The sequence below is a fragment of the Canis lupus genome, chromosome 2 (genome assembly GCF_048164855.1).
Source record: "Canis lupus baileyi chromosome 2, mCanLup2.hap1, whole genome shotgun sequence".
Taxonomy (NCBI): domain Eukaryota; kingdom Metazoa; phylum Chordata; class Mammalia; order Carnivora; family Canidae; genus Canis; species Canis lupus.
This window is the reverse complement of record NC_132839.1, coordinates 11,534,910-11,606,998: the sequence shown is the minus strand read 5'-3', so window position 1 is coordinate 11,606,998 and position 72,089 is coordinate 11,534,910. Positions and strand designations below refer to the sequence as shown.

At 33.8% G+C, this 72,089-nt stretch overlaps 1 long non-coding RNA gene across 1 annotated transcript; it reads left to right on the top strand.

Moving 5' to 3' along the window:
• Window positions 1-22,668: 22,668 nt before the first annotated feature.
• On the top strand, window positions 22,669-51,486 carry LOC140612311 (uncharacterized). Its single transcript, XR_012013580.1, has 4 exons — window positions 22,669-22,812; window positions 25,027-25,098; window positions 28,038-28,246; window positions 51,344-51,486. It is a non-coding gene; the product is annotated as an uncharacterized lncRNA (long non-coding RNA).
• The last annotated feature ends 20,603 nt before the right edge of the window (window positions 51,487-72,089 follow it).

Genomic DNA, 72,089 nt, shown 5'->3' with positions numbered 1-72,089 from the left:
CACTTGTGATTAGCATGGCATTATATATAGACCCATTAAATCACTATGTTGTACATCTGAAAATATATATTATATAATGAAATATATATATTACTCTGTGTGTGTGTGTATATATATATGAGATAAATTGAAAAGCTCTAGTAGCAGAGTAATAGGATTCCAAAGATGCCCATGTCCTAATCCCTAGAAAATAGTGAATGTTTGGTTAGCTGGCAAAGGAGAATTAAGATTGCAGATGGAATTGAGGCTGGTAATCAGTTTATTTAGGGATGAGGATAACCTGGGGGGTTATTCAGGTTGGCACAATACAATTGAAACCATCCTTATAAATGGAGGGAAGAGGCAGGCATGAGAGAGAATCCAAGATGGCAGCATGAGAGGGACCCAGGGTGGCATAACTGAATTGGAAGGCAGACAGGCCACAAGGAATGGGGGCAGTCTGCAGAAGCTGGAGAAGTCCAGAGAATGGATTCTCCCCTGGAACTCCCACCAAGAAATGTGGCCCTGCTCACATCCTGATTTTAGCCCAGTGAGGCTAATCTTGGTCCTCTCTCCTCCAGAACAGTAAGCTCACAAATTTGTGTTAAGTCATACACAAGCATACACGATGGTCTCTTCCACATAAACAGCAAATATCATATGACAATGGAGCAGTGGTTACAAATTTTTCAGAACAATTTCAACCCAAAAATTATCATTGAGTTGTCGGGAACTTATTCAGACAACAAAGATGAAACTTAAAAAAAAAGATATTTAGGAGAAAGTCATGAAGGAAGCCCTTGAGTGGATTTCAGCCAACAGCAAAATCAACCCAAGTAAGATAATTAGAAGTGGAAAGCTGTGGTAAATAAAACAGACAACTGATAATGAGCAAGTAGAACAGTTTCCCCAGAACCTAAGTCCAAACAGCTATGTATTCTAGAAAGAAACTACATCTTAAATACTGTAACTCTTAAAAAAATAAAATGAATATAACCCTTCAATAGGAGGCAGGAAGTTAGCAGAAAGAGAAGGTAATAGCAGGAAGTAAAAATGTGTACTGATCTGTCATTTTCCACAACCATTTTATGTTTATTTTTAGCTCTGTTTTCTGACTCAAGATATGGTTTATTTCAGTGAATAGTCCATGTATACCAGAAAAGGAAATATTTTCCTCTATGGGGTGACATACCTGTAAATGTCAGTTATTTCGAGCTGGTTTATAACTTTGTCAGTTCTTCTCCACTCATTATTTCTCCAGTAGTTCTATCAGTTACTGCAAGAAGAGCGTTGGAAGTCTTAGTGAGAACAAAGCGTTTGTCTCCTCTAAGTCCACGGTTCCTCCATGTGTTCTGTTTACGTGAATGTATCTTTTAGATTATTATGTCTTTCTAGTGAATTCACATTTTTATTATGTAATATCCCTTTTATCTGTGATAATTTTCTTCTATGTTCTGTCATTCAATACAATTTTACTACTGTCTGAAGAACTTTGTACAGCAATTAAAAAAAAAATAACAGGTTCTTCTTGCACAAGGTTCTCTCAGTTTGTTTATTTTTTATTTATTTATTTTTAATTTCCGAATGTATTCACCCTCATTCTTAAAAACAATTTTCATTGGTTATAGGTTTCTGGGTTGACAGGTTATTTCAGCTTTTTAAAAAAGTTGTGCTACTTCTTTCTGGCCTCTGGAGCCTTTGAAGAGAAATATACTGTCCTTTGCATTGCCATCAGCTTGTACATTTTCCTCTAGCTGCTTCTGGTATTTTTTTTTCTTTGTCTCTAATTTTTAACAATTTACAACATGTCTTAGTGCCTGTTTCTTTGCACATTATTGAAGGAGGTCGGGAGAAGACATGACTGACACTTGACCTTGGAGCTGGACCTGGACAATCAAGAGGATTCTCATCCCCACCTCTGTCGTTTTTGGAATGTATTTTCTGCCACCGTTTCCATGGTAGAAGCTGGTTTCAAGTGTGCAAATCTGAGAGAGTAATGTGTTACTGAGAGCACATAGAATGTATACATGCCCTGAACCCTGCTAAAGTCTCCATAGGGGGCAGCCTGGGTGGCTCAGCAGTTTAGCACTGCCTTCAGCCCAGGGCGTGATCCTGGATTGAGTCCCTCATTGGGCTCCCTGTGTGGAGCCTGCTTCTCCCTCTGCCTTCTCTCTCTCTCTCTCTCTCTCTCTCTCTGTGTCCCTCAGGAATAAATAAATAAAATCTTTCAAAAAATAAATAAATAAAAATAAAAAAAGATTCAGTAGTTCAAGTTTTAGAGAGTTCTAAAACTGGGTTTTTCTGGAAATCCAAGTTCAGTGACTTCTTCCTTTTGAGACTAATAATTATACTCTTTGATAGAATAAAAACAATTACTGATGAGGTGCAGAGTCCTAGTTTCACTTAATGTGGAGTCAATTCCAAGATTCATAGAACAGCTAGAGGGCTCTGAGAAGTAAACTACAGTGGGTACGTTTGGTTGTAAGACCAAAATTCAATCTATCATCCAGAGTGTTAAGTTTGTCATTGTCCCCCTAGTGGGATGCTCTGACTTGCACTTACTGCAGCCAAAGGCAGGAGCTAAACCGCTGAGCTACCCAGAGATCCTTGAATCTTTTTTTTTTTTTCTTTTAAAGATTTTATTTATTTGCGAGAGAGAGCATGAGATAGGTGGGGTGGGGAGCACGCAGAGGGAACAGCAGACTCCCTGTTGAACAGGGAGCCTGATGTGAGGCTTGATCCCAAGACCGTAAAATCATGACCTGAGCTGAAAGCGGCTGCTTAATCTGACTAAGCCACCCAGGGTCCCCTGATCTACCGAATGTTTATTCATTTTTTTCAGTCCATTTATTCACTGTAAGCATATGAAGAATTAATCATAGTTTAAGCCTTGTCAACGAACTAGTCTATACTTTGGAACTTCCTTTCTTCTATAATGAATGAGCCAGGGTAAAATATTCTAATATATTACTTTCAAATCAAATCATTTTATTTAAAATTGAACTTAAATAAATCTAAACTCCCCATATTTTAGTTTTTATTACCTCTTTATGACATATTAAACTTGGATCCTTTACTTTTTTCATGATAAAAATTGTTTCCAGTTCTATGGCCCCTGGTTGGCTCAGTTGGTTGAATGTTGGACTGTTGGTTTCCACTCTGGTCATGAGCTCATGGGTCTTAGGATTGAATCCTATGTCCTTCTCTGCACTCAGGGGGGAGTTCACTTGAAGAGTCTCTCCCTCTGTCCTTCCCCCAACTCGTGCACTCACCCTCTCTAAAATAAACCTTTTAAAAATAATATGGCCAGTTCTATATTAAAATTATCTTATTCATTAGGATGCCTGGGTGGCTCAAAGGTTGAACGTCTGCCTTTGGCTAGGGAGTGATCCCAGTCCTGGGATTGAGTTCCACACCAGGCTCCCTGAGAGGAGCCTGCTTCTCCCCTGTCTATGCCTCTCTCTGTGTGACTCTCATGAATAAATACATATTTTAAAAATCTTTTAAAATTTTTTTAAAATTATCTGATTCACTTATACGCTGAAGCCATATGACTCTGGTTTATGAGAGCATTTTGTGCATCTTTTCCTAACTCCACATTCACTGGTGGCATGTTGTAGCTTGGATTCAGCTGTAGTAGTAGTACTGGAACAGTAAAAATTATTGAATGCTACAATTTAGATCTCCCACCAATAGTTATTAAACATTTACCGAACAATACTGCTTATGCTCTTCAAGAACAGGAATTTTTACTTCATAAGGAAATGATTTTATAGATTATTTCAAAGATGCCAAAGGTTAGCAAAATGTTGATTAGGACATAGTTTTATCATGTATGAGATGTATCAGTCCTTTTGGCAATACAATCTACTGACGCAGAATTTGACTGTGATTTTGGAAACACTGCCTAGCATTTTCAGATACCCTGTCAAATTTTGATTGCAAATAAATTAAAATTGTACAAATAATCATAGCTCACTTACATAGCCAAAACTGACTGTTCTTTTCAAAGATTGTCCTGATCACTAGCAGTAAGGCTTGCAAATATTGCCTCTAGATCCTGTAGACATAGCTTATATGCTATATATTTTTTAATTTTTAAAATATTTTATTTATTTACTCATAAGATACAAAGAGAGAGAGAGAGAGAGAGAGAGAGAGGCAGAGGAAGAAGCAGGCTCCATGCAGCAGGGAGCCCGACGTGGGACTCGATCCCGGGTCCCCAGGATCACACCCTGGGCTGAAGGCGGCGCTAAACCGCTGAGCCACCCGGGCTGCCCTTATATGCTATATTTAACTATGAATCTAAATTGGGAGAAATTATTGCAGCATGTGTAGGAAATTTCTTTCCAAATAACATTTAAGTAGAAGAGCTTCTGAACATGGTTTGCATGAATCACCTTGAGGGAAAGCAGTCTTTTTCTTTGAAGAGTTCCTCATGTAAGTAGTTACCAACACACCTCCCCATAATGTGGTTAGAAGTTAATTGGAGGAAGTCAAGAGGGTAGTGCATGATAGTTTTGTGCTGAGAAGGAGCGAGTGATGGGTGGCTCTCATCCAAGATACTTTTGCTCTGGTGATGTTACCATTGTACCATGATTCAAGTTATAGTCCTCATATGGAAGAGTTAAGAAACCCAATTTCATCAAAACAAGTAAAAGGCCTTCTACCTGAGGAATAGTTATACAAACAAACCTGAAGATTGGCATATGAAAACAGAATACCAATCATATTTTATCATAGTACATGAACCTAGCTACACAAGTAAGCAGACCTACATGGAATGCCAAATCATAATCAGAAATTAACTTTAATCAAATGAATTTATAATGGCATCAGTTCTAAGAGAATCTGTTCTGTTCATTTCTATAACAGGATTTATCTACTCACTGAAGTTATAATTGTTATCAATGGGTGAGAAAACGAATTCTGGCTTCGCTGAGCTTATTTGGGAACTCACCAACCTAGATCTTCTTGGTTAAGGTGGCTACTGGGACTCATCTGATCTGACAACTTTATCTGGTATTCATATTGAAGCATTCTCTTCTTTATATTACTGTTTTTTGAAATATCACAATTTATATTTATCCAGATTAAAATAAAAGTATTTTTATATACACATATACTCATATCTAAATTCCTAGGGAGAAACAACAAGCCTATACATATAATAGTTTTTCTATTTTTATTTTTAATTAATGATGTCAAAATAAGTTTGTAAGCAGAACACTGCTAGCTTTATAACTCATATAGAGCAAATGCTGTAATATACTTATATATATTTCTTTCTCAAACTCTTAACTCCCAACATATTTAATATAGTTAATAGCTAGAAATATAGCAAAAATCTAAGATTCAACAAGATAAACAATCATCTTTGTGGTAATGTGACAATTATGGTTATATGGCATTTTGGTTCTGAAGATAGTAATGTCATGAGATTAATATATTTCTCTTTTAAGTTTTCACTTAAATGAAATTAAGTGAAAATTAATTTTAAAAATACAACAGAGCTCAAATGACAATACTCAAGGGTCAGCAATTACTCCTACCAAATAAAGCTACTCACTAATTGAGGAAACCGGAAAGAAAGCTTGTTGTCTGGCCGATATCCAAGTAGAAACAAATTATTTGGTAGCAAAGGACTAGCTTTTCTTGGTAAAGATGATATGATTAATCACTTAATATAAATTGTGGACCATAGGACCTTTTATAAAAACCCAGATCACATTCTTTTTCAGATTATAGGTGGTTAACTTGGATACAAATAGTTCTAATCTTTATAAAACTTTACTGGAAAACATAAGAAATATCAGATAAATATTTGTGAAAAACATTTTTCTACACTGTAGTCTCAGGAATATACCCTCTGATTTCCAAATATACAAGAGGCAAGAGTTTAATTGCTTTACTGTAAGTACTATGCACATCCCAAGTGAAGATGAAGGAATTCTCATTGCTCTTCCTCTAACCTCAACTAGGACAACATCATATTTCAGGTCCTTCACTTGAAATATTCTATTTTCATTTATCGAATTCTGTGACCAAAACCCAAATTAAACTCTCCTAAAGATTTTATACACTCATTCATGAGAGACACTCAGAAAGAGGAAGAGACATAGGCAGAGGGAGAAGCAGGCTCCCCATGGGGAGCCTGTTGCAGAACCCAATCCTAGGACCCTGGGATCACAACCTGAACCAAAGGCAGATGCTCAACTACTGAACCACCCAGGTGCCCCCAAATTAAACAATCTTAACCAAGAAATGTGCATATATTGCTTCAGAAAGCTGGGAACTGAAAAATTTGTGGTTGTATCTAGCATCATCCATGAATGGACTCATGGACCTTAATCTCATGCTTTTGTCTCTTTGCTCATATATTGATTCCAGCAGTCTTTGCTTAGCTTGATTCTTCAAGGATGATCTCACTACTTGTCAAGTAATCTGACTTCCAATTTACACTTCCAAAGTATCTGAGTCTAATATCCTTCTTAGGAATAGATCTTTCCTGACATACTATGAATAGGTAGATTTTCTCAATTTGGGCTTCATATCAATTTCTGAAACAATCAAGTGCTAGTTTATGTGGTTCTTTTGTTGCTCCGACCTGTGGCACATGCCTAACCTCTCTGTTCATGGTATAAATTTGTTTAATCTAAGTTGTAAAATATGTGTCCTCCTCAGGTAGAGAGGTATGGAAAACACACAGATCATGTAAAATGGACTCCAGTGTCCTTTCAAAAGGTTTTTTTCCATTTGATTCATTAGATCCATTCTCTACTGCTTTATAATCCGCTCTCTACAAGAAGCAAACTAGGACAGACTAAATCAATGAGTACCCTTTCCTCCTTTTGTTTTGTTTTTTCAGGCGTTAGGATCCTTAGACCTGGATCTGAGGGAGGCGAGAAAGATGCTGATTATTTTATCAGATCCTCTCTGTGGAGTCACCTCAGGCTAACTGCTGCTATCACCTCAAAATCACAACTTCTCTCACAGTGTACTTTTCTTCTTCACTTTCCCGTTTCCCTTGACTCACATCTGATAGTGCTGTTTGCTTCCTCTTGAAAACTTTATTGGCAGAATATGTTTGTTTCACTGGTCTTCATTGGTTTTATGATTTTGTTTCTTAATTTATGAATTTATCTTTATTATTTCACCTTTTTTATTTTTATCAATGTTATCATTAACTTCCTGCCAGATAGTGAAATCCTTACCTTAAGTATTTTTTAAAAAATCTTTCTATGTATCTGGGATTTTGTTTTCTAATCTCACAATTACTAATACCATCAATATGCTTTGGGTAATATTTTCTCTGAGAGACGGCAACAATTATTCTTCAAATTCTCAACTTTTTCTAGTAAGTTTTGTTGTATTATTATCCACATAAATAGGTAAGAGTGAAATACTTTTGCAAAACAGTGTCAAAATTAAAATTTTTAAAGAGCACAAGCCACTGGCCTCAAATAGAATTATGTGTACATAATATTACAACTGAAAACTATTCCATAATCAAATGGAAGTGTGATATGTGAGATCAAGCTCAAGGAACTCCTTTAAGAACAAATCAATTCGATTATGTTCCAAGTCCTAAAAGTCTTATTCTCATGGCTTCTACTTCTGATTTATAGCTCCCTTTTCAGCCCAAATGCATGATAACATGAGGAACTCCCTGTAAATAGCTGACTAAAGGCAAAAAAAAAGTTGAACTTTGTACCACTATTGGTAGAAAATAGCAATAAATAGAAGGATGTTCTTGAACACTAGGGGTGAAGGACAAGCTCAGCAGACACAAGTTCAAAAAATATGTCTGATTCTTCACTTCCTCTAGAAGTAGAGATGACCAGAATCATCTACAGAGATGCATAAACTATACTCACTTGTTGGTTGGACACCATGGAGTAGAATGAAACACAATGTATAAATCAGTAACAAGAGTTTTGGGAAGGAGATAAGTAAAAGGACATCTTATTTTGGACAAAATACATTATCACAACAAAGTTCTTAATATTGAGATAGGAAAGATGATTGGTTCCGTGAATGTCCGATAGCCTCTCTTTCCAGAAACCTCTTCTCTTTCTCAATGGCCTCTTGAAAAAGTGACTGTGGTGACAGGAGTGGAGGTTAGTTGTAGGCTTTAAAACACAGCCCTTCCTCTATCCAAGATTTTGTCTCGGGCCCACTTGCCTGTAGTCGTGACTAGCTATGAGCTCCCAACATGACACCGTTCCCCTGGGACAAATGTGTCACCTAAGAGAAGATTAATTAATTTGCATAGTGGATTGACTATCTCGTATACCTTCAAATTAGAAATGACAGCATCTGCATACCCTTAGAATAGATATTTCTTCTGGATATAGACTTGCTTTTCCTGCCTTATCTAATGCTCTATCCATAATCATACATCATCCTTTACTCTAAAGCCTTGTCATACATACACACAGCAACCTTAAAGCTGATGAAGAGCCATGGGATATTTGAAGAAGAAAGTGAGCAGCGTAAACACTTTGTGTGACTGGGCATTGTCCTCTTGGCTGTGTTTTACACTCTGTGATCAGTAGGGTGGTGTTCTTTCTCTTAGTAGTTGTTCATATCACAGACCTTAATTTCCCATTAGCAAGTTTTGTATACTATCTCCACAACTCTATACTGATGATATGAAGTCAGGGTTCTTAAAAGGGAAGGATATTTGAACCAAAGGACTCAAGACAGATTCCACTAAACCAGAAGTTACACATTTTATGTTCCTTCTGTCACTGGAGCATTAGGTAAAGGGAAGAGTTTTACTCTATTAGCTGAGCTGATTTGTCTTAATTGAACTGCTATTATTCAATGGAGGCAGAGGCCTGGAGTTCAAGAGATTCACCTACTACATCTGTGTTTCTGGTTAAACAACAACAAAAAAGGTCAGAAAAAAATAAAACTACTTCACACAGGGAAGAGTACAAGGGAACATGTTCCTTTGGCGATTAATTTGAGAACGCACCAGACAAAGACCTATGATTGGCTATCGTACTAGTGAAGATGAGGGAATGTGGAAGCGGTAGTGAGAAGGTAAGTTTTTGATGCCAACTAGGACAATGTGACTTTTTGCAAAAGTGAGGATTGTAATGATTATGCATATTTTCTTCTTGGTTTTTATATACACATACATTTGTAAATAATAACAAATCTGTTTTTCATCTTTCTCTCCATGGCTCTCTTATTATCTAATTTAAATGGTGTCACTAGAAATTGAATTTATATTTTAGCTTTTGAGTTTCAACGCATCCAAGAGGGATACTGACTGAGCTAAAAAAAGATATGAACATTATCCAGAGATTAATAAGATGGCATATGGAATTTTGTATTTCCCCTTTTGGGAAGAAGATTATTATACCTCGGATATACATAAATAGTTCTGAGAAGTTAAGTAAAGCATTATGCTTTTACTTTTGGTCAGAATTTAAATATGCATAAGAGGGGTGTGCACAGATGTGAGGTCCACAAATAATGTGCACAATATAGGACTATCTGAGGTCAATCAGGCATCACTTCAACCTGGGAAATGGAAGCTACATTTCCCAGAATCCTCTCCATTATATGATTATTGGATAGCATTTCTGTAGGAGAAGATTGGAGTGAAGGTGAAGGGGAAGCACTTATTCCCTGGCAGAAATGAAGTTCATCACGGCATTCTCACAAGCGCTTGAGAACCATCCTCTTCACTGTTACAGACTGAGCATTTTGTGGGAGCCTCTCCAGAAGTCCTCAAATAGTATAGCAGCTTCCGGGCAGTCACTTGAGAAACTCTGGTTTAGTTCTTCAGGTAGTGAAAAAACTTCAATGTCAGCATTTTTATGAACTTTGGTGCCAGCACCTCGAACAATTGGTGAGAAGTGTCCTTAGATGTCACCCCTCAAGCAACTGCAGAGTCAGTTAAATGCCTTATTTTATGCTCAGTGGAGAGTGGTTTGTGCTTCCCTGACTGAATCCAGACTGGGCCTGGAGTGTAGTTCCTGGAGGGCTGCAAGTAGAGTGTAAGTTTTCTGTATCTATTTAGTGTTTAATACAGAATAACTGTTCAACTGTTTGTCTGGGTCCAATCTGTTCTTAACTTCACAGGATGAAAAAGCTAAAAAAGGGGAAATACTAGGGAATTTTAGGAGGAGATAGTATTTTTGCTTCCCATGTCCTTATCTTCCTATACTGAGTAATCATCAGCCAACAATCATTTCTTGAGTATTCAAAGGTCTGGAATTATTTACATAGGCCATTGTAGCATTGACTACTTACTTACTTCTACCACACAGAATTTCCTTTGATAGCTTAAATCCACTGGGATTTCTGTAGGTCACCTGCCTCAATAATGAAAATCGAAAAAAAAAAAGGGCGGGGGGGAAGACTACAACAAAAAAGATTTCATCAGCACAATTTGATAAAGTAGGAGAGGGCTGTAATTAATACTGGGCATTATTTTTGTTGTACTACTACACTTCTGAGATGGAGATAGAATTTTGTCAAAGATATGTCCTACATTAGAAATCATGTCTTTAAGTACCTTTGAATCTTTGCTATTCTATTTCCTGAGATGTACATCCTTTGACAGATTTAAAATTACATCTTCATAGAAGTTTTTGTGTAAGCCATGACACACAATGCAGTTTGACAGTCATATGCATGCATAGAATTCCTTTGATGGCATGGCTCCTAAATCATGTCTGCTTACATATTTTTTTAATTTTATTTTTTCTCCCCCTAAGATGGCTATGAGTAAATGGAAACATTCAAGCCAAGAAAATTGAGATTCTGTGCTGAGGGTAGATAATCTAACATAATAGGAATTGTGAACAGACTCTAGGTTTGGTAATTTAATATCAGCAATACCAAGTGGAAAGCAGTCAATTATAAAATTTCACTGACAACATTTTGAGAATGAATGATTCATTCAATTCACTTAATGTTTTCCACAACTAACCACTTACCTGCAAGAACTAGCAAGATATACTTTCTACTGACAGTAATCCTTGCTATTGATTACAAAAGTCTGCTTCAGCTAAACTAAATTGACATTTATATCGCTAACTTAGCAGGTATGAAATTTTAAGGAGTTTATTGCTCTGCCCTGAGGGGCAGCAGCATCACATAATATAAAAGGCTTTGATCTGGCTTCTAAGGTAGAAAGAAAGAAAATGTATATACTTGTAGTAGTTCTTTTTTTTTTTCTTTTTCATACAGCCATTTAGCAGCACAGTGGATTACACTGTTTTTATTGGAGTGACTGCACAGAAAAGCACATTATAGTGCATGGATTTATAAATATATATCATCTGGTTAGATTCTGCTATAAATAAGTATAATGAAGAAGAGAAGTATCAAATTGAGCGTGATTAAACTAGGAAAACAAGCCTTTTATAATTGTAAACATTTTCTTTAGAGTCTAGGTGACAAGAAAACTTCCCTGAATTCACAATGTATTCCAGAGATCTGTGCCTAACACAATGATAACAAAGGCAGAAACTAGTATGATTCAGTATTATTGGCTACATAATAATGCTATTTATGTTATTAAAATTGGATGACCCATTTCTCTTTCCATACTGTCCTTCTATTCCTATCATAGTAGAAAATAAGCTCAATTTCCTATTTAATACCGCTAGAGTGATATTTTAGGATATTGAACACAATCTATGATCCTACTCCTTTGATAGATTCTATTGTTTCTTTTTCATTAATATTGATTAAATAAATGTTATGGCCTTCCCCTTTACTCCTTTAGTCCACTTACTTTCAGCGATTTAATCATTTAGTTATAACTTCAATCCTAGTCTTAAAACAAGTTTCCATTTAAATTTTCTTCTCTGTTTATATTTGGTCTGATGCTTAGAACTCATTCTATTAAGGTTCCAATATCCATTTCAATATTGTTAAAATTATTTTAGTTTTTATAAACATTTTATTTATTTATTCATGAGAGACATAGAGAAAGAGGCAAAGACACAGGCAGAGGGAGAAGCAGGCTCCCTGTGGGAAGCCTGAAGCAGGATTCGATCCCAGGACCCTGGGATCTTGACCTGAGCCAAAGGCAGATGCTCAATCCAGGTGCCCAAATTATTTTATTTTTATAGACTATTATGAAAACAACTCCCTTTGAATAATTTTCTATATATCAGATTGCAATAATGCCGTTAGTACATATTATTTAAATTAATAGTTCAGGGAATATCTGCTAATATATACACTCTATTGAATAAAACTGAGGATGTGATTTTTTCACAAATTTTTAATGTTTCTCAACTATTTATAAATCTTTTAAAATAATTAGGTTTGAAATTTCATAAATATTATGACATTCCTTTTTTTTTTTTTTTTTTTTTTTTACAATATTCACTTAGTGGGATGCCTCGCTGGCTTAGTCAGGAAAGCATGAGACTCTTGATCTCAGAGTTCTGAGTTTCAGCCCCACATTGGGTATAGAGATTACTTAAATCATAATTTAAAAAAATATTCATTTAGTTATCTTCAATTGGAAGCAATCTCACAGCAATTTAAGATGTATGGAGTAAGGCTTAATTTGTATTACAAACCTGGTTTTCTATGTACAGTAAAACAATCTTTGCAATATATCCTAAAAATTCTGTTTCATCAGAAAGATATATTTTTAAAATATCACCAGATTGAAGAGCATGATGGTGGTGAATATTTATTGTGTCTTTAAAATGCTGTACAAGTAGGCTAGTAGGAAGTGAATAGCATTGGATTTTGTGAAAGGTAAGAAAATATAACCAGAACACAAAGCCCATATAAAATAAACCTATTTTGCATGATACAAGGAAATAATGGTGTATGTATCTCTCAGGGAGTTAAAAGATAAATTGTGAGATTGTTAATAAACTAGAAAATTAATTTTCACCAATAAAATCATAGCAAGTTTTATAAATATTTAAGCTATTAAGAGTTTTTAAATATAAAACTATGAAGAGAAAAAAAGGGCCCCACTTTCTATACAATCAACTGGTATTGATGATTTTGAAAATATAAATAAATAAGTTTAAAATTCAAATGTATAAAATGAAAAGCAAAATTCCATACTCCTTTCCACACTTCCCTATCCTTCTTGTCATATGCATGTACTTTTAACATTTTTATTTTTATTCCACAATACTAAACAGATAGCTAGGTCAATAACTAAATTCAAGCCAGCTCATATCCTTTATAGAAACATATGGATTTTTTAATTCAATTTATTCTTTCAGTATACAGTACATTCATTAAACTATAAACTTTATATCTACTGCCTTTTAGTTATAGTACATTTTGGATATATTTTCATATCAGCATAATAAAGATCTAACTCATTCTTTTTATATAACTCTATTATATACACACACACTCTCTCACCAGAATTTTAGAAAAAATTTCTGCTTATTAAACTTTACATTATACTTTTTGCTATTATATGCAATATTGCAAAACATATCCTCTTGATAAGTATATTTTTAAAGTATAATCCTATGACAAATTACTCATAATGGAATCTACTGTTCATAAAGAAATTGCAATTTTAATTTGTGTAGATTTCATTAGTTTTGGCCCGAAAGGTGTTAGGAGTTGCCATAAATTTGTTCCCTCACTTTATTATCTCTTTCTCTGTTTCTTTCTCTCATTTTCTCTCAATTACCAGGTATCTGATAGTTTAAAAAAAATGTTAACTTCCTTATAATTTTTATTTTTTTTAATTACAAGTGAGGTTATATATCTTTCTAGGTATATACTAATATCTCTAATTGCTCTTTTATTTTGCTCTCAATTGCTGATTTCTATCTGTTTGTAATTTGCCTATTTTCTAAATCTTGGTTAAGCCTTTTCACATTAATAAAAGTTGTTTGCAAAAATATGTTTTTTCCTATTTCTTCTATCTCCCTTTCTTTGCTGTTATTATTTTGTAAAACAAAAGTAAACATATTCCCCTTTGTGGCTTTTGACTTAAAGGACTGAAAAATAAATTCTGGTTAAATGATTTCCTTTTTTTCCTGATTAAAGGATTTCTGATTTTGGGTTGAAAGGATTTCTCCACTTTTGGATCATAAATATATCAAAACCTTGTTTTATCTAGAATAATGTTGTTAAGTGAAAGTACGTTGTGATCCAGATGTAGAACTTAAAAAATTATAGTAGTACATTAAAAAAAGAAAAAGAAACAAGTAAATTAATATTAATAAAATATTTAACTCAATATATTCAATTATTATTTCAACATGTAATCAATATAAAAATTATTAATGAGATCTACTATAGTATTTTAAGATGTATTTTATACTTACTGTCAATTTGAAGTGAAGTTTTCATTGAAAATATCTGATCTGTATTTTAATTTTATAAGATTTACAGTTTAAAACATAGATTGACATATCAAGTGTTTTCCATCATGCCTCAGTATTTCCTAATAATTGAGTCTAATATCAGTTTTAAAATTAAATAAAAATTAAATAAAATTAAAACTTTAACTGCCATTTACACCAGCCATAGCTCAAGTTCTCAAAAGCCACATGGAGCTAGCAGTTATCACATTAGCACAGTTCTAGACATTTTAGATTAGTTGTTTGGATGGTTAATTTATCCATTTGTGTGAGTGTGGGATCCAGCTTCATTTTTCTCCCAAAGGGCTAAGGATTTTTTATTAACATCACATTTTTATTGTCAACAAAATTCCTACTCTTTGGTTCTATTTCTGAATTGTTTTTTCTGTTTCAATGAATGTCTCCCCTCTTCTCTGGATTCTGTTATTTCCTTTAAAAAACATTTTTTTTTTTTAAGATTTTATTTATTTGAAAGAAAGAGAGCCAGAGAGAGAGCACACAAGCGTGTGTGTGTGTGTGTGTGTGTGTGTGTGTGTGTGTGTGGCGGGGTGGGGGAGTTGGGGAGAGGCAGAGGGAGATGCAGACTCCATGCAGGGTCTCCATTCTAGGACCCTGGGATTATGACCTAAGCCAATAGCAGACACTTAACTAAATGAGCTACCCAGGTGCCCTTTTATTGCCTAATAAACCTGGCATCACCCAATTCAGCCTTATTAGTTTTATCTAAATAACTATATAATTGCTTCATACAGTGCTATAAAGAAATGAAACCTTTTTCATTTTAGCTCACACTTCAATTTTTAATACTGCCAGAGAGTAGATACCATCAAAATTTAAAAGTATTCACATTTCTTTTCCACTTTCACTGAGAACTTTGGCTTCACCTCCTTCATCCTATTTTTCTATGTATTTTCCCATTTACAGGAATCAGATTTACTCTTAAATTCTTCATTAAGGATTCTTAATGAGAGCGAATTTTCCTCTTCAATTTCCTTGTTTCTGAGCAACTTTTGATAAACTTCCCAGTTGCACCATGGCAGAGGTATTCCATCTGCTATTCAACACACTAGAATTTTTTAAAATCAAAATTAAATGATCATTTGGTCTATAAAAATTGAATTTGGAACATCATCTGCTGTTTTAAATTCAGCACTGCATTTTATGTAAGTTTTCTCTTTAGGCCTCTGACATCCCTTATGACTTGGACCCTTGCAGTGGTGATGCCAACAGTCTCCCCAGTGGAATCCAATAGACTGCGGCTTGCTTTTATCAAGGAGTAAAATACCTTTATCAATTTCTTCTACCTTTCAGTTTTAATTCCTTCAGTCCAAGTTAATAAGTTTGGATAAAGTGATACAGGCAAAGAAAGAACTGAATTCTCATTCTTTCTGATTAGGCCCACACTGGAGTAATTCTAGCTCTCTTTACACTCTACACAGCATGAATTCCACAAGGTGGCAAGTGAGTGCTGCAGGAGACTCTAACATGAGGAACTTCCTTTACACCTGTGGTCCAGGGGAGAGTCCTAATTCTTAATAATCACTTTATTTACATACTTTATTCTTTTCTTATTTTCTTGGTGAGACTCACCCATTTAACAATGTGTGACATTCTAAACGAGTATAAATCCAACTTTAAAAAGGCTTGAAGGTGATGTAATTTTGATGCAAAGTCCTCAAACATGAAGCCTGGAAACTGTGGGATTCCACCCTTATTTATAGCACCAATGTTCAAAAATTCTTCTTTGGACAGTCTTTCCTTCAAATTTCTTATCATCTCAAGGGTTGTTCCGTCAAATTTGGTGTCTACCCCCAACTTCATTCTGTCTTTAGTTCTTTTAATGTGAACCGAATTTGCTTTTCCTTGATTATTCTGTTTTTCTCTACCTCTCCATATCAAATGACAATGGAACTAGAACTAAGCAGAAAGAAGAGAAAGTGGAATTATCTGAATGAGTACATAGACCTTAGTATTTTCCATGTTATACGTATGAATCTATATTTAATATGGATTGTTTTTTTACCTACCCTGTCACTTAAAAGGTTTTCAAATTGTTCTCCATACAGAAATTATATCCATCTATATAGATCTACATAGGTTTCATCCGCTTTTTAAAGCATCTTCTGATACTTATCATTATTCACATTATTGTATTAAGATAAAATATTGTCTAAACCAGTCTTCTCCAGAAAAAGTAAATACTAGATACTCTCTTTTACTCTTCAGTAAAACTGTTTCTTCTAAATTTACAACATGTCTAAGAATGAATTTTTTTCACAAAGTGAATGATACTTTATATAACACTAAATATATTTTTTGGGGAGTGGTAGCAAGGGCTCTATATGATGGTATGGAAATCATTGTTAGTTTCTGTTTTTTATTTTTTTCAAATTCTCACTAAATTCTTCACACTCATAGAATATACCCAAAGTCAACCCTTAATTTTTTTTTAGATGAAGTTCCTAGGATCCAAACTAATATCGAGTCTAACATTTGTTAAGTTCTAGAAAAGAGAGGTCCCATTGTCTACTAGTGCTTCTAATATTTCTCTTATAACCAAGAAAGGATGATTTGGAGGAAAATGTTTTCTATCCCTATATCTAAAGTAACAAACATATTATTTTTGGACATATCCTCTCCAGATAAGTCATGCAAAGCAGAATCACCAAAGCCATTTCTAAAATGCAAAATTATTCTGTTTAGTAATGGCATTTGAATTCACACTAGGGGTAGTATTAACATCTATGTGTGTACTGTTAACATTTCATACATCCTTTATCATGTATACATAATTATTATAAACTATGGCTAATTTCTTAGCAATATTTTTATGAATATGGCTCCCAAGACAAGGGAAACAAAAGCAAAAATTAACTATTGGTACTACACAAAATTAAAAAGCTTTTTTACAAAGTGAAGGAAACCATAAACAAAAAAAAAAAGAGGCAACCTACTGAAGGGGAGAAGATATTTGCAAATGATATATCTCATAGGAAGTTAATATTCACTATATATATATATATATATATATATAAAACTCACCCCAAAAAACAAAAACAAACATAAAATTTTCTGATTTAAAAATGGGCAGAGCATCTGAATAGACATTTAAGAAAATAAGAAAATATACAGATGGCCATCAGACACATGAAAAGATGCTCAACATCATTTATCATCAGGGAAATGCAAATCAAAACTAGAAGGAGCTATTACCTCATACCAGTCCAACTGGCTAGTATCAAAAAGACAAAAAAACAAGTGGAAAACAAACCCCCCCTGCACTATTGGTAGGAATGTAAACTGGTACACCCATGGTTGAAATCGGTATGGAAGTTTCTCAATAAATTAAAAATATAAATACCATATGATCCAGAAATTCCCCTACTGGATTTTTACCCCTCAAAAATGAAAACACTAATTCAAAAAGATATATGCATCCTTATGTTTACTGCAGCACTTATTAATAATAGTCAAAATACGGAAGCAACTTAAGTACCCATCAGAAGAAAGGACAAAGAAATGGTGCGTGTACACGCACACAACACACACACACACGAATATTATGCAGCCATAAACAAGAATGAGATCCTGCCATTTGCAACAACATAGATAGGCCAGGAGGGTACTATGCTAATTGAAATAAGTCAGAGAAGACAAATACTATATGATTTTACTTATATGTGGAATTTAAAAAATAACAACAAACAAAAAATAGACACTTAAATACAGAGAACCAACTGGTGGTTGCCAGAAGGGAGGTGGATCAGTAAAATAAAGGGAATTAAGAAGCACAAGCTTCCAATTATAAAATAAATTAAGCTACAGAGATGAAAAAGTGTAACATAAAATAAATAAGGCTAATTTATGAAAAGCCATTGCTTAAAAACCTTTTGTGATTCTAGTAGTAAACTATATATATAGACAAAATGGAAAAGTCAAGAATTATAGGCTGGTTTGAAAATTTAGGTAGACATAGCTTTTGAGAAAAATATCTAAAAATAAAATATAACAAGATGCAGCACAGTGGTAGTACTAGAGATAGCAAATGTTCTGAATATCAGCAGTGAATATTTCTGAACAGTGCATTTGCTACTGCATAGTCCCAGAAAATTGAAGTTATTGTTATGTTGGAGCAATATGAAATTCTAAAATAGAAACCCCAAAATACCATGGACTTCATACTATTTACTTCTCTAGAAGAGAAAGAGAAAGGTATCTGGGGTTTTTGTTGTCGGTGGCCAGATAGGCATCTGTGCCACATTTGTGAGGAAATTAGAAGATCTAGCCTGTCTTCATATCCCAGATAGAATTCTAAAATATGATTATGTGAGATCCAGCCAGTCTTAAATATGATATCGCACAGCAAGGATAATGAGGGAATATTTAGTGGAGAAATAATGTCATGTGAATATTTTTTTTTATAATAGTTACCAACAAGATCAAAATTAGACCTTTCCCTTTGCTTATACCTAATAACAATGTCAGATATGGTTCCTTCCACTTTCATCCCTAGTGTCATGTCATGTTCTTGGTCCCATGAGTGATTAGGATTCGACTGGTTTGTACCCCAGAAACTGGCTTGATGCAGAGATAAACATTTCCCATTCAAAGAGGTGACTGGCACGTTCCCTACATACAAAATAACCCTGAGGGTAAAGCACCTTGTCTACAACTCTCTCCCCCTCCTTATAAAAAATGCTACGGCAAAAATACTCTGCTAAGACACTTTTTGACTCTCAGATACATCCTGTTCTTCCTATTGCAGTTGCCCAATAAAATCCTCTCTTAATTGTCTGGTGAATTCTGTCTTTGACAGTACCATACGTCTCCATCAATAATTCTAAATAGATAAAAGAATAAGTAATAGCATTTAGATTGAGGCAAGCGATTTAAAGATTGAAAACAATATGGAAGAAACAGATGAATCTGAAACACATATTTCATTGTCCATCAGGACTTGACAGATAAAACAGAAATCTACATTAATGCCTTACATGCATGAGGTTTTAACTATTTCATAAGATCAGTCTCAATGAACAGTGCCTAGAACTATTTCTAGAAATAAAGGGAGCATACTTTTGTGTGTAGAAATAAAGTAAAAGACTTACCTTTTCCTAACTGCTATATAATCTTCAGTTTTCACCTCTAAATAAGCTTAACCTCTACCATCTGCTCTGTTTTAGCACTACCATTTTAGCAATATATCTAATTAATAGAAGAGATACATAATTCACCAAAACTCTCAATATGATGTGGAATCAAAAGAAGAAAGAGTAGTACTAAATTCAGAATGACAGATTTATATTGAAAAAAATCTAGTATTAGATTATCTATAATCTGAACTACATATATGTATTGTTTACCTCATTCACTTTGCCTTTTTTTTTGGGGGGGGTAACTTCTATGAGTTTCTTATGTCCCAATAATTGAACCCATATAATTCCTATAGTTTATCTTTTGTTTAAAAGTTTTTCTTGGGCAGCCCAGGTGGCTCAGCGGTTTAGCCTCCTTCAGCCCAGGGCTTGATCCTGGAGACCCTGGATCGAATCCCACGTCTGGCTCCCTGCATGGAGCCTGCTTCTCCCTCTGCCTGTGTCTCTGCCTCTCTCTCTCATGAATAAATAAATAAAATCTTTAACACAAAATAAAAAGTTTTTCTTGTCCTATTGACATCCACAGCCAGGCACTATTTCCATCTTCTTCAGTATTGCCAGATTTCCCTAATTATCTCTAAGCTGTAGTTTATCTGACAAATTGGAAGGACAGATGATAATTCAAACTTCTATCTTTTTGTAACATGTGTATAAAGACAATAATCACTAAACTTTTAAGTATTTCTCAAAATTATCAAGGTCATAATAAAACAAAACAAGACTTACTGTCCTAGGTTGGAAGAGACAAAGGAGAAAGGATAACTAATAACTAAATGCAATGTGCTATTGTGGATGGAGTCTGGAGCAGACACAGTACTACTGGAAAAAATCTAAGGAAACCTGAATCGAGTCTGGAACTTAGTTGATAGTAGCATACAAATGTTGGTTCTCAGCTTTAATGAATATACTGTCATTTAAAAAAAAATTTAACACTAGCAAAAATCTAGCTGAATGGCGTACAGGGATTCTTTATATTTGTAATTTTTCTGTAAATCTAAAATTATTACAAAATTAAACCAAAAAAACAAAAATAGAAAAGCACCTATCATATTCTTCTTCAAGCCAACCTCCATGAGAACAACTTCTTTTGAGAGATTGCCTGAAAATCCTGGCTATGCTCATTGAGAGGGTTTTCTTTTGGATTCAGTGATGTCATTCAATGGTCTCACACCTGGAGATCAGAGAAATGCGTCTATCTTCTCCACTCTTTTTTTTTTTATTTAAAGTTTTTATTTATTTATTTATTTGAGAGAGAGATATACAGACAGTGAAAGAGAGCACAAGTAGGAGGAGGAGCAGAGGGAGAGGAAGAAGCAGGCTTCCCCAAGCAGGACTTGATCTCATGACCTGAGCTAAAAGCATACGCTTAACCAACTGAGCCCCCCAGGGGCTCCTATCTTCTCCACTCTTAACATCACTGTGGTTGAGGATTGTGCTCTTGGCCTATCTTGCCCTCTCTGGTTAGCTTTTTGTCCCCCCTCTCAGGAGCCGTGCTACATGAAGTTCTTGAAGGAAGGAAAAAAAAAAAAAAAAAAAAAAAAACCCCAAAACTCTGAAGCCTCTGTTTCCATACGATTCAAACTCTGTTTTATTGCAACATTTGGGACCCAATCCATCTTACCATTTATTTCCATTTCTAACTTGTAACAACACTCCTAATTCACGCATATACTTCCTTCAGCCAAAATCAAGTGAAAATCAAGATATGAAAGCTAGTATTTGTCTGCCTCTTAAGCTCAGTAATTCATCAGATATCACCAGTGTTGTCTAATTTCCCTGAAGCACAGACATAGAATTCTGCTCCTTTATCATTGCAGACAATGGCTGAACACAATTCTCTCTGACAGATTAAAAAAAAATCCCTATTGAAAATAAAAACAAGGAGCGCCCAGGTGTCTCAGTCAGTTAAGCATCTGACCCTTGGTTTCCACTCAGGTCATGATCTCATGGTTGTAGGATAGAGCCCAGCATTGGGCTCCATAATCAAAGGAGAGCCTGTTTAGATAGTCTCTCCCTCTGACCTGCTCACTTTAGACCTCTTCTCTCTTTAAAATAAATAAATCTTTAAAACAATAAAAATAAAAATAAAAGAAATTATTAAATAATGATGAAAATTGAGTATTAACACTGGTTATTTAATGGAGTTGGTATTCATCACCCTCCTTAACTAATGCTAAATCTACATTCACAACCCTTCCCTGAAACAACGGTATTCCTGCTGTTTAAAGCCTGCTAATAAGTAGCCAGGCTCCAGCGAAGACACTCCCTGTAAAATGTATCATTTGAATCTGAATAAGACGTACAATTTTTGACCCTATGAGGAAGAGTTTCATTGCCACCATTTTCAGCTTCTATTGTTTATTTAATCACCTCCCATACTCTTCAATGATTAGCCCTTCAACATCAGGAAAAATGTGGCATTTCTTCAGAGGCCTTCATGTCATCTAAGAAGGTTGTCTCATACTTATTCAGCCAATGACTGCATAGGAGGCAGTGTGACTGGAAGGCATTTATACCAGTTGAAAATCCATTCATAATGTTGTCTGATTCATTAGCCATGAAAATTAATGTTATTTATGTTCTACATAGTTGCCTTAGTGCTGGAAGTTAAAGGGTTTGAAGAGAGATGGGACATTTAAAGCGATTATTTTTTTCAACTTGGAAGAAAGATGGCATGTAAAGGAGCATTAAAAATTCATAGATGTACAAAGTGCTTTTGGATTTGCTAATTGTTTTCAAAGATTTACACAGTATCTGGAGAAATATAAAGTTATGAGCTATAATAAATTTTTATGTAATTTAAGAAATTGATTTGGATCAGAAGCACTTATTCACCAGTATGGATATTATTGACTTTATGTAAGAGCAATAAATATTTTGCATTTAAATTAAAATAGCACATTACTTTACTTGTATCTGCATTTACCCACAAGGCTACTGATATATGATTTTATGCCTGCAAATAAAAAGAGGGGGCAGGCAACATCAGGAGCAGTTATTTTTGTTGCTCTATTTTTAAAACTTAAAAGTTATTTCAAAATGTAACATGTCAAATCATCATTAAATTCAAATAAAATAAAAAATACGTTTAAAAATCAAATAAAATTATTAAAAAAGAAAATTATAATGAAATATAAATTATAGTGAGTGTTCTCTTAAATATTTTATTTATTTTTAAAGATTTTATTTCTCTATTTGAGAGAGAGATAAAGAGAGCACGGAGGGACAGTGAGAGGGAGAAGCAGACTTCCCACTGAGCAGAGCACCTGATTTTGGACCCAATCCAGGACCCTGGAATCATATCCTGAGCTAAAGACAGATGCTTAACCAACTGAGCCACCCAGGTGCTTCTTAAATATTTATAAGAAACCAGAAAATATCTTTTCATTTCATATACCTAATCATCTCTGGTTTGTGTACCTACCACACTGTTTTCATCTGTTTGCTTTAGTGAACCACACCCCTCCTAAAAAGATGCATACACATGCTATCTATTAGAATATATATGTTTTCTTCGTATATTCCAATATACACGGACTGCATAACTTCTTCACATTATAAAAATAATTGTTAAATATTTAATTTTAATTCCAGTATAGTTAACATACAGTGTTACATAAAAATAATTGTTCCTTTACTGATTGTTTTGTAAAGGATAATAATCACTAAGGAGACTGAACAATATTATGCCTTTCTATTTGTTTACGTTGGAGAAGACTGGTAATTGGAAGGATGACAGCAATGCTCACAGACTGCAGGCGTGCTCTGACAAGGGGGATAAAATTCATCTTTGATAGAGTGATAGGTCCTTTTCATGTCTAGGAAAGTCTATTATGATGCTTTTCATATACTTAACCAAGAGTTGATTGTCCTGTTTAATCCTTTGATATTATAACTCTGTGGAGCTTCACAGGGTGAGACCAATGTTCTAATCAGCTCATTGGAGAGAAGGTTTAATATTCCCTTTTTTAATTTTAAAAGCTTTCAAACATAGTTCTTTTTTTTTTTTTTAAGAGATTTCCTATTCTGTTTTCTTTCTTTACAAGTATTTTGACTCTTGCCCCTTGAAAAAAAGCTGGATTTCTGAACTAAATGAAACACAGGGTCTTACCAATGGATCCATTTTTTATTCTGGATTATGATAATGCAGAGCAATCTTGATAGTTTTTCTGAACTCGTATGTCCTGTATTTTAAATACCCAAGAGTGAAATCTAAAGATCATTTCACCAATTTTCCCCTATCTGGTCCTGTAGATAATTACTTCCTAACTTTCTCTTCCTAATCTAAATTCAAATGGACTAGTCTCATGTTTTTCTAGCATAAAGAAATTGTTAGAAGATTACTATGCATGTGGTGAAGGTTAGCATTTCTGTTTCTAAAGCATGCTTATCAAAATATTCTAGAATAGAATTGACAACCAATTTTCAAGTCACTGCCTACTATGTGCCACCAATTGAGCTAGGCACTGTGGATATAATGTAAATAAAACTGTATATAATTCTTGCTTTAATAAATCTTACAGTCAAACGACAGGGAGTAATTTCAGTCACAAAAATCACAACTGTTAAAAGTATATGGAAAGAGCAGCAAATTTTGGTAAACAGTTCCATCTTAATTATGGATAATTTCATAAAACTTGACTTCAATAGCAGCACAATTTCACATGTTTTGGAATAAACCTAACAAAATATATTCGAGATGCACACATAAACACTAAAATAGTTTCAGAAAAAAAGGTCTTCAATTACTGGAATCATATGCCATGTTCACAGTTTGAATACTGAAAATATTAAAGATGTCCTTTCTTCCCAAATTGATCAATAGGTTTAATATCATCCCACCTAACATCCCTACATATTTTAGCTTTCATCAAACCCAAAGTGGAACTACATAGGAGAGAGAAAAAAAGGTCTTTTCTATAAAGTATTCAAGTATAATTGGGTAGCCATTTGGAAAAGAAAACTAAAACTTGACAAATCAAAATTCACAGTACAAATGAAATCCTAATCCAAGAAGATATAGAAAAGTGAAAGGCCTAAGAAAAAAGCTTCTAAAAATAGTAAATACATCCTTGACTAAAAAGAGGTTTTTAAATTTTTATTTTTCTTTCTATGCAGGTTTGCCAAATGTAGCTAACAAAACTGCCTGATTCCTAGTTAAATGTAGATCTCACGTAAGCACCGGAGAATCTTGTTCTGTGTAAATGCACATAGGCACTATTTGGTAAATACATATAATAAAATATTTTGTGTGGCTTATCTAGAATTTACATTTAACTTGGTATCTTGTATTTTATCTGACAACTCTGTTTCCTGGTAAACATGTGACAGGAAAAAAACTGCATGTGGGCACCAGAAGAAAAATATAGTAATATTCATAGCAATATTATTTGACACAGTTTTACATTTGTCACAGCTTCAGTGTCTATCATTGGTAGAATGATAAAATAATTGTATAGTATATTCATAGAATGAAATACCATAAAATACTTGAACTACAGATAAATAAGAAAAGACTCTAACACAGAATGATACATATTTTATGATTCTATTTATAGAGTTCAAAAACAGGCAACACTAAAATTTGGTATTCTGAGATGCTGGCAATGTTGGATTTCTTCATCTGGTAGGTATGTATACTTTGAACTAATTAACCGAGATCTACATTTTTACCTTTCTGTAATAGCTATAACTCAACAGAAAATACTAAAATTCACAGCTACACTCAAGTAGGCATAATTGATTTTAAGGCTAAAAACATTACTAGGAATAAAAAAGGTCACAATACATAATAAAACTTCAGTCAACCTGTAAGCTGTGAAAATTCTGATCTTGTGTTTAGGTAGTAATTAGTTTTAAAATATTGAAAGTAAAATTAACATTTTAAAAAATAATTGATAATACTACAAAACAATTTAAGGTTTTAACATATCTTTCTGTAAAAGAAGTTATAATATAGATTTGGTAGCACAAAATTAAAAGTTTGATCTAATGAATGTAAAAAGAATAAACTAAAAAAATTGAAGAATATACTATATTAGAGAATTCATTAAACTTACCACTTAAAAGACCATAAGGGCAGGTTTCACATGTGACTTTAAGACTTTTTTTCTGCCTATGGAGATTTTAATTAAAAAATTAACAACCCGCCATATATTTAGAAATTGAAAACACACTTCTGAATAAAAAAATTGACAATGAAAGATCCTGTTTATCACTGAAAAAATGTATATACCCAAGTACTTTGATTAAATTTAAGTGGTATGTAGAAGGATTTTTTTTTTTTGTAGCATAAAAACCAATATGAAAAGAAGAAGGAGGGTGATTCATTGATGTGTATTTTTAAAAAGACAAACATGAGAGTAATTCCTTAGTTATAAATTATGTTCTAGTCCTACAGTTGAATATAGTTGCAATGGACCAAAATAGAAATAAACCCCATGACTTTCAATATAGTGGTATTAAAAATTGTAAGTCACAGAATACATACAAAATAACTTAAATAATATAATATACAACAGATGTAAGCTTCTTGCTTAGGATTATCTATGTAAGGTACAAATAATATTATTTTTAAAAAGAAAAAAAAGAATGAAAAATACACAATTTTCATGATAGTTATCTCTGGCTTAGAGGAACAAGGAAATTATGATGGTGGAAGGCACACAGGTAAAAGATGCTTTAAATGTCTCATTTCTGTTTTTTTTTGAAAAAGGTTATACAAATATGACATGAATGCACCACTCTAGGAAAATGATTCAAGCAATGCATTAAAATATACATTAAAAAATTATAAGTCTCTTAACTTCCCTCTTATAATTAAACTTCATTTATCTTCTCTGTTACTATGCTTTTTAAATAACCATTAACAGTTGGGGTACATTTTGATATTCATTAAGAATTAATTTAAACTATTATCTTTGTGCATAGAAGCATATGGTTGTTTTATTAAATAAATTATATGGAATTGTATATACTATCCTAAAAGCTTTATCTCATAGAGATCTTTCAATATCAGCACATGGAAGCCTGGTTCTCATTTTTTTTTTAAATAGTTGCATGACATTCCAATATACAGGTGAGACAAATATTTTGAAATAATTCCTTCTTGAAAGGTAGTTTTCTCATCCAGTTTTAATTTTTACAAATAATAAATCAAATGATATTTTTTCTATGCATATTTCTATGTATATGTAAGTATTTTTTAGAGTTTATTCCCAGAATTTAGATGACAGCTTATCGCATAATCATATAGTAACATGTCAGAGTCTTTCTCAAGGGCACCTGCTTCTCCCTTTATCAATGAGCTCGGAATCTGGTGGTGCAGACCTGGAAACTAAGTGTGGGATCTCAGCTTTCTATTGTAGAGCTAATGTCCACCCCCTTCTCCCCACTTTTTGTGATCCGTTATGGATACGATGTCTCTTAGCCATTACCACAGACCATGAGTCAAGGTCACATACCTTATGGTATTAGCATGCATTGTGGAAACTAGACACACACTTCCTTTGTTTTATTAGTACAAACACTTGTCTTCTACTCTTCTGGAAGTCTGTCATTCCCACAAACTCTTAAGAGCTCCATCACAGGTTCATGACAGCATCTCTACTGCCAACCTTCATCTATAGCAGAGGGACACAACTGAGCTAAAAAGTAATGGTGGCCCCTCCACTAGACTATTCCTTATGCTTTAGTGAAAGGAATATTCTCCAGAACTTATTTAAGACTCTTTTCATCATGTGGCTTCTCTAGTTTCATAGAATAAATCCATCCTAAAATTTCCTAATCTGTTAGCTATTCTTTAAGATTCTTCCAAAGCTTTTTTAGCAAACTACTAAGTTGGAAAACTTTATTAGTCTGTTTTGTCACCCTTATAATTGAAGCTTGATCCCAAGTTTTACTAATGTTTGCCCCATGACTGTAATAAAAGATGCTCACTATAAACGTGGCCATGGCTTTCACAGTGTGCTTTAAATGATATTTGTTGACCCAAGCCTTTCACTCTCTCTTCATGAATTCTATCTATGGCAGCTAACCAAAAGCCAGCAACTCCACATTTCTTATCACTACAATTGAGCTTAGACTATTTTAATGCTAGACTTACTGCGTTTCCCCAATGCCACTTTTTCCAGTTCACCTTGCCCAATCTATCACACATGAGAGTTTTACAAATGCTAATGCTGTTGTGTTCTGGAATTTCCTACTGAATATCTGTTTTCTAGGGCAGAGAGGCCATCATGCACTTCACTGAAAACGGAGCATAAGGCTAGACTTGGATAAATGTAGGTTATTGTGAGGTGATACCAAGAAGCACAAGTGAAAGAGTAGAAAGTAGAAGAATCAGGGAAGATGGAAAATCAATATAAGAGTACATTATTAATGCCACAGGGAAGACTTACCTGTGCCCTCCCTGTAAGAAGTAAAGAAATCCTCCAGTGATGTCGACCTGAAAGAAAAGAAACCAGTGCATTTAACCAGTGACTCCCTCATGCCCCCTTGGTTTGAAAGGCGCTCTTTGAGACATTAACGATCTCACATTTTGTATCATATATGAATGTCATCAAATCAGGTTGTCGTGGCACCAGAAAGATCCTGAGGCAGAATGGAAAACTGAGTGGTACACATTTGAGATGGAATACAGCCAGTGCAGAATGAGTCTTTCCACAGCTGACTACCAAAATCATATACAGACAGAGGAGATAGGATGTGAGAACCAAAGAGGTCTGCCACAGGCATTGTCAATGACATCTCTTAGCGAGGGCTTCTGGAAACCAAAAGGTATTTTGATCATATTTATGATGTAATGTCAATCACAACTTATTAGAAATAAATTTATATTCATTACTTAAAGATAAATGTAGAAGATGCTAGAGTAATTTTTAATTTTGACCCTATACAGCAGGTATAATTCTATTGGTACAATTGTATTTCTATTGTATATTTAGGAATAATAGAATCCTTTTAAAGATGACATTGTTTAGTCTGTGATGCAGGAACTTTGTATTTTTTTCATATGTATGATGATGAAACTTCAAGTTGACAATGTTTTATATTTATGTATAAAAAGAACTTGAAGTAAAAGTACTTGGCCCTGGGTTAAAGAATGAGTAACTGTCATATCCAGGTAAATAATTTTATACTCCTAACTCGTGAGGGAAATCAATGATATTACTTTGAAACCGCTACAAATATTCAATTTTATCAAAAAATGACATCATTCTCAAGGTATCAATTGGATCTTACTATACTACAGAAATATTTAAAAATTATAGTATGTTTAGGTTTTATAGCTTAATCAAGTCATGGTGCACTGCAGAAATTTCCTAACTTGAAAATTGCTTAAAAGCAAAAAAAAAAAAAAAAAAAAAAATTATAACAATTTTGTTTGCATGTTTGTTTCTTTTATTCATTTTATCATTTATTTATTTATTTATTTAGTTTGTTTCTTTTAATGAGGCATCCATTAGAGACATATTTTACATTAGGTACAGTAAGGAGAAAATATTAGGAATGCATTAAATAGAGATGCTTTCCAATACTTTTCTCTCCTTCAATTAAGATCTTTTCCTATTTATTAAAAAAAAAAAAATTTACTTCTACTTTGATGAGCAGAGTAAGAAACGGAATTTTGCTATATTCCTTTTCCATTTTAAATAAAAATTTCTGTGCCTTGCATGCAACAGCTATTATTCTGAAAACATATTTCTGGCAAGCTCTATTTCTGAATTTAGAGGAACTTCTTTTGCCATATTTTGAACTTAAAATATATGATTTAATACTGTTAATTAAACTATGGTATTATGATATATGATTTAATACTGTTAATTAAACTATGGTATTATGCTTCATACCACTTACAATTTTTAACTTATTCAAAGAGTTCTTTTAGACTTAGTCACAGATTCTTACCATATATAAATCTTAGCTGTATGTAATAGGGAAAGTATAAGTGAAATAAATTGGTTAAGGTGTTCCTAAACATCTCTACACTTAAAAATATTTATGTGTGATTTAAAACTACTTAAAACTTTCACCTTCTATTTTTATTTCAATTAATTGTTTCTGAGACATCATAAGTCAATTTGATTGTACGTTCATATCTTTTTAAAGTTAAAAATGATTTTAGCTATTCCATCACTGAATTGTGTTCCCAGTAAATACTTCCTTTATCTTTCAGTGAAACTCATCCTGGTGTTTTAAATGTGATTTCTTTCATCACTTGTTTTTGCATTTTCCCTACTGTAGCTTCATAAAGAGATGATGGATTTGTCCTCTAATTCTAATCTTTGTTTTGTTTTGTCTATATGGTTTTCTTTTTTTCAACAATAACAAAAAGGATTATTTTAACATTTCAGAAAGGAGTTTTGGGTTTTTTTCTTTTGTTCCCTGTGTCATCATATATCCCTTTAATCAATCTGTCATGACTTCTCAACATATCTTTCTCTTAAAAATTTTTAAGGCTACAAATCAGATACATTCTAAAATTATTATTGCAACGGTAATTTTTAAAATATAATTATTTTCAATGTTTTAAAGTCATGCTCAGATTTCCGATTGTTGCATATAACTTTCCAGATCTGGATCTGGTATTTTTCCACTATTTATTAGTCCTTCTTCAACAAAAAGCAATTTAGTAAGGACCAGCATTCACCATTGACTCCAAGGGATGCTATTTTCTGTTGAATTATTGGAAAAAGAAAACACAGATCAAGGATCTAGTGTGTCACTAATGGCCATCTAACTCACTGAAATTAAAGTTCCTAAGGCTGATCCTAGCTTCTGGAATTTTTCTGCTTGGTGGTTGGGTTCACTGCACATTTTATAAGTGTAAAACAGTTGTTTATACACAAAATATACATAAAAATTGACTCCTGTCCTAATAGGCTTTGATCCTAAAGCACTCAGTGTCTTTCAGAACTACCTGACTTACTTATGTAATACATCTGTATCCAAAAGAGTAATCATTTCCCTAACTTGTTCCTCTGTAGCAGTACTCATATTATATACTAGGAGTAGAATGGGAATGGAAAGGGACAATGTTTGAAGTGGTGACGAGCAGGATTTCTGTAGTATAACACTTGTATAAAATTGGCCTGTAAAAATCCATAAATTATAGAATATGTGGCAGACAAAACCTTTTTTACTACATTTTAAAAGTCACAAACATTGTTTGAAGTGAGTAAAATTTGCAATGCAGATAAGTTATTGTTATTTCAATTCCATCGCCTTGAATTTGAGATGAAACTGATGTCAATGTGATAGTTTTAAGCATCATTGTACGTGCCTATTTATAAATTGAGAACTAGTGAAGCAAGAACTACTAGTCTGCTACTAAACAGAAAAATTCTGCTTATTAGGATTTAAAATCAACTTTGGATCTTAAATTCTGGATTTGCATTCAAACATACTGGAAACTAATATCTAGTTTGCAAAAGTACCAATAAATCTGTTCTAGTCTTAAATTCCTTAGTTGTTTTAAACCTGAGATTCCTTTTTGCAAACTCTTTAATTATAATTTCAGTTATTAAGTAATCCACCTTTGTCCAGTGACAGTAGAACAAAGAATACCTTAAACAATTAGCCATTTCTTTAGTAAGTTTTATGGGTAAAGCCACAGCCTGACCATTATGCCTTAATAGTTTTATTTAAGCTTTTTTAACAACCAGGATTTTATCCATAATTATACATATCAGCTTAAAAAGGAATGTAATATTTTTCTAATAAGATTATCCATTCCATCTAACAAATGGAAATTACTGAATAAGTCATTTGATATATATTAGTTATCAGTATTAAAATAATTATGAATCATGGCAAAGCCTACTCAATGTTGTAATTTCAATTCTTCTTCATTGTCATTCTTAAAAATCCATTTGAAAAATAATAGCTCTTGAAAATCATATCAGGGATAAAATTTGCTAAACAAATGACTCTCCTTGGAAATGAACAAACAGCTCAAGAGCTTAGCAATCAATCACTGCAATGATACGATATAAATATAATTTTCTATAATTTTCTATTCCATTAGCATTCTGATTATTTGCTATATTTTCCTTTGTCATTTAATATGTTGGTTTGTTCAAATTGTCATGAACAGTAATTTTATACTTTTACTATTTCCCTATAATATTTTGTTTTATCTACAATTTCAATGACCCTCTTGTGTTTATATATAAATGCTTTTTCTAGAAGATCTTACCAACCACCAGCCACCAATTACTGAATAAAGAAATGTAATGAGAGATTCACTACAATGGATTTGTTTCTTCTGGGATTACTGGCTAAAACTCTATCAAGATTTCTTAGCAGACCTCTAGGTCTTTTATATCTGGAAAGAAATGAAATCTCATGCTATTGTTTTACCTTAAGTTTATTTACTAAAAGGTTTATAAGTGACATTCATTAATTTTTCAGATAGTTTATATTCAAAAATTGATTTGATATTCGGAAAAACTACATGTCAACAAGCTAGAAAATCTAAGAGAAATGGATAGATTCCTAGAAACATAACCTACCAAAACTGAATCAGGAAGAAATAGAAAATTTGAACAGAGTGATTACCAACAAGGAGATTGAATCAGTAATCAAAACACTCCCAACAAGCAGAAGTCCAGAAGTAGATGGCTTCACAGGGATATTCTGCCAAACATTTAAAGAAGAGTTAATACCTGTTCTTCTCAAATTATTCTCCAAAAGAAGAAGAGAAACTTCCAAATTCATCCTCTTGAGGCCACTATCACCCTGATACCAAAACCAGACAAAAACACACAAAAAAGGAGAATAATATGCTAGTATCTCTGATGAACACAGATGCAGAAACACTATTAAAACAAATCCGATAATACATTAAAAAAAATCACTCACCACTATCAAATGGGATTTATTCCTGGGATGCAAGGGTGGTTCAATGTTTGCAAATCAATCAACATCATATATCACATCAATAAAATAAAGGATAAAAAAAGTATGATCATTTTAACAAATGCAGTAAAAGCATTTGATAAAGTACATCCATTCATGATAAAAGCCCTCAAAAAAGAAAGTTTAGAGGAAATATACCTCAACATAATAAAGTCTATATATGACAAATCCACAGTGAACACCATACTCAGTGGGGAAAATTGAGAGCTTACCCAAGGCCAGAAACAAGACAGGGATGCCCACTCTCAACATTTTTATTCAACATTGTACTGGGAGTCCTAGCCACAGCAATCAAACAACAAAAAGAACTAAAAAGTATTTAAATCAATAAGGAAGAAGTAAAACTTTCACTATTGGTAGATAACATGATACCCCATATAGAAAACCCTAAAGACTCCACCAAAAAACCACTAGAACTGATAAATAAATTCAGTAAAGTAACACGATACAAAAATCAATGTGCAGAAATCTGTTGCATTTCTTTTTTTTTTTTAAGAATTTTTTGTGGGGACACCTGGCTGGCTCAGTCTGAGGAACATGCAACTCTTCATCTCCAGGCTGTGAATTCAAGCCCCACAATAGGTATAGAGATTAGTTAAAAAAAAATGACTGAGCCATCTAGGCTCCCACAATCTGTTGCATTTTCTATATGTGAACAATGAAAAAGCAGAAAAAGAAATTAAGAAATTAATCCCATTTACGATTGCACCAAAAATAAGAGACCTAGGAATAAATATAACCAAACAGGAAAAAGACTTGTACTCTGAAAACCATTGGACGTTAACAAAAGAAACTGAAATATGACACAAAGAAATGGAATGATATTCCATGCTCATGGACTAGAAGACAAATATTGTTGAAATGTCTATACTACCCAAAGCAATTTACACATTTAATGTAATCCCTATCAAAGTATAAACAATATTTTTCACAGAACTAGAACAAAGAATCCTAAAATTTATATGGACGCACAAAAGGCCCCAAATAGCCAAAGCAATTTTGAAAAAGTAACGTGAAGCTAGAGGTATCATAATTCTGAACTTCAAATTATATTATAAAGCTGCAGGAGTCAAAACAGTATGGTATCAGAACAAAAATAAACACATAGATCAATGGAACAGAAGAGAAAACCCATAAATAAACCCACACCTAAAAGGTCAATTAATTTTCCACAAAGCAGGAAAGAATATTCAATGGGAAAAAGACAACCTCTTCATTAAATGGTGTTGGGAAAACTAGTCAGCTACATGAAAAAAAATGAAACTGGACCACTTTCTCACACCACACACACAAATAAATTCAAAATGGATTAAAGACCTCCATGTGAGACCTGAAATCAAAAAAATTCCTAGAGGAAAACAGAGGAGTAATCTCTCTGACATAGGCCATACCAACATTTTTCTACATATGTCTCCTGAAGCAAGGGAAATAACAGCATTTTTTTGAAGAGAGTGATTACCAACAAGGAGATTGAATCAGTAATCAAAAAACTCTCAAAAAGTATTGGGAGTATATCAAAATAAAAACCTTGCACACAGCAAAGGAAACAATCAACAAAACTAAAAGGCAGCCCATTGAATGGGAGAAGATATTTGCAAATGACATATCCAATAAAAGGTTAGTCTTATCCAAAATCTATAAAGAACTTTTAAAACTCAACACCCAGAAAACAACTAATCTAATTAAAAAATAGGCAGAACAACAGACATTTCTGTGAAGATAACAACCAGGTGTTCAACAGATCCATGAAAAGAAGCTCAATATCCCTCATCATCAGGGAAAGGCAAATCATAACTAAAGTGAGCAATCACCCCACCCTTGACAGAAGAGCTAAAATCAAAAACACAAGGAAAACCAAGTGCTGCAGGGATGTGGAGAAAAAGGAGCCTTTATGTATGTGGAGGGGAATGCAAGCTGGTACAGCCACTGTGGAAAACAGTAGGGGGGTTCCTCAAAAACTTAAAACTAGAACCACCCTACAATCCATTAATTGCACTACTAGATATTCACCCAAAAATACAAAAACACTAAATCAAAGGGACTCGTGCACTCCTATGTTTACAGCAGATGTACAAAAGGCAAATTAGGGAAGCAACCCAAGTGTTCATCAATAGATGAATGGATAAAGAGGATGAGGTGTGTATATATGTTTATATGCATATATAATTGGTGAAATAGGTTACGGGGATTAAGGAGCACTTGTGATGAGCCCCAGGTGATCCATGGGGGTAATGAACCACCATATATTACATTCAAAACTAATATAACCCTGTATGCTGACTATGCTGGAAGTAATATAAAATTTAAAAATTGATTTGTGTCATGCTGAGAGTTATTTTAGAATACTGTTTGTTTAGATTTCTTAATGTCTTATTTTGAGCACCTAGAAGTGTTTGGATTACTTGAGATTTTTAAGTTTTTTATGCGGTAATATACCTGTAATCATTAACAAAAGGTTCTCTAGAGAGAAAAGGAACTGATGTGTCCCATTGAGTAATTTCTCTGATATAAACTGTCTTGTCAAGGCCAATTTTAAGCTACCTACGTGAGGTCACTAAATGAGGAATTAGGAAGCAATAAACACCTCACTTTCATGAGCTTATAAAAACTGAAAATGCTAGCCAGCACACCACTGACCATGACAAAGTCTTTTACTTAAAGTTTATAATTAGGTAAGTATAGTAACATCTCCTGAATGTGTTTAAATTGTATATAGTTAAATGACTGAGGGCCAAAATTTACTTTGTAGTATCCTTGAAAATGGTGGCTAAACTATCTGCTCTTTCTTTCATCCCATACTTCATGTACAACAATGCTGTAACCTTTTCCCCAAAACATTCCTAAGTACCTAAATGTGGACATACACCTGAAAAATAAACCACAAAACACCAAATAATTTGTAGTAGGTTTATGCAGGAATGGCATTTAATTGGCCTTTTAAGTGTGCCAATTTAATTATTATATTGCTAAAATGCATAATAAATAAAATTGTTAAATGTATTTTTTAAAGATTTTTTAAAAGATTTTATTCATTCATTCATTCATTCATTCATGAGAGAAAGAGAGAAAAAGAGACAGAGAGGCAGAGACATAGGCAGAGGAAGAAGCAGGCTCCCCACAAAGAGCCCAATGTGGGATTTGATCCTAGACCTCGGGATCACGCTCTGAGCCTGAAGGCAGACGCTCAACCGCTGAGCCACCCAGATGTCCCTAAAATTATCTTCTGATTTGAAATACTTCATCTACTAGGAATTTACATAAAGCCTCAAATGTGTATTACACTGCAATATTGGAAACCAGGAGGAATAGTTGGAAAATGGAGGAGGCATGCTGTGGAAAGGGGAGGCAAACATTTTTAATGACTTTACTAGGCATTAAGGGAAAAAACAAAACCAAAATGTGTTTCCTCCCAATATAATGGCATTTGCCCAAAAACCAGAAATAACACACTTTGGAAAATATTTTATAGCTGACATCCTCACTCCTTTTCTGTAAGAATTGGCATCATGCAAATAGAGTAAACGTGCTGAAAACCCACGGACATATTCTAGTGATTTATCTTGCTGCTCAAGATCCACCATTTTATCAAAAGTTAAAAGTCAACTGAAAACTTAAGAGCCAAGCAGGAAATAGACTCAACCCTAGAGATGGTTACCAGAGGGGAGGTGGGTGGAGGGAATTAGGTGATACAGGTGGTGGGGATTAAGGAGGGCATTTGTGATGAAAAAGTGATGAGTCACTAAACTCTACACTCAAAACTAGTATTGCACTGTATGTTAACTAACTGGAATTTTTTTTAAGATTTTATTTATTTATTCATCAGAGATACAGAGACAGAGAGAGAGGCAGAGACACAGGCAGAGGGAGAAGCAGGCTCCATGCAGGGCGCCTGATGTGGGATTCAATCCAGGCCCTCCAGGATCACAACCAGGGCAGGAAAAACATCAAAACAATTCAACAATGCCAAAACAACTTTAAAAAATAAGCATCTCTCAAACATCCACACCCATTCTTTAATTTTTGAGTCGGTCTTTCTTCATATGGTGTGATGCTTTTGAGATACACCTATGTAGATGTACCTCTCACCAGTCTGTTCCTTTTTATTGACATATGAGTGTGTTTTCATATTTTATTTATTTTATTACAGTTGATGAGCACTTGTTTTTCTTGTTTTTTTTTGGGGGGGGGGTAGCTATGATGAAAACAGCCCTCAGATGTATTTGCATACAGATCGTCATGTGGACATTTATTCTCATTTCCCTTGGGTAAATATCTAGGTGGGATTACCGAGTTGTAAAGTATATTTTTGAATTCCTAAGTAACTGCTAAACTATTTTCCAAATGACTGTGTTTGACCAGCTTTCTGCTTAGCTTCTCAGTCACTTCAAAGCCTCAGTTTCTCTCCTCTTCTCAGGTCTTTGTAATTTTAGCTATTCTCATCGGTCTGGTATCCTTTACAGTTTAAATTTGCATTTCCCCAATTAATAATTGTGAACATCTTGTCATGGGCTCATGTGCTACAGATATATATACCTTGGTGAAGTATTTGTTCATTCTTAGATAAAAAATATTGTTTTTTTATTATGTTGTCACCTTATTGTTGTACTGCAAGAAAATTTTACATTCTTGAATGTCTGCATTCAAGCCTTTTATCAGGTGTTTTGCAAATATTTTCTTTCAGTGTGTGTCTTGTATTTCATTTCATTGTCATCCAGAGAGCTTTTAAATATTAATAAACTTCAGTGCATAAATTTTCCCTTTAATGTTTATGCTTTTGCAACCTAAGAAATTTGCTTAAAACAAGGACACAAACTATCCTTATGTTTTCTTCATATATATATTACACACACACATATATATATTTTAGTTTTATTTATTACATTAAAATCTGTGATCCAAAAAAAAACAAACAAAAAAAAATAAAAATAAAAAAAAAATAAAATCTGTGATCCATTTTGAGTTAATTTCTTGTATATACTTAGAGTAACAATGAAAGTTTTACTTACTGAATTCTCAAATGTTCTAGTACTTATTGAAAAAAAAAATTTCTCTTGCAATGTTTCATTTACCTATTTCTTGAAAATTAACTGGCCACACACATGAGGGTTTAATTTTAGGCTTTGTATTTTGGTTTACTGATGTATGCCTATCCATACAATGGAAAATGTTCATGATTATTATAGCTTTATGCTAAAATTTGAAGCCAGGTAGTACAAAATTCTCCCACCATGTTTTTCATTAGGTAAATATAAATTAAAATTATGGCTTCATTCCTCCACACATCTACTCAAATATCTTGAGTTTTTTTAATCATTAATTTGACATACTGGTGAGAATATGTACTAAAGGGATTTCTTGGGGATCCCTGGGTGGCTCAGCGGTTTAGCACCGCCTTCGTCCCAGGGCGTGATCCCGGAGACCAGGGATGGAGTCCCATGTCAGGCTCCCTGCGTGGGGCCTGCTTCTCCCTCTGCCTGTGTCTCTGTCTCTCTCTGTCTCTGTGTCTCTCATGAATAAATAAAATCTTTAAAAAAAAATAAAGGGATTTCGTATAATGTGTTGGTAGCCTTTTAAATTTGTCCAATATTTTGGAAAATTCTATGGAAAATAAAACTCCTAGGAATAAACAGGCTTATCTTCTATGGCTAAGTAATTCTACTCCTATGTAATAGGAACAACCTTCAACTTGATATAAAAGAAAATTCCAAGAACTATAGATCATAAATGGCAATATATGTTCTTGCTAATATCGTTACAATGGGTGCTATAGATCAATGCAAGTAAGTGAATTAGATCTAGACACAACTTAAATAAATTGCATAAACATAATGTTGAGTGAAAAAAGCAAGGTTCACAGGATAATACTTAAAGAAAGAACATTTGTCTGTGGTTTTAGAAGTCAGTGTAGAACCTACTTTGGACAGGATGTGGAAATAGTGACTAGAAAAGATAGGGAATTTTTGAGTGTCATACTTGTAGGTTTGGATGATAGTGACATGAATGTATTCACGTTGTAAAAATTCATTTATAATTATACATTGTAGTCTTTTCTGTATACATGTCAATTGCTTCAACAAGGTTTATTATAAAGAATATTTCTCATATTTCATTTAAAAAAACATTAATATAGAACTCTCATAATATATTCAGTGAAGTACCTAAGGAGCAGAGAAACTTTCTAAGATCAGCCTTTTGCATTCCAAAAGATTTAATAAATTCAGAAATCATATTATTCCATATGAAATAAAGAATATTCATAAACTTTTTCTTAAGGTCCATGGTTAAAAGCAAGGCTGTCATTCCACATTTATCACTAATCCACAGTGTTCTAGTCTTATGGTATAACAACCTAGAATCTGTTTGATATGTTTTTGGTTTTGTTTTTTCCTCTGAGACCTAACAGAAACCAAAGAGAAAAAATATATCCATCCATTACTCATGTTGAATTGCTCCCAAATGACGGCCTCCTTCCAGTCAAGAAGCTGCACATGCACTATTCACTAGAAACTCAATTATCAAGGTCTACTCTGCTGTAGGTTATATGAATTTGATTCCAGAAATAGCAAGGACTTGTTTAAATATATCTTCTCCAGAACAGATTTTAAACTGACTGAAGGGGCTTGTCAATGCCCTGGTATTGTTAACATATTTTATGCATGAATGTGTACTGTTTATGGAGAGCGAGATTTATCATTTTCATCTTATTTTAAAGCATCCCATGGCTCAGAAGATTTTAGGGAGCATAGTTAAGAGCCCAAAAATCGACAAGCATATGGTCAATTAATCTTAGACAAAGCAGGAAAGAATATCCAATGAGAAAAACAATGTCTCTTTAACAAACAGTGCTGAGAAAACTGGACAGCAATGTGTAAAAGAATGAAACTGGACCATTTTTTTACACCATACACTAAAATAAATTCAAAATGATTAAAGACCTAAATGATTAAAGACATAAAAATCTTAGAGAACACAAGCAGTAACCCCTTTGACATCCACCACAGCATCCTCTTTCTAGATATCTTTCCTGAGGCAAGAGAAACAAAAACAAAAATAAAATACTTGGACTAAAGCAAAACACTCCCGCACAGTGAAGGAAACAATCAACAAAACTGAAAGGCAACCTACTGAATGGGAGAAGGTATTTCCAAATGACATATCCAGTAAAGGGTTAGTATCCAAAATCTATCAAGAACCTATAAAACACCCAAAAAATGAATAACCAAAAATGGGCAGAAGAGCTGAAGAGATACTTTTCCAAAGAAGACACATCCGATGGCCAACAGGCAGGTGAAAAGATGCTCAGTATTACTCATCAAGGAAGTACATATCAAATCCACAATGAAATATCACCCCACACCTGTCAGAATGGCTAAAATCAACAACACAAGAAACAATAGGTGTTGGTAATGATATGGAGAGAGAGAAACCCTCTTACACTCTTGGTGGGAATGCACACTGGTGCAGCCACTTTGAAAAACAATATGGAGGTTCCCCAAACTTTAAAAATAGAACCTTATGATCCAGCAATTGTGCCATTAGGTATTGACCCAAATAACACAAAAATACTAATTCAAAGGGATATGTGCACCCTCCATGTTTATAACAGCATTGTCTATAATAACAAAAGTATAGAGCCACCCCAACTGTCTATGGACTGATGAATGGATACAGAAGAGTGATATATGTGTATGTGTGTGTATATATACACACACACAAAAGAGAGTATTAGCCATAAAAAAAGAATGAAATCTTTTCTTTTGCAATGATAATGGATGGATCTATACAGTATTATGCTAAGTCAGGGAAAGACAAATACCATATGATTTCACTCATAGGTAGAATTTAAGAAACAAATGAGCAAAAGGAAAAAAGAGAGAGAGACAGACCAATAAACAGATTTAACTACAGAAAACAAACTGATGGTTGCCAGAGGGGAGGGGAGTGAAGGTGGTGGGTTAAACAAGTGATGGGGATTAAGGAACACGCTTGTCCATGATGAGCGCTGGGTGATGTACGGAAATATTGAATCACTCCATTGTACACCTGAAACTAATATTATACTGTATGTTAACTGGAATTTAAAAACTTAAAAAAAAAGCCCAACAATATATCTATGTTCCTATTACCTGTAATATATGAATTATGTATTCTACAACAATACATTAATGGAATTTTACTATTTAAGATCAGAAGTAATGAATTCTTAGTTGCTGTTTTTTTTTTTTAATGTTGGTATTAAAGCAAATAGCATTTGATACTTGAACTAGAAACTCACTTTTTCTTTTACCAGAGCATTTATACCTCGATATTCTGTTGTGGTAGTAAGATAAGGGTTTTTACTGGGACTTCCAATTTGAAGCTAGATAACTTTGTTCATGGAGCTGCCTCTGGCAACTCTAAGCCGGTAGCGCAGAAGACTTAGGTAGAGCTACTGGGCATCTATACATGTCCTTTGACCCATCACATTTTATCTCTGATGGTATTGGTTTTGCACACTGAAACACAACTACTGCCTTGGTTTTGTATGTCATCAGGTTTACAACGTTTTTATTGACACACCAGGCTAAGTAGCCCTGGGCTGCATAGTCCAGTTCTAAGACTACCTTCTTATCCAATCAGCAAGATCACCCACATATCATCTTGATGTCAGCTACGTGGCTTCTTTTACTCTCCATTGCCTACCAGCAGTGTTTGTGCTTGCAACATTTTCCCTTTGGTTTTGTTTCAAGGACTCATATTTAGAAATCCATGAACAGGGCAAAGGATGCTATCTGTTGATCCTGTAACACAATTTGTTTCTTAGAGGACAGTCCTTTAGATGAGAAACCTTCCTTTAGGTCTAATTGCTTATTAGAAATGCAACTGTCAAAGCAGTAAGTTCTTAAATGGAATATCAAAAGGACTTGCTCATAATGAGAAAGTCATTCTCATGATTAAAGATAATGTTCTAAAGCAGAGATATGTTCCTTGCTGTACCTAGCTGATCAATATGACTAATAAGTTCCTTCTTTTTCTCTTCGACCTAAATACACAAGAAAACTTGCTTTTGAGTGAAATGTTTTCAGTCATTTTCTTCCCATTTGTACTCTCAAATTCCATACACATTTATATATAATTATATTCATAGAGTTACTGTTCTTTAAGTTACTCTTCCTCATTCAAAAGCAAACCGTAGATGCCTCTTGCCTAAATCACTTAGATCTATATCACATTGTGTGTTACTCCACTGCATGTATTTGTCGTAACTTATTTTCCTAAGGAATATTTAGATCAGGCTTTCTAAAAAGTATTATGGCCTAGTGGTCTATTGACAGAAACTTCTTAAACTCAAGGTCTAAATTTTTTATGTTTTGTAGGTTTATTATTATTAATGCAGTTGCTTTTCCTTCTTTCCAAGGAATGTTCTTGTTTGGGGGGATAAATGACTTCTTCCATTTTCTCTATTTGGTATCTTAATCGCTGACCTGTTAGGTTTTCTGATTCTAAATTTGATATATTTTATTGTAAAGTCAGTATCTTTTATACTTTATTCTACAATTTATCACTCATACTTCTTTGATTCTTATGAGTAATGTGTTCTATTTATTTATTAACTCATTTAAACCAAAGAAACTCATTTAAATTAAGGACAAAAGCATCCTCATGAAGTAGGTAGAATGATTATCTCTGTTTTACAGATGAGGAAATAGAGGCATCTAGAGGTTAAGTAACTAACCCAGGATTATGTAATTAGTAAATGGTAGAGGTTATACTCTTAACCACTAAGGTAAAATATTTCTAGTATAGTTTTGGTTTTGGCTTCTAGAAGTTTTGAAATCAGTCTATTTCATAATTTTATTGTATCAGCAAACTTTTTTGCTATACAACACTTCTACTGAGTTTTTATCTCTAAGTTTTTTCTTTTCAGTTATCACAATGTCATAACTAAAATTGCTAACACCTGTATTTTGGTTCAAACTGACAGTTTTCATATTATGTTTCTGTATTTTTAGAAGAACTACAATACTTTATTTTATAACCATATTTGTTCACAGATACTCTAACTTACCTTGCCAGTTTGTGTGTTCAACTTTTTACAGGAAAAATATAATATTCATATGTATAAAGTTTTATGTTCATTTAGAAAGCTGATTAATAAAAACTTAACATGGATAAGCATGGAATTTGTAAGTTAAAACTTTTACATGTTCACCATCTTCATGGATTTGAATTTATGGAGCCAAAGTAAGACACCAGGGTTTATTTTTCTGTTTATTTTTCTGTTTCCTGGTTTTTATTTTTTGTGTTTTTTTGAACAGAATTGTTTGTTGATTAAATTTATTTTGTTAATTATTCAAAAATATTTTTGTTTACCATGTTTCTCTTTATTAAGAACACCAGTTATCCATGCTATGGATTTCTTTTTCCATCCTTAGAAATGTATCAGCTTGTCTTTTCCTGTTTTGGTGTTGTTATGATTGGTTTGCTTTATTGATTGATTTAAACATTAGGAGCTCTCATTTCTTTGAGATACATTTTCCTTTATATTTTTATAAATCCTAAGCCTCAAAAAAAGCTATTAGTTTTCTTGCAAAATATGGCCTGGTCTTTACCATTGAAAATGATGTTTAAATATCTCCAGTGGCATTGTGATTAACCATTAATTCCTGAATTAACTCTTCCAGATTGCTTTTATTTTTCTACTTAAAATTTATTAAAAGAAAGTGCAAATATGTTGCAGGGTAATATATCTCAAATTTCTTCTGTTTCCAGCAATAAATATTCATCAACTACATGCATATAGTTTAATGTCCTTTTTTATAGTGGAAAATTTTGCTTATAGCTAGCTAGCTATGTAGGTGCTATTTAGTTGAGGTTTAATTTTAATTTTAATTTTACCTTTTTATCATTTTGAATTCTCCTCTAAACACAAGAGCTAGAGATTCCTGTTGTCATTTAGGTTTCATGTTATCATGCTTTGAAAACTCCTACTTTGTGTAATATACACAGGGTATAAATCAACCTGCTAAATTTAGACCTCTCTTATTCAACTGATCAGCAGATATTTTAGCTGTCCTATTGCTTTTTTCCAGATCATAGTTTGTTTTCATGAGTATGACCTTTTGTCTACATAATAAGAATTGATAAAATTATTAAAATTTTCACAATTTCTTTTAATTTCATAAAATGTTATGACAGTTACAGTGATGGAAACAGTTATGTGCAGATGTCTCATGCATTTAGCATAAATAGTAGGATATTGGAAATAATGAGATCTTCTAATAGTGTCAAATCATTAAGTATATATATTGGATGTATGTCTGTTAGATGCATATTAAATTATCATGTATTTCCAGGATGACATTATTCACAAAATTATGGAGAAAAAAGCTAGAACTATGAGCAGGTCCTGCTAAAGATATTTCCTCCTTCTTTTTTTATTTTATTTTTTTTTATCTTTTGAAGCACTAGTATCAGTGCTCAATGACAGTTTTCCACATCTCTTTTCAATATAACTGGCTTATGTACCATATATCCATAGGGTTGCAACTGTTCCCTTCCTTTAACTTTCCCTTGGCAATTCTGAGACTCTAGACTTAAATTTAAAAAAAAAAAAAAAAAAAAAAAGATGGATAGTACAAATGATGTCCCTTTGTAGCTATTGTTATTCAAAAGGCTATTGCAATGTGAGATTAAGAAGTAATTTATATTTTTATAGTGATGGAAATGTGTCCTCTGAAATGACATTAACTTGATTCTAACTTAAATGCTTTGGACATGAAGTCCTTATAATTGGACTAAATCTAAGAGATCTCTTTCTCTTTCTTCTTTCTAATTTTATTATCCCTAAGTATAGTTTAGCTGATTTACTACTGGTCAGATTGAGTGCTCATTCATCCTCCATGACAAATTATTCTTTTCTGAAAGAGTAAAAATCACTTTTATTCTAGTATGAAACACACTTTGCTTTATTTTAAGAATCTCTCCTTGGTAATTGAATTCAATCCTATCTTGTTGTTGCTGGCAATTTTTATCCAGCCCTTTTCCATAACTCAGCTGATCTGAACTTTCATTGCCCTGCTTGAGGCAGACACTGATGCAGCATAATCAGATAAATACATTCAAATGAAAAAAAGTCTCAGGTAGGAAAAATGCTCCTTACCAGAACTATCTATCCATGTGAGATACTCTACATACTCTAACATTCATATTTTACAGCTATGGACTTGTCCCGAGGGGCAAATACTTTGAAATTTCCTGTTAAAGATTAAATACTAATCTCCCAAGAGGACAGCATCTATTCAGCTATTTACAACAAGGCTGTAAGTCAACACCAAGCAGCTGTTCAGTTTATTTCCTCACACAAGGAGTCTTAGCTTCATAGTCTAATGAATCAATCTGAGGTTTGATTTAGCCTCGCAATCATGCCAAGAGTTACACTGTTCATTTGTGACTCAATAACTTAAGAGGATCCTTGCCATTTTCTCATAAAATGACTAGTAAATCAATCATAAATTCGTGACAGATCCAGACTCAACAAATTAGAGAGTGATCTTAGGAAAAAATAATGTTACTTTTGTTTTTTAAGTCATATGAATCATTTTATAGGTCATTTCTGGATGAAAGCAAAAGAAAACAAGTCATGGCCTCTTTTAGCATGTTTAAAAGGTGAAATAACCCCAAGGAGGCAGATTTGTTTCAAGTAGTAAATATGTTTAGAGAAATGGTTGCAAGCATCATGAAACACAAGAAAATGGAAAATTGCACTGGTTGACAACATGGAAGACAACTGACTTTGAATAAACTTGGTAGGAATACTTCTTTGACCATAGAACATCAAGTACTGTGCAGCCATAACTGCCCATTAGGAACCAGGTACTATCAGAGCTACGAAATCCTGAGTTTGGGTAAACCCAACAGCAATCCATCATAAGATGGGACATACATCTGGGAGTAGGAACAAACAAAAGGGTAAATGCAAGCTTCATGTGCCCACACTCCCATGTCATCCACAAATATTTTACCATAGCCTCTTCTTCAGTTCTGACATGTGATCTATGTATAAAAGAGGCAAAAGTTCAAGCTTGGCTCAAGGTAGGGTCAGGTCAATATGTAAGTGCAAACTGACTATGTTTAAGGGCTATGCTATGGCACTATTTAAGAGTAGCCTACAAGACAATGGTAAAGAAATGTTGTCATAGTGGGTAGAATTTTGTGTTTTTACCTGGTCATCTATTTTGTGTGGAAAGAAAAGTTGCCTATGGTTAGAGTATATATGAACTCATGGAAAATGATGTTATGGGATGAATTGTGTCCCTCACTAAATGGATCTGTTGAGATTCCAACCCTCCAGACGTTCATGCTATGAGATAAGTTCTTTGACAATGTCATTAAGATAAACTGAGGCCATCAGGATGGGGCCCTAATCCAGTCTTACTTGTGTCCTGATAAGAGAAAGAAACACCACAGATAGGCACATAGAGAAAAGGTCATGTGAGGACATAAGAAGGCAGCCATCTACAGGCCAATAAAAGAGACCTCAGTAGAAACTAAATCTACCAAAGCTTTGATCTCGGATTATGAGAACAGTAAGGAAATAAATTTCTATTGTTTAAGCAACTCAGTCTGTGGTATTTTGCTATAGCAGCTCTAACAAAGTAATACAAATGTCAAACAACTTGGCTAGTTGGGAAAAATCTGGAAAAAAGTCTGGAAGGGCAAGAAATGGATGGAATTATGGAGACATGGAGATCTGAAAATGAGGTATGTTCTAAGACCTATGGAAATGGGAACTTGGGGAAACTACTTAACAATGAAATACACAGAATAACCCCAACAGTCGATGTTCACAGTCACTTTCATGACCATTCCAGTAATAGCACAATAGTTGCTACTGTGGCAAGGATAGGGGCTATATAGCTCACCAGAGGTTATCTAACCACTGCTTCTGTCTATTGCCCATCTTACAGCAACAAAGAACAACCCAGTGTCCCTGAAACAGCACCATTTACTGAAGAAACAAGCCATTTGGTGGCAAACTAATTACAGTGGACTATTTTTCACCCTCACAGGGAAAGCATTTTATCATTACTGGGATAGACCCAGTTCTTGTTATGGGATTGCCTTTCCTGCTTACAGTGTTTTAGATAGCAACAGTATCTAAGGAATTATAGAGTATTTGATCTGCTGATAATTGCACAAGACCACAGGAAAAACATAAGATCAAAGAATATGTGGCTGTAGTGAGCTCTTGATTATAAGAACCACTAGCCCTGCTATGTGTTATGACACCTTGAAGCTGCAAACTTGATAGAGTAATGGAATGGCCTATTGAAGATACACTTCAAGTGTCATCTTGAAAATGATTCCCCCAGATGATCAAGAGTAATTCTCCCAGACATCAAAACCAATTATTATTATGAGTTGTCTTCAATTGGTAAATTGCATTAGTTTGAGAATCAAGGAATGAAATTATCTGTGGCTCTGTTTACCTTTCCTCCTAGCAACCTACTTAGGAAATATGTGCTTTCCACCTCTATGACTCTGGGCTCTTCGGGTATAGTGGTCCCGTGCCTCATAGACAAAATACTTCCACTAGGTAACAGAGCCATATTTCCACTAAACCTCCAAATACAATCAACTCCCAATCACATTGTCTCATGATTAGAGCCCAGTAGACTAGGAGAAGGGTTAATCCTGGCAAGGATGAATAGGTCCTGATCATCAGAGGAAGTAGGATTTTGCTGCATAATGGGGAGGGTAGAGAAGCCTAACTTGGAAAATCAAGGGACTCACTTTGTTGTCCTTTGGTATTCTCTTGACTAATTTCCACTGTGACTAGAAAAACACAGAGACCCCACCCGAGAAGGATACAGTTCCCTGCTGGTTGATTATATAGACAATCTAGAAAGTATGGGAGAGGAGATGGTGATGGTTATACAGTTATGCCAGCAAGAGGAGCTTTCGAGTCAGGGGTTGCACTTTACCAAACTAATCTTCCTCTTACAACTTTATCCCTGGAAATGAAGCCCAACAGAATCTGAAGAGCAATCTTTATAACATTATGTTAATCGAGTGCATCTGAATGCCCTAAGAAATGGATTGTATTAGATTTCATGATGAGCAACCCAGATACCCACTTCAGCACAGAAGCACTTGTGACCTTGGCTGCTGAGAGTTTTAGTGGTTTATAGCTCTTTTTGGGACCTTACCAAAGTCATTCCTCCTTCCTGAGGGGAACTTCTATTTCTTATTCAGTCAATGGTGGGTATAAAAGCCCATTTCCCTTGCCCCAATGAAGAATAATTTTCAATGGTCCATCTTAACTCTAAAGCTCTTGCTGGAAAAGAGATACTTTTGAGTGATTAACGTTCAGTCTTGATGCATTTTCTCTTCTAATCCCATTTCCTAGTCAATTTGTTCCCTCTACAAAGTTATACATAGCATCTCTATTCGACTCAGGACTCTATATCCAGACCAAAAATATCTCTTTTATGTATAGTACTATATTTATCTCCTCTGCACTACCAACTAGAGATCAAGTAGATATCTCAACCATAATAACTTGCCATAAATCAGCCCTTTTGTCAACATTCCTTATCTCATGGTAGCTCTATTCTTCCTGTTTCATAGAGTTCCTACAGATTTCTCTATTGTATGATATTCTAAATCAAATCCATTAGTAGGTCTTATCATCCATACTTTGGTAAGATCCAACACCTCATTACATCTTACTACTTGTGCTGTTACCTTAGTCAAGGCACCATCTTATCTAATCTGCATGACTTCAGTTGCACACACTTTTCCTCCTCCCACTCTTGTCTCTCTTCAGTCTTTTCTTTACAGAACGGACAGAGTGACCATTTTAAAATAATGGATTCATTCTATTATTTCTTTTTTCAAACACTCTTACAGTAAAATCCTGCCTCCAATATAATAATATTCAAGTTTTCCTATAGATTATAACTACAAGATCAAGATGCCTAGTTACCTCTTCTTTGACTTCATCTCTAAATATCTTGTTTAAGCATATAAACATGATCTGCCTAACAACTACAGGTTGATAATTCTAGGTAATTCTTAAGGAATATTTCTAAACCTTACACTTTATTTTAAAAGAGAAAGAGAGAGAGAGAATTAGGAGTAATTTAGAAGTATATCCAATGGTATTCTTCACAGAAACAGAAAACAATTCCTAAAATCTGCTTAGAACCACAAAAGATCCAAGTAACCTAAGCAATTCTGAGGAAGAAAAACAAAGCCAGTGGTATCACACTTCTTGATTTCAAACTATATTACAAATCTGTAGTAATACAAAAAGTATCATACTAGCATAATAATAAACCCACAGGGCAATGGGATACAGAGCCCAGAATTAAAACTCTCAAATACATGGTCAACTAATATTTGACAAGGAGCTAAGAACACCCAATGGGTAGAGGATAGTCTCTTCAACAAATAGTGCTGTGAAAACTTAAGATCTTCTGCACAGCAAAATAAATAATAAAGTTGCAGTGTAAAAAATGGGAGGACATTTTTACAAAGAGTTAATATCCAAAATATATAAAGTACCCCAACAACTCAATAATAAAGGAATAAACAATCTGATTAAAAAGTGAGCAGAAAAAAAATAAAAATAAAAATAAAAAGTGAGCAGAGAAAGTAAATACACTTTTACTCGCAAAGAAAACATGCAAGTGGTCAACAGGTACACCAAAAGATGCTCAGTATCACTAATCATTAGGGAAATGCAAATCAAAACCACAAGGAAATATCATCACCTCATATCTGTTAGAATGGGCATCATCAAGGGGACAAGAGGTAACAAATTGGTGAGGACATGAAGAAAAAGGAAACTTTATACGCTGTTGGTGGGACTGTACATTGGTTTAGGCACTATGGAAAAAAATAGAGAGATTCTTCAAAGAATTAAAAATAGCCCTGCCATACGATCCAACAATTCCTCATCTAGGTATATACCCAAAGGAAATGAAAAGAGGACATCAAAGAAATATCCACTGTCATGTTTATTGCAGCATTAATAGGGAGATTTAAGTATCCGTCAAGGAATGAATGGGTAAGATGATGTGGAATATTATTCAGTCATGAAAAAAGAATGACATTCTGCCATTTACCACAACATGGATGGGCCTTCAGCACATTATATATTGAATGAGATAAGTCAGAGAAAGACAACCATCAAATGCTATCACTTATGTGTGGAATTTTAAAAAGCCAAATTCATTTTAAAATAAAATAAAATGGTTACAAGGAGATGGGAGAGGTGGTGGGTATGTACTGATGTTGTTTAAGGGTATAAATTTGCTAAGAGTAGTAAATAAGCCTTAGAGATCTAATGCGCAGTATAATGACTATATTACAATCATCAAACTTATTGTGAGACTGGAACATAATCATTCCATCCAGTAAAAAGAGATAATTACATAAGGTGATAGAGGTGCTAATTACTGCTATAAGAGCTGTCATATTAACAATAAAAAACTATGTCAAATTAACATGTTGTTGGTCTTAAATGTATGCCGTGTTGTATGTCAAATATACTTCAATAAAAAAATTCCTTCTTCCTTTGTAATCTGACTTCAATCCATACTTGTTTTTATGGAATACCTTTGTGGGTTTTTTGTTGTTATTGTTATTGTTGTTGTTTATTTTTTTTTTAAAGAGAGAGGAAGAGAGAGGTGGGGAGGGGAGCCACAGAGGGAGAGGTAGAGAGAGAATCCCAGGTGGACTGCATACCCAGCACCCAACTCAGGGCTCAATCCTATAATCTTAAAATCATGACCTAAGCTGAAATCAAGAGTAGGATTTTAACCAACTGAACTACCCAGGCTCCCAGGTGCAATACTTTTCTTAAGTGACGTCACAGAGCCTCTATGTATGACCGCAAATCTTCTCTCATTGCCTATAATATCAGACACAGATGTGCTCATCTGACTCCCTGCCAATAATTTATCTTTCTTTTCTTGATCCTATATTTTCAATTCTACCTATTTATCATCATCTTACTACTTTTTTATCTATGAGTTTGTACTTCTCTTTTCTAATGCTTATGTGACATTATTTTTTTATTCTATTCCTACTGATTAGTAGGATTAAAGTTTCCTTTGGGGATGCCTGAGTAGCTCAGCAGTTTAGCGCCTGCCTTCAGCCCATGGTGTGATCCTGGAGTCCAGGGATCAAGTCCCACACCAGGCTCCCCGAGTGGAGCCTGCTTCTCCCTCTGCCTGTGTCTTTGCCTCTCTCTCTGTGTCTCATGAATAAATACAAAAAATCTTAAAAAAAAGTTTCCTTTGTATCAGCAAATATATTTTGCTGCTGAATATTTTCCTTTTCTCTGCATCTTTTCTTAGGATGTTATGCTGCGACTATTTATTTCTTCCTTTTGTAGAGTTGGATTTTTTATATATAGTAGTTTTTGTTGGTGGGATAGGATATGTCATTTTTTAGAAGATTGGAGATTTCTGGAGACAAGAGAATCTTCATTATTAATTTTTGGTTTTATTTATACTGCTATCAAATATAGAGGCCTATATAAGTTCAGAAGTAATTAGAGGGTTTTTTGTTTTTTGTTGTTTGTTCTTGTTTACTTTCTTGTTTGATGTTTGGTACAAAGTAAATTTTTTATACTGCTTTCTTTGAAAGATGGTGGCTTTCATTGATTTTAGCTTGGTTAGTTCAAAATTAGTTATGCTAAGGTTCACTTTATGAGAAAAAATGGATTATTACATTAATTATATGAATGAAATAAGATTTCAATATCAAAAATAACATGATTTCAGTATCAGATCTATAATTAATTAGCAGACTTGCAACTGTAGCCTAATTCAGACCCCACAGCCTGGACACTGAAAAAGTAAGTAATTTAGCTGTTACATATTTCAAGTTACTTTTCTGTAACATAAAGATAATGTAAATTATTTACCCAGTTACTAAATTATTGTAATTATTCTGCAGATCCAGACAAACCTCACACACAAGAAAAATTTGGTTTGGATGCTGAGGCTGATGACGTATACATACCCACCAGGAGGGTATGAAAAGGTTTATCCCTCATACACTTCCTGTGGAAAACCAAGCAGCCCTCAAGCAGGTCCTAGAAGAGCATAAAAGAATTAAAAAAAAGAATATGGCTTGGTGCTCTCATTTTGGATGGGGCTGGGTTGAAGGTTTGAACCTTTGTGGCTGGAATTTCTTGCCAGTGACAAAGGAAGGAGCACCCTGGATTTCTTACCAACTTGTCCAAATGTGGGGCTAGAAGGGAAACGGGAGGGATGGGATTTAATGGGATTGAGCGGTAAACATGGAAACCTAGAGTCAGACTATTAAAATAAGGACTACGTGTGATGATACTTGCAAAATGCTTAGCTAGTGGTTATTTTATTACCATTATCATTACAATAAATAAAAGATCACCTCAGTTACTTGCCCAAAATCTGTAAGAGAAGGAAGACATCTGCAGTTTCAATGAATTTCAGACATGCTTGAGCTATAGCTAAGTTGCTACAAAATGATAACAAGAGAAAAGACTGTTTTGGTTTGCCACCTTTATACTTTTCATGATTTCCTCTGCTATCTTTTTTTGGAGCTATCCAAAAACCCCCCCCCCAAAAAAACAACCAACCAACCAAACGTCTTCCTACCTGTGACCATATTAGGATATATACAGTCTATGTACATGGAAAGGACATCCAATGAACTATCTTAGCATATACAGCTAGCAGAATTCATAGAAACAACAAAGGTTGGAAATGCCTGGGAAAATATTCTTTGTATTTTATAAAATCAGGCCAATTATTTCTTTTTAAAATTTATTTTAAATAGAGACTGTAGGAACTGGGGATAGGGTGAATGAGAGGGGCAGATGGGGTAGGGGAATCTCAACCAGACTCCTCACTGAGTATGAGCCTGACATGAGGCTCTATCTTCCAACCCTGAGATCAAGACCTGAGCCAAGAACCACGAGTCAGCTGCTTACCCGACTGGGCCGCCCAGGCACCCCCCAATTTTTCTTTCTACCTACCATATTGATTTGAATTAATGAGGAAGGTAAGTGAACTACATATTTCATAGTTTTAACTAGTTAGTTATATAATTGTACCATTTCTCTATTCCTGTTTACTAGAGGTATATAGTTATCTAGAGTTAGTGGTAATTCTAAAATTTCTTATGAAGTTTGCCTTTCACATCTCAGAGATTCCATTGCCCAGTGATTAAATCCCGTATTTTTTTTTCCACTTCGTTTTTCAGAGGAGAACCAAGATGATCACTACAACATACGAGGCATATTTTCAAAGACTGATTTTTTTACCTCCCATCCTCACCTCGGACCCATCCAATCTGATTTATTCCCTTCTATGTCCTGAGAATGCTCTAGTCTGAACTCTTGCTTTCCATACTGCTAACTGTATTATGGTCACTTGACTATCCTCCTATTACTCCACCAGTTAGCATTATGCAAAATACTGACCATTCCATTACTGGGTGGGGGTGGAGGGTGTCATTTGTTCTCCCATCCTAATTTTCATCTACCATTCAGCCTCCTGAAGTCTCTATCTATCCCACCAAAAAATGAAAACTGTACCATCTATCTTGGACCTTATTTTCCCCTCTACTTGTTCCCTGAAGCAATCTCATTCATCCCATTATTTAAATGGCATCTATCTGCCAAGGTCTTTCAAATATTAAAATTTGGGCCATCAATGTATGATGATGAAAATACTATTACATAAATATTCCCTCAGATTCATATTTATTTAGTTGTGCAATGCTGAATTTTAAATGATTAGGTTAATTTGATTGTGATTGTGATGGATTGGCTTTAATTATAAAGTAAGTTTCTCTTTAACCTACATTCTATGAGAATAATTCATTTCCATAATTTTAGCATAATTTTGATTTTAGAGAGGTGTCCAGTGACAAATCCTTTTACAGCTGTCTAAAGCAATCCCAAATTTATTAAAAGGATAAATATGTCATAATTTCATCAGCAAAAAGCAGTATTTTCCTCCATTAAAATAGGATTGAAATATTTTTAAAAATATGTTGTTTATCTTATTTTCTTTTTAGCACTATTTCACATTCTCATGCAATCTCCAGAGGCTTTAAGAGTGCATAATGAAATTTATGCCATATTAAAGTGTAGCTTGATTAGTACAATTGAATAAAATGAGATTATTAATTACAGATAGAATTTTGTTCTACGGATTTCATACAAAATCAAGCAATATCTTCTGTTAATATTACCGTGCTTGCTTACCACATGTCATTAGGTCTCTATGTAAAAATCCTAATATTGTTACTATTGATCTAATGAGTTCTCCCATGCAAATTAAAATATGTGGTTTTTGTTACCTTATCTTTCATCAATATCCAGAAGAATTTTTATAACATTTGACATTTCAATGAATTTTAGCAAGTTTAGAGATAGTTAGAATTACTGAAACCATCATTTTCTTTATCTCAGGAAATCAGAAATACATTTCTATTCTAGCTAAGATCAATATTTTCATCCTTGATATAATAAACAAGATTAGGAATTTCCAGATGGTTTTAAAGACTATATGAAACTGTAAAAGGGCCTATTTATTTTTTTAGAAATCTTATTTCCAAATTGCTTAGTTCCTTTCTATACTTGCTACTGTTGTTTCTCTTATCTTTTGGTAAGTTTTTTTTTTTTTCTCCCTCAATAACAGGATAAATACATCATGCTATGGTGTTAAATTACATGCTTAACAATGAAATTAAAATCAACATAATTCCCTTATGTAAAATACTTTTAGAGCACACTGTGCATCAAAGATGCTTACTACTAGTAATAAAAGGGAAGTATTCTAAGGTGTGCTAAGTGATGATTCTATCAATCTACTCTAGGTTGGAGGTCTTCAGAATCTAGGTTTTCTCTTATAGTGCTTGCCAAACTGCCATTCAGAATCAGAAGCATTTATTCCTCCCCGTATAATTAATAATAAAGTAACTCTAACTAGAATAAGACAAGTTTCTCTATTTGGGAACATTTTACTGCAGTCCTTTCTCTCTCTCTCTCTCTAGATAGATAGATAGATAGATATAGATAGATATATAGATATTCTAAAGAATATATAGTCTTTATTTTTCAGAGGAATATATTATATATTCCATATATATTATATACTCCTAAATTATATATTATATATTCCATATATATTATATAATATATATATTCCTATATAGTATATATTCCTAAATTATATATTTATATTCCTAAAGAGTTTAGCAACATAGAGCCCCTTTTTAGGACTAAATTCAGAAAATATGCCTGACTTATGCTTTTGCCTTTAACAGCTTTTTTCTGCCAGGTTCTGAGGCTGGTCAAGGTTGTTCTGTGGAATTGTTCACCTGCACTTTGCATAATTGAAAGATGCTACTGTTTTCTCTTGTCCTGCCTATGGGTTTAGACAGCTGTTTCTCCAACAGGCAGTAAATTGGTAAACAAAACAACAGCACTTTCTGGGCAGCTGTATAACAGCACAAAGACGAATTTATTAAGCTTTTACTCACAATATGATAAATGCATAATCTACTTTTTTGCATAATTCTGGTCAGGAGCGTTTCTATGGGTAATTGTTTCATTTATTTGCTACAATAAAAACATTTTAATCTACATGATAACGATGAAAATAAATATATAACACTTATCTTTTTTTCCTCATACTGTCATTTATCTAATTTGATGATGCTGAAATAGCTAGAGGAAGCAGGTGTAACTAAATAGGAATGTAGGCACTAATATGTGATTTTCACTCTATGCTGATTTGAGCTTTTTGAAAGGGTCATTAAAAATGTCCATGTGCTCCTACCATTTGTTTTGCAAAACTGGCACTGATAACAATTAGGCACAATCAGCAAATCAACAAAAATAAGTGGTAAATAACAGAATGTAGTATAAATTTTTATTTAACTAAAAATAAGTAAGCTTGGCCATTTTCTCTGATAGCTCTCCAAGGTAAACCGCTATCATCCCATAGCATTATCTGAGGGTAAAGAAGGCAGTTTAGAATGTTGTTTCTGTTTACACAATAGCTACAAGGATAATTTTTGGAATCATATTCAACTTGGTTCAAATCCCAACTTCTGTGTCTAGCTGTGTTCCACTTCAGCACTGCCCCTTAAATACAGGCGTACTTTGTTTCATTGCACTTAACTTTGTTACACTTTGCAGATCCTATGTTTTTTACAAATGAAAGGTTTGTGGCAATCCATATTTAGCAGGTCTATCATCACCATTTTTCCAACAGCATTTGTCCACTTCATGTTCACCTCTGTGTTACAACTTGGTAATTCTCACAATATTTCAACCTTTTTCAATATTACTATCATATCTGTTATAGGGATCTGTGTTCATGATTTTAACTTGCTGAAAGCTCAGATGATCGCATATTTTAACAATAAAGTATTCTGTTAGTAAACATATTTTAGTTTTTTTTTAATTCCAGTGTGCTTAATATACAGAGTGTTATATTAATTTCCGATGTATAACATAGGCAATAAAGTATTTCCTTAAACTGTGGACACTTTTTTTAGACAATATTTGCACACTCAATAGACTATAACATAGGTAAATATGACTTGTATATGCCCTGGGAAATAAAAAAAATCATTTGACTTGTTTTATTGTGATAGTCACTTTAATGCATTTGTCTACAACTGAACCATAATATCTCTGAAGTTAGCCTGCATCTGAGTGTCTGAACTCTTTTATTTGTAAAACTGAGACGAATAGTAGGTATTTCAAAAGATATTTGTTTAGATTAAAAGAGATGCTACATATAATTAGCATAAGATAAAGAGAAGTTGAATCACTAAGTTACATGCCTAAAGCTAATGTAACATTGTGTCTCAATTATACTCAAATTAAAAAAAAAATAATGAGATGTTAATGCTTCCTGTAATCTTTTTTTTTTTTTTTTTTTTTATTTTTTTTTTTTAAATTTTTTTTTTTTAATTTTTTATTTATTTATGATAGGCACACAGTGAGAGAGAGAGAGGCAGAGACACAGGCAGAGGGAGAAGCAGGCTCCATGCACCGGAAGCCCGACGTGGGACTCGATCCCGGGTCTCCAGGATCGCGCCCTGGGCCAAAGGCAGGCGCCAAACCGCTGCGCCACCCAGGGATCCCTGCTTCCTGTAATCTTTTAACATACACTAGGTGGGCTTATTATTTAGTAATTATAATTAATAATACATATAAATTATTTGACATTGAATGGGTGTCATCATTTTGTGACATACATGTTCCACAGGTATGGTTTCCTCATTGACTAGAAAAATGGAGTTTTTAAAAATATCCCTTGTCTTTCTTCTTTTCCATAATAGGGATAACCTATCATTGTCAACTAGAACTTCTACTTCTATTCATTTTAAAAATTTCTCACATTGTGAAGTGAAAATTTTTCACTCTGTGAAGTGTATCATATCCTTGTTTTTCTAATATTTTTTGATCCTCTGGATCAGCATAAGATATTTAGTCTCTTCTACATAATCTCTATTTCTTTCTGTATTAGTTGTTTTTTCACTATCTCTCCCTTACTAAGTAATAATAAAGACAGAGGTCATGTGTTTTTCCATAGAAGCACTGTTATCACAGAATTGTATGTTGTCTAATATATTACAAGAAGTAATAAGTATACATACATGAGGTTGGTCATTCATTAAACTCTGAAAATATATTTTATATGTTCAAATTTTAAAAATGCTTTCATTTTTCAGGATAAAGAGGGGGTATACTAAAATTACCAAATTGATGGCTTACTACTTTATTTTATTTATTTATTTATTTATTTATTTATTTATTTATTTATTTATTTATTTATTTATGATAGTCACACACAGAGAGAGAGAGAGGCAGAGACATAGGCAGAGAGAGAAGCAGGCTCCATGCACTGGAAGCCCGACGCGGGATTCGATCCCGGGTCTCCAGGATCGCGCCCTGGGCCAAAGGCAGGCGCTAAACCGCTGTGCCACCCAGGGATCCCAAAATTAATATATATTATGTATAACAATTTGTAAGTAAGCTAAGTTTATATATTTTTAGAAATAACAGACAGAAGAATATAGATTCAAAAAGATTCGAGAACATATTCTAAATTACAATTAACTGATACTCAACAAAGTGTGTGGAATCCTCTACAAAGCCATATACAACTTGCAGAAAATTACCAAACAATAGGCAAGAATCCAGGTATATTAGTATCTAATTTGGTATAAATCAAAGTCGAACGTCTTTTACAGATTTTTGTGATTGGCACTGTTGTTCACCCATGACAAAATTTAAATACTTTAAATGCTTTTAAAAGAATCAAGCTTGTCCACGGGACCACATTTTTCACTTCTCTGATTTTTATAAACCAAGTCACATGTTCTGCTTGTGTGGCTATATCTTGAAATTAGAAGACATCTGACTTCATGAGTACAGTAGTCCCCTCTTATCTGTGGAAGACATATTTCAAAGTCCCCAGTGAATCTGAAATCATGGATAGTACCAACCCTACATATGTTTTTTGTTTTATACATACATACCTATTATAGAGCTTAACACCAATAACTAATAAAATAGAACTCTATTCTACAATAAAAACTATGTGAATGTGATCTTTCTTTCTCTCCAAGTATCTTATTGTACTGTACTCACCCTTCTTCTGATGATGATTTTAGATGAGAGGTGCCTATGAGATGAGATAAAGAGAGGTGCATGACATAGGCACTAACTATGATGTGGTTTTAGGTTACTACTGACCTAATGGCACTATGTCAGAAGGAAAATGAGTCACAAATTAAAGAAATATTAGGAACTCCAGATATTAATTTAGGATCTTACAGCATTGTCTAAAAGAAATATACATTTTCAAAGCAATATATTAGAAGGTACAGTTCAGATTATATGAGACAATTACAGATTTTTGAGATGCTTTCCTCTGCCAAATAATTTATCGTTCCCTTCCTTACTTTTAACAATACCAAAAGAAAAAAGATGCATGAAACTGATCAATGGCAAAATCCATGAAAAGGAAAAGCAATCATAGGAGATTGGATGGACTTAGATTAATATATAATACTCCATCCAAAAATTAACAGAATATACATTCATCTCAAGGGCCCATGGACTCTCCAGGATAGGTCATGTGTTAGATCACAAAACAAGTCTTAATAAATTTAGTAATATAGAAATCCTACCAAGCATCTTTTCTAACCACAATGGTATGAAAACTGGAAATCAATTATAAGAAGAAAACTGGGAAATTCACAAATATGTGGAGAATAAACTGTCTTACTGAAAAACCAGTGGGTCAAAGGAGAAATCAGAAGAGCAACTTTCTTATTTTTTTTTTCTTCTTTTTTTTTTTTTTTTTTAGTTTTCATTTAAATTTCAGTTAATATATTGTTATATTAGGTTCAGGTGTAAGTATCACAAGTGCACATCACAAGCATACTCCTTAATCCCTATCACCTGTTTAACCCTTCGCACACACACACCCCACCTCAACCCAGTAACCATTAGTTCCCTAATAGTTAAGAATCTGTTTCTTGGTTTGCTTCTATTTTTTTTTATCCCCTTTGCTCATTTGCTTTGTTTCTTAATTTCCACATGAGTGAAATCAAATGGTATTTGCCTTTGACTTATTTTTAGCATAATACTCTTTAGCTTCATAGTCATTATAAATGGTAAGATTTCATTCTTTTTTATGGCTGAGGAATATTCCAGTGCTTATTTATACATTTTTACTACTTTATCCATTTATCAGTAGATGGACATGGGCTGATTCCACAATTTGGCTATTGTAGATAATGCTGCTATAAAAATGAGGGTGCATGTATCTCCTTTTGAATTAATATATTTATATTCTTTGGGTAAATACCTAGTATACAATTGCTGGGTCATAAAGTATTTCCCTTTATAACTTTTTGAGGAACCTCTATACTGTTTTCCTGAGTGTACCAGTTTGCATTCCCACCAACAGTGTAAGTGTGTTCCCCTTTCTCCATATCATTGTCAATACCTATTGTTTTTTTGTGTTATTGATATTAGCCATGTTGACAAGTATGAAGTGATAGCTTATTGTGGTTTTGATTTGCATTTCTCTGATAAGTGATGTTTAGCTTCTTTTCATGTGTGTGTTGGCCATCTATATGTCTTCTTTGGAAAAACGCTGACTCATGTCTTCTGTCCATTTTTTAACTGGATTATTCATATTTTAAGTGTTGAATTTGTTAAGCTTTTTATAAATTTTGGACACTATCCCTTTATCAGATATGCCATTTGCAAATATATTCTCCCACTCTGTAGGTTGTCTTTTAGTTTTGATTGTTTCCTTTGCTCTACAGAAGTTTTCTACTTTGATGTAGTCCCAATAGTTTATTTTTGCTTTTATTTCCCTTGCCTCAGAGACATATCTATTAAGAAGTTGCTACAGCTGATGTCAAAGGCATTAGTTACTGCCTGTGTTGTCCTCCAGGATTTTGATGGGTTCCAGTCTCACATTTAGGTTTTTCAACTATTTTTAATTTATTAGGGCATTGTGTTTCATTCTTTTACATGCAACTGTTCAGTTTTCCCAACATCATTGGTTGAAGAGACTTCTTTTTCCCACTAGACATTCTTTCCTGCTTTATGGAAGATTATTAGTTGACCATCTGGCTATAGGCCTATTTCTGGGTTTTCTATTCTGTTCCACCAACATAAACACATAAGTCAATGGTCAATGGAACAGAATGGAAAATGCAAAAGAGAAATTTTTAAAAATTCCTTCAGACAAATGAGAATGGGAATACAACATACCAAAACTTATGGGAGGTTACAAAAAGCAGTCCTAAGAAGGAAGCTGGAGGCATCATGCTTCCCGATATCAAACTATATTACAGAGCTGTAGTAATCAGAACACTATGGTAATGTAATAAAAAAGGATACATAGATTAATGGAACAGAACAGTGGGCCCAGGAATAAACCCATACATACATGGTCAATTAATTTATGACAAAGGAGCCAAGAACATGCAGTGGGGAAAGGACAGTGTCTTCATAAATGGCACTGGGAAAACTGGACAGCCACATGTTAAAAAAATGAAACCGAAAAAAATATAAAAAATCAAATAAAAAATTAATGAAAGCGGACTACTATCTAACACCATACACAAAAACTAACTCAAAATGGACTAAACACTTGAACTTAGGACTTAAAACTATAATTTCTACCAGCTTACAGTTGGTAAGCTCTTTGGCCTTATCTTGGCAATGACTTTTAGAGTTTGACACCAAAGACAAAGGCAAAAAAGCTAAAATAAAGAAAGCCAGAGAATTAAAGTTTTTCTTGTAACAGCTGATTTCTCCCCTAATGCTAATGTTTTACTTTCTCTAGAACTCATTATTATAAATCCAGAAGTTGTAATATGCTTACTTGTAAGTCATTTCATTTCCAGCACTTGCCTAGAGTACAGGAAGGAAACTTTAATTCTCTGAGTCTCCAAGTCTGACTTTTCTGATTTGGAAACATTGATACACAGGTATCTTCAAAACAATGTAAATGTACTATTTCCTTTGCATTTCTATTTGATCATTTTTTGACCAGAAAGAAAGTTTATGTATGTGGACCTTAAAGAAATAATTCAAATATTACATTATTTTTAATGCATAATTTGACCATAGAATTTTTGTTATTCTATGTTGTAACTATGAGTCCCATATATGTTATGTTATTAATGACTATATTCAGTTTAAACTATGAGGTTTTCCTTTAATTTATATATAATATATATGCTTTATATTTATTTAAAATATTTTTTTTTTTCTGAAGAAGTGAAACATGTCCACTTGATTGCTCCAATTTGAGTTCCTCAACTGCTTCTTACATTCGTTGGTAAAACAAATTGTTTGTCAATAAATGCACAGAGGTAATTTATGATAATATATTTGTATCATATCTTTTAAGACTTACTCTTTATGTATATGGATTTTATTGATTTGATTTTTTTCTAATATCCTATTAGAAATTAAATAATATGATATTAAGCACATTATATAATTTGTTTTTATAAAATATTGTCTTATTCCCTTGTTCTAGGATACGAATCAATCACATTTAAAACTGGCATTTAATAATCTTAAGTTTTTCAGGAATTTACCCTTTATCATTAAACCATTTAAACATTTCTTCCTACAACCACTTCTTTGAATCTTCCTTGGATAGACTGTTTTGTCTTTAAGCTCAAGTATGTAATTGTTAAAATAACAGTTTTTTCAAATGAGTTAAATTCTTATTTGATAACAGTTTGTAATATTTTATTAAATAATATAAGCAGAGAAAGGTGATTTTAAAAATTAAATCTGTTGAAACAATAATATATTTATTTATTTATTGTAATCATATTTGTCTTGGAGTAGAAATGTGTAAATATAGCCAAGAAAAAAAAAAAAAACAAGTCAAATAAATAAATAAGAAAGAAAATAACTGACAGGTGTGATCTTATAAAAAAATCATCATGGCAAAGAAATTCTAAAGATGAACTTTTAACAAAATATAAACAAATTCTGAAGACAAATGATAAACTGGGCAAAAAAAAGTGCAGCAATATATAGAGCTAATCCCCTAAAACTTTCTACAAGTTCATGTATAAATCTAGCCCTTCATTAGGAACATGGGCAAAGTTGATGAAAAGACAAATCTCATATTAAAAATAAAAATGTGAAAAAAGACAAAATGTGTAATATGTTTAGCTTCATTAGTAAATCTCTATATAAAAATATGACCTTTTGAATTATTGCATTTTTAAAAATTACTAACATTGATAAACCCAGGTCTGCTAAGTTGGAAAAATACATGTTTTGAAGCTCAAAAATTTGTAAAAAGTAAATTGTTCCAAAGGTTCGAAAGGGCAATTTAACATTGCGTGTCATATAAAACTTGAGTATCATTTGTCCATGTTTTTTTTTTTTTTTTTTTTTTTTTTTTTAGATTTTATTTATTTATTCATGAGAGATACAGAGAGAGAGGCAGAGACACAGGCAGAGAAAGAAGCAGGCTCCATGCAAGGAGCTGGATGCGGGACTCGATCCCAGATCCCACAATCACACCCTGAGCTGAAGGCTGACGCTCAACCACTGCGTCACCCAGGTGTCCCTAAGCTATGATTCAAATAGAAATTTATACTTCAGTGAAAGGACAGTGTGATGAGCAAAATGGGTGAAAGGGAATGGGAGAGACAGGCTTCCAGTTATGGAGTGAATTGATCAATAGAATAAAAGGTGCAGTATAATCAATGATATTCTAATAGTGTTGTATGGTGACAGATGGTGCTATGCCTGTAGTGAGCATAGCATAACATATAGAGAAGCTGAATTACTATGTTGTGCACCTGAAACTAATGTAACTTTGTGTGTCAGCTCTGAAACTCAAAAGAATTTTAATAAAGGAAGAGATATATACTAGAGAGATAATCGTTTATGTCCCCTAGTTTTTCTCCCCATGGATATCTATTATCATTTATATAGATAATGGTGAAAAAAGCAATTTTCCTAAAAACCAGAATTAGGGTAGCAGAGTAATAAATTCGAGTATGCTTATATAATAGAATCTTAGCCAGCCATTACAATGACAATGTACACTTAAATTACTTACATGGAAAGGAATACATTACATTTTGTTAATTGAAAAAACAAAACAAAGCAGGGTTCCTTACTGTAATACTTTGTTAAATTAAAAGTTTATGCTACATTTGCAAAGCTATATGTATTTAGCTTAATATTTGAAATATTTACCAAAATATTAGCAATCATTTTCTTTGAATGGTGGAATTTCAATGAATGCTATTATTGTTTATGGTTTTCAGAAAAGTTGAGAACTGTACTGATTATGAAGCTAATGAATCTCAGCTCCAAACCCACACTCCATAATCTGCTGAAAATCACATTTCTCATTGGTGCCAATTTCCAGTGTTTTCCAACAGTCACAGAGCTGACCTCCTCTTGTTCCCCTCAGTGACAGCTGGCTGGCATCCCTTCCTCAGAAATCCAGACACCTGCTCCTTGAGGATCTCCTAAGCTGCTGGGTTCTAGGAACTACAATCTCTTCTGTTGTTTCCCCTCCTCATGGAGTTGGTTGCTTCTTCACGCATCATTATCACTGTTACCTGTTTCATCCTTTTACCTATTTGGTTCCCCAATCTCCATTCTTTACCATTCTTTGTATTGAATTTTGCTCATTAAAATAAGTGTTGTTCATCTTCCCTATTTTTCACCTGGACCCAGAGGGATAAAAGTATTACTGATGACTGCCACCAGAGTACAAGAGTTACTTTATTTGGAAAAAGTACCCATCAGTGTCTTTCCCATAAAGCATCCTGAGATAAATCTTGCAATCGTCCCTAACAAGGTTGTATTAAAGCAAACTGGCAGGAGCCATCTGTGCACCTCTGTCACTGTACTCACAGACGTGTATAAACTTTACCTGACGGACTAACGCTCCCTCTCTTCCATTTTTCCTCACGCTCCCCATCATCATCCATGATCCTTAATACATACTGAAAAACACACATACTCTAGTATGTATGATGATTTCAAAGATAACTTCTGAGATACTATGAACTCAATTTCGAAGAAGTTATGAGGAACAGAAACAGCAGTTGGGAAGCAAAGGTAAGACTCAAGAGGTAGAATAGAAGCTCATGATGAACAATAAGATGATGGTAATAAAAAGCTATTTTCAAATTGAAAGATTCACAACATTACCTAATGAAAGGAAGTTGAGACTCTGGTGAACTAACTTTGGAAAATATTAAGTGGTAGGGGGTGTCTGTGCAATTTTTTAAACATAACCTTTGTTTCTTTGCAGAAGAAAACTTACACTATATACACCAAGTAAAATAAAACATACCCACAAACATCACACAGAGTCGTATTAGTAATTTGTATGTACCTTGTCCATGTGTGTATACAGTCTTTATAAAGTAGTAAATTATAACAAATTATGTCGACTTATTGTTTTTAATGTGTTTTATATCTCTGCACATGATTTTTACCACTAGGAAGTCCTTCAATATTCATTTATTAATACATTATTATTGCAAGTCCTAAAATAAGCTCTGAGGATTAAACAATGGATAGAAAATAAGATTTCTACCCTCATAAAATTCATGATTTAATAGAAGAGACAAATATCGTGCTAGGTATGTATTATATTAATTTAGTCCAGCTGGACTAGGTGGTTTTCCAGGATTTACTTCCCTGAATAATTCCAAGTTGGAGTGGACCACAGAAACATTTTTCCAGACCTTTCCCATCTAATAATAATGGAAATTTCCTTAGTCTGATAAAGAATATGTCTAATATCCTATAATAAATGTTATACAATATGTTAAAATCTTAAAATATTGAACCCTGAGATCTAGAAAGAATACTTTTCCACAACACAGTTTTGGTCTATGCAGTCAGAGAGAAAAAAAAGCCTAATGCTTGGGAGCAATCAACACTGTTATTATTTGCCATTAAAACCATATGTACCAAGAAAATCCAAAATAATACGTAGATATTAAATTTAGCAGGCAAACTTGGCAAAGTAATTGTGTATAAGGGGAACATTAGTAATATATCTATTGAATTTGAATATATCAGCAACATAAATGGGAAATAAAATTTGAAATATGTACAATACCATCTAATTATTTTAAGATTTTAATCATTTATTCATGAGAGACACAGAGAGAGAGACAGAGACAAAGGCAGAAAGAGAAGCAAGCTCCTTGCGGGGAGTCTAATATGGGACTTGATCCCAGGACCCTGGGACCCTGACCTGAGCCAAAGGCAGATTCTCAACCGCTAAGCTAACCAGGTGCCCCAATACCATCAATTTTAAATATGTAACAATAAATCTAACAAAGTATGGAAAGCTAGCCAAAGTAAAACAAGAGAGAGAGAGAGATAAAATAGTGAGCACCTCAATAAATGGAGAAATCTATTACATTTACAGGTAGGATGAAAATATTTAAAGATACCAACTTTCTCTAATTTTTAAATTTTTGGGAAAATAAATGAATGTGCTACCAAGATTTGTAGCTCAACTTGACAAACTCAATCTAAATTTATAGATAATATGTTAAGTCTAAAAGACTGAGAAGAATAAAATTCTTTGAGAAGGAGAAGGAAGAGGAAGCAGCTTTGTACAATTTACATTATTCAGGGTCATACTTACTATGAAGCCAGAAGAGTGGAGACAGTGTATGTAACACTGGCATAAAGGTAGACAGATTGATGAATGGGAAATCATAAAAAGCCCAGTAATGGAAACACGTAGACACACAATATGATTCATGACACGACAGTGTGGTAAGGAGGGCTACTGTGTCCTTATCCACCAAATGGAAATGAATGCCTCCTAACAAGAGGCTGTGAGGATTGAGACAAATGCTGTAAGGTTCCAGGCAGGATTCAGTAGTTGCCAGCTCTCAATTTATAACACCCGACAGATTATTCTTGTCATATAATTACTGCTTATCATTTCATTCGAAAACCATCATTCCTAAATAATTTCATTTATTTCTGAAATGTACCTAACATGGTTTCTTCATGGCCCATAGTTATTCTCTCCAATTCAAATCTCTGCATTCGGGACTGGCTACTCACTTGGGTCCCGGCAGTATGTTTTTATTTAAATAGCATCTTGGTGTATTTAAAATTGCTTTATTAACTATGTAAGCTCTCTTTTTTTTTTTCTTTAGACAAATGTGGATTCTGTGGCTTAACTAGACTCTCCTTCGTATTACATATCGTAGACCAACCATGTTGAAAGAACATTCTGGATACTTGTATGGTATAACTTTTCTGTTGATGGTTATGGGAAATGCTAAATAAATTCATCGCTTAGAATCCTGTATATTCTATGTACAGACCCAAATTCTGAATGGAATACCAAAGGAAGCAATCAGCTCTAGGTAAATGGGAATATTTACTATTTCTAAATATACCAAAAAAGAAAAAAAAGTGCTTTAAGTAAAAGACTGACTGACTATGCCTTGCCATTTTTTTTTCTTTTGGGCCTAAATAGCTTGTTCAGTGTATATAGAAAACTCTATCTAAAGTGTCATGTGAAAGGACCCAAGACGATTTTGTCTGCCTTCCTGTGCTTCTCTAGAATAGACTATTTTTCTCCGATTTAAAGCATTTAATGGCATCTAACACATAAAATAGCCATATAAGACAGCTTTTGATTGCATGTAAGAATGGTGATTCCACTTGTTGGCATGACCACTTTAAACCATAAAAATGTACAAAAGTGCGACATAAAGCCCATTTCCTATAAACACCAAGAAAGGATCATCAGAACTGATAAGCGGACTGAAAATCAGTTCATGGACAAAATGTTTTGTTTTCATCCACTGATTTCCATGACAACTGAAGTGGTATACATAATAATTTACCCACTTCTCTTACCTAGGTATCCATAAAAATCAAATCATCTTTAAATTGGATTTAGATTTATCTTGAGATTAGCATACTGCACCTAAATAAATAGCATTTACCCTTTCAATATAGGTATGTAACTGAAGTTTTCTTTTAAATGACCAGGTACAAGAAGAGTGAACCTCAAAATCAGATAGCAGTGTGAAAAGCACATTCCTGCAAGCAAGCCTTTCAATTCACAGCATACAGGATAGTTAATGCATCCAATTGATTTCTATTTTCTTTCAGCAAAATTACTATTTTGTTTTACTACCCACTGAGACTGAAAACAAGTTGAACAGAATATATTTAAAGCAACTCTCTGTTCTACTATAAATATATAAAATGCACTGCTGAAAATTAACCTTTGTATCAAAATTTCCTGTTCATTTAATTTTTATGCTGGCATGCCAATAATAAGACCCTTCTTCCCTAGGAACATAGTTTTGTAAGCACACAGCTGCAGTGTTTCATTTTGTACAAATCTGGCCAATTATGTTTTCTAAAAATAATCAGAGGACAGTTATTAGTTCATTGTTTTATAAAAATAAATATTAAGATACGATAAATAAGACTTTACTTCAGCTGCTATAAAAATGCAATCATAAAATTTACTTCTTAAATACATGGATTAAATAATGTTTTCAAAGACAGTCAAATAATGTTTTCAATCTGCGCTATTTGTTTAAGAGAGAACACATTTGCCCGCTTTGAACACAAGTATGTTATAAGCTGCAAACATCACAATGTTAGAATAAAAAATAAATAGGTTGAAATAGGTTTTTAACAATCTCTTCGTCTCTGGAAGGTGCTTTCCTTGGCTACTTAGTCTGAACTATTTTTTATACACAGGTTCAGAACTCTCTTATTTTAATACCAGTGTTACAATATTTTGAGAGGTGATGTAACTTGAAATATTATATACAACAAAATAATTTAGAATTTCCACAAACGCTTTAAAGTTAAGGTTTTCAGAATATCAACCATACGTATAATCTATAAATACCAAAGGTATATCTACCTACTTACTCTTCTATTGGTATTACTGAGGTCTTTAAGTCGATGGCCATTTTACTTGATAGCACTACATATTTTTTTCCTGATTTCTGGACTTCGATTATGAGACTCTACTAATCTTTTTCTGGTACACTACACCAATGTATATGGCCACTTGAGTGTATTTGAGCAATTTATTAAAAACTGAACCACTTTGCTTCCCTGCCTAGATTTTTCAAAGTGTGATAATAACAGAATCCTTGCCATTTAAGTTGAATTGTCATTTAATTTAAGAAAAATTAAATTAATTTTTTAAACTTTAAATTCAATTAGCCCACATAAAGTACATAGTTTCAGATGTAGTGTGCAATGACTTATCAGCTGCATATAACACCCAGCGCTCATCATATCACCTGCCCTCTGAAAATGACAATTCCTAAGTCTGAATTTACAGGTATGTTCTAAATTAAATGACAACTGTCATTTTCCAAGTCTGTATAGTTCTAGTCTGATCCTCTGGTCTCATTCATGGTCCACTCTCTATTACGAGCACAGTGATATTATGAACTTGCTTGGCTCCTTTTTTTCAAGAATCATTGTCACCTAAAAAGTTGTTCCTCCAACACAGATCCTGTATTTTCCATGTACATTCCTTAAGGGGGTTTTCTTAACACAACAAAATGGGATCTTATAGTTACTTTCTGCCCTAAATCATATAGGCTACAAGGGTATATCATAATTGAAATTCAAAATACATATTTTAATCCACCCTGTCTTCACTTAGGATAGCAACAAGCTGTTCTATGCCAGAGAGCAGTATCTTCTAACCTTTTATATAATGCCTAGCTACCGACACTGCTTCTTACACAGTCTCTTCCTGGAGGGAGCAAACAACGCCTGTGTCTTCCATGTTTATATTGAGAGCTACAATGTGATTGTACTTTGAGTTTTAAACTTTCTCAGGTGATCTCATGGATTTGGACCATCTTGCCAGTTTACTTGTATTACAATGACTAAGGTGGGAATGTCTCTATGCAGAATATGTATCAGAATTCTGTACAAATGACTGTGCATTAAATTTAGTATTTGTGTAACAGAGATTTCACTGATGTCCTGAGCTATGGATTCAGCTATATCCTTCTACCACAGGCTCAGAAAGAGCATTAGACAAGGAGGAAACTATTACCTGCCTGTTTTGATACCAGTAGTTACAAGGTGGGAGACATAGCAGTTATTGGTGAACAAGAGCCATCCTGTAACCTGTTAGCTGGAATATATGTTGGAACCTGAGTGCTCTTGATATTGTAAGGAAATATGAACAGACTACTGAATTGGATAGCGTATAGAAGTTGGCGTTAAAATGTCCTTCAGCATCCTCTGGATTAATTCTGGGGCTGATGTTAGAGTCATAAGAACCAAATGTTTCATGATAAGAGGGCTTCCAGATATACTCTTATATTCTCTATGCAAACCCAAAAGTGCAAGGTTTTCTACAGGGTGACTTCTCAAGAAAATAAGATGAATAAGCATCAGTGAAGGATGCTTTGCATCTATGTCAGAGGGTGGAGCCCATCGGAACAGAATGAGAATAACAGGCCCTGATAGGAGCTAACGGGAGAGAAGCATTTAATGGAGATGAGTGGCATTTCTAAAAAGAGGTGGCAAGCCGTCATAGCTCTGTTCCTGGCTACTCCAGCTACAGCTGGTAAAATAAACCAGACATTTAACCTATTTTATTTTACTTATTTATTTTATTCTATTTAATTTTATTATTTTTTTAACCTCCCCATTTTCAACAGCTGAAAGATTCAGACAGGCGGAGAATGTCTACATTTGAACTGCAGGAGTATTTTTCTGTACAGCTACTTCTGTGACCTTTTTATTCATTTTCTAAGGCTGTGAGACTAGAGGAAAATAATATTGCTGGCTTACTTGGAATCAAGGAGCCAATTTTTTTTTTACAAAGGCTAAAAATTTCAGAAAATCCTTGAAATTCAATTTGTCCCTAGGTAACAAACTTTGATAACAACCTTGTAAAAGCTATCAAGAAAGAGAAAGTGAATGAATTTAAACTCCTTACTCTCTCAAGGATGTTTTAAAATCAAAGTTCAAAAAAGAAGTAGCACAAAGGGAAAGGGTAACCAATAAACTAGCATCACCTGGATAATACTAGACTGACTCGGATTCATGCTTTGATAGAAAAAACGAGTACATGCTCCATATATAAGTACAGGAGCTATTAACATCACTCCTTTTTAAGTCTGAAACCCTGAATTTTGGAGAAGTTCTGTGGCTTCCTCAAGGTTAGCAAGCAGTAAAACTACTAAGTGCAAAAGCTGAAATTTGGACCTAAACTATGTGTTCTAAGTAACACATCATTTTAGTGGTTCTCTATTATTGTTACAACTGTTACTATGCAATTTCATATATTCTTTACTAAACCCTATGGAGCTTACTTAGATCCATTTTAGATATGACGAAACTATCATATTCAACAGCTGTTACAGAGCTACCAAGTGGAGCAATTGAGAGAGCAAGGCCGGTATCCTTCCTTTACTCCATTAGTTTTTCCATCACTTGTTCAATTGTCTTTTCCTTAGCTAAAGATAAAAATCTGAGGCAAACATACACACACTATAGCACACCAAACATCACTGCTTGGACTATTTTATATATTGTAATTAGTATAATGAGGTTTTGGGGCTTTTAAGAATACTTAATGGTTCATGTGGCTAGATTAAAATACAGTTGCTTATACACACACATTTATTGGACTTTCTCCTTAATTATTTAGATACCATTATAAACATGTCGATATTCTTGCAAATAAATGACAGACAAGAACTACAGATGAATAGTGTGACTCTGGAGTCAAATTCCCTGTAAGGCACTTTTCCCCAGACCATGTTGTAGCTGGCTGTTTCTGCCTCCCAAGATGGAACTGTGTCATCATTTGTGTTCCCCCTCTACCTTTATCTCCAGATACATGTTTTCATCTCTCTATTAAAAATAGTTACATATGCTAAACATTGATGAATTTAGCCGAGTCACTGGGTTCTCAGGCTAGCCCATCTCAGCCTGGACCTTTCTTTGTTCAAAGCACAGAGCTATTCCACCTCTGACACACTTCCCAGGATGCTTCCATAGAGATACATCTGAGCTCACTTATTCTCTCTCTCTCTGTTTCTCTCTCTCTCTAAGATTTATTTATTTAATAGAGAAAGAGAGAGAGAGAGGAGAGTGAGTGGGAGGAGGGACAGAGGGAGAGCATCTCAAGCAGACTCCCTGCTCAGCAGGGCTAGATCACAAGGCCCTCAGATCATGACCTGAGCCAAAATCAAGACAGATACTAAACAAATTGAGCCACCCAGGTGCCCCTCAGACCACCTGTTCTAAAGAGATTCCTACTCTCTTTCTCTACTGCATTGCCTTATTTTATTTATTGTACCTGCTACCTTCTGAAATGTTTCTATTCATTTAAATGTTTGTTGTCTTTTATTGCCTACTAGAATGTCAGGCCACTGAGAATTCAAAATGTCACTCTTATGTCTGCAGTAACTGGAATAATGCCAAAAACAAAGCAGGTTCTTAACAAATATTTGTGACATCCAAGAATTGGCTCTCTTATTCCACATCTCTTTAATATTGACTCCTCCCTTCAACTTCCTGGTTTACTCTCTGGAGCATCAATTTCTTTTATTGCTATAATGAAGATGAGCTTCTCGCTAGTACTGTTGGGTTTCATTTTCTACTTTAGTAATAAACAAGTAATTCTTCTAAATAAGCACAGTATCCACCCTGAAAAGACTTGACATCCATACCCATCATTTCACAATTGTGCGATGCAGATAGACTATCTACATACAAACATTTTTGTGTGTATGTAAACCTCTATTACTTATTTTTTTCATAGGGAAGCAATCTATCAGCAAACTTAAATAGGATCAAGAACATTTAAAGTGGGATTTTACAAAGAATTGCCTATTTGTGTGATTTTTTTTTTTAAGAAATTGGGGGAAAAATATTTTATTGAAGACAAGGAATTCAACACTGAGCAGGTATGGCAAAGATGGACTGATGAATTGCTCCAAAGGATTCTGGTTAATATGAGATCCACAAAAGACACTCAGTAAGGATGACTTTCTAGTGAGTGCCAGGAGGCATTTATGTTTGTGTTTTCAAGATATTTTCTCAGTGATACAACCTTTGTAGAGCAATGCCTAAAGAGGAAGAACCTCGGGATTG